This window comes from Oncorhynchus mykiss, chromosome 26 (genome assembly GCF_013265735.2).
Source record: "Oncorhynchus mykiss isolate Arlee chromosome 26, USDA_OmykA_1.1, whole genome shotgun sequence".
In the NCBI taxonomy this organism is placed as follows: Eukaryota; Metazoa; Chordata; class Actinopteri; order Salmoniformes; family Salmonidae; genus Oncorhynchus; species Oncorhynchus mykiss.
The window spans coordinates 37,347,056-37,419,144 of NC_048590.1; positions in this window are offsets into that span (position 1 = coordinate 37,347,056).

The following is a 72,089-nucleotide window of genomic DNA, read 5'->3' on the forward strand; positions in this document are numbered from 1 at the left end:
AGACAGTCCTAGCTAATTTCTTGCTTGAGAAATTGTTCTTGCTAAGAAGCTATTAATATTTCTGTTTCTTTTTGACCATTTGGATTGAAAGTAAGGTACAGTTAGGTACTTAACTGTTACCCAGAAATAATTTGATATTGAGATAAAAAAACGGCTGTATAAAGTTCACAGTTAGCCATTGTTATGTAAATGCAGATGAAAAAGTACTGAGGGCCTGGGCTTGGCACCAAGTTAGAGCATGTCTCTGCCGGAGCCATGGCCCAGTGAGGCACGGTCATGGTGAAACACTGGGGTAAATCCTCTGTACAAATACATCATTCCTTTAGAATCACTAGCTGCCCACAGACCAGAGGTACAAAGTAGAATCAATGAGTTAGCCAGCTAACTTTGAAAAGCAAATGGAAATAACTATAGATTTTCTGGTATATTAAAATATCTAAACTTGGTTATGTGTTTTTGTTTGTTAAATCAATCGGACCATGCCCATTTGAAGTTATATCAGAATATTTAGGCTAGTTAGCTGGCTAACTCCTTGATCCAGATTTGTAGTATAACCCACAAGAAGTACCATGTAAACAAAATAGACTAACCTGGTCAGGGCCCTCCATGGGGGCTACAGACCACAGGCCGCGCTGGATACACACACAGCTACTGTACATGTTCCTGTTCCTAGACAGACAAGCAGCATTGTGTCTGCACGCTCATCGCTCTAATTACCCAACCATTATGCCAAATCAATTCCAAATGAAAGGGCATGGTTTTATTCATTTCACTGTGCTCATCTCATAAACGCTTTCATAAGCACTTGAAAGGAAGAGTAATGTAAAGTATACAGTCTTCTCCTGAGACCCCCCCCCCCCCCCCCCCCCTCTCTCTGCAAGTTGAGTACAATTGAAGATTTTGTAGTATAGTTCACCTGTTTTGTTTTGCCTCTTGTTTTTTTTACCTATAATAAATGAAATGAATACACACATTTATTTGAAATGCTGACATGAATACAGCATGACTCCTAGGCAGAAAAAAGAGGAATCCAGTAATCATCACTAACACCACACAAATCCAGGACATATGAAAATAAATGTTTAACTGCTGAAGTGTATTGGTCTCAGTACTGAGTGTGTGTTAGGAGCAGTTTGAATTAATGGTCTGTACTTGACCTTGTTCCTCCATAATGTAGTCTGATGGTGCTTCCTTTGAAGAAGGTTTATAAGAAAATAACTCCTTGCAGCCTATTTATTTTACGATGTCTTACCTAACGAATCAATGCTAATCCATGTACTGGATATACTATGCTGTTGGCACACTTTATTAGGCTTATTTCCATGACCATAATTATTATTCATGTTAGGCAATTAATGTTTGGGATACCTCTGCTCTGACGGCTTCATTAGCGTGGTCTTAAGGCAGTTATGGACAGATGCTAAAGCTAGTTGAAGAGAGTTTAGCAGCCGAGCGATATTTATTATTGATAAAGGTGGTTGTTTCCCACAGCGTGGCAGAGGCTCTCTCTCCCTGGTAACCCTGAAAGAACCCAGCACGGAGATTTACAACTTCCCAATGGGTTTTAAAGTGTTAATCTTCAAAGACACTGGGTTTGTGTCCTGCATAATGGGCCTTAAAGGGGATTGGGATGAACACTGCTTGGTTGGGGGTTTATCTAATAAACTCATGTCATGTGACCCCAACAAGAAGCCCTTCCATTGGCTCCCTGGCTAAAATAATATGTCACTCCGTTCTTGGCAAATGGGCCTAATACTTTGTGCAAAGTCAAACAAGCTGAGTATCGCATAGAACAAGATACTCTGGCCCTGTTCTTAGAAAGGGCCAGGGATTGGCTTCGCTCCCATTGTCTTATGAGGGCTGGATTTCAGAGTGCTGTCCTCAATAGACTGACTGTGTTTTTGACTTGAGGCTGTAGTATTTTAACTGAATATTCATGTGAGGCAGAGAGCTATCATATGCAATTACGCATCCGTATAAACAAAGCGTATTGTCTTTCTAAAGCCCCTTGAAATCGCTGCTCAGTTCTAGTGCTATTTCAAATGTCTCAGACCAAAACAAAGAAAAGTTAAACAAATGCAAGATAAACAGTCCAAACCTACTGTATCACTTAGGACACATTATTTGTGGCCATTTCTTATTCGTCGTACAAAAAGGTTCTGTTCTTGAAACATTTAAGACGAGGCAAAACCAAATCTACATTCTGAAACCTCAAAAGACTGCAGGTTCCAGTAATAGGAGGATAATGTTATGGTGAGGTTTTTACACTACTTAGATTCAAATAAACACAATCACACAGACAAACCACACATTGGATGATTTTTCTTAGTCATAGGACAAAGGAAACATATTTGTATCTTATTATAAGGTTTCACTTAAACTACAGTACAGTTTCTGACCTATCTCTATCCTGATGTGTTCATTGTCAATGGATGCTAATATCTTTTTTGTGACTGTATTTTTCTCTGATTGCAAAATACTGCGTTCCCAAAGGTAAATGTAATATAATGCACAGTGTGAATAGGGATGAAGCACTGCCCACCTATCAGATGAGCAGGGAGGGCCTCCAGCCTCCATACTTCAGCATCCAGCCCCAGCCTCCAGCCACCTGCATCTAGCCCCAGCCTCCAGCCTTCATCCATCAGCCTCCATACTCCAGCATCCAGCCCCAGCCTTCAGCCACCAGACTCCAGCCACCAGCCTCCAACCCCTGCCTCCAGCCTCCAGCCACCAGCAATCAGTCTTCAGCCTCCAGCCTCCAGCCACCAGCCTACCGCCACCAGCTTCCAGCCTTCAACCGCCAGCCTCCAGCCCCAGCCACCAGACCCAACCCCAGCCACCAACCTCCAGCCTCCAGCCCCAGCCTCCAGCCTCCCGACTCTACTCTACCCTGTTTCATTTGAGCTCTTGATCTGAGGAAGATGAGAGGGAGGAACGGATATAGATGAGGGATTTGGCAATGTGTAATTGTAAATGATTACCGTCTTTATGCTGTCAGACTGTCTCTCTCTCTCTCTTGCTCACATCAGCAGATGCTGGATGTAATTCTTTCATGGTTTCTAGGGCCAAAAAGAGTCTAATTCTACCAAATGGTGCAGGAGAACGAGGGAGAGTGAAAAAAAAGCCACCCACTATAGATCTTTCCATCCAGAAGAAATGAAATATTAAACGTGTTCATTATACCCTCCATTTGCAGTTATTTCTCAACACACAGCCATTTCCCCATTTCCCTGCTCTCTTATTGGCACGGTGCTCAGGGCCTTCAGAGGAGTAGAAATCTCTCTTTTATTATTTAAATCCATGCATGGGGGCTGAGTCAGGCGAATCATCATCTCAGGCCTGGCTAGCCATATGCCTCCCTAATTCTGATTGGCAGCTTGATACACACTCAACGGATGGAGAGGGAGATAATGCGAGTGACAAAGAAAAATATCTCCTCCCTGTTATGTTTTTATTGCGAATGGGAAATGGGAAGTCCACACACAATAAAAGTAGCCTCTGTAATTGGATGTGGCAATGGGCTGTGTCCCCGACTCTGTAGGGTTGTCAGAGCTCCCATGTAAATTTCTTTGACATGTTTTTGTCTGGCTAAAACTTTAATGTCGTGGGTGTGACCAATCAGATGCAAATGTTGTTTTCATCCCATCGCCGAATAGATGACCTCTGTCATTTCCCCTGGGAAATCAAGCTTTAAAGAGTATTTGATAGCTGTACTAACCCCCGACTCTCACTCTTACTCACACACACACATGCACACGGGCACACAGATACACCCATACTTAATGGGCGGCAGTCTAGTGGCTAGAGCATTGGTCCAGTAACCGAAAGGTAGCTAGTTTGAATCCCCGAGCAGACAAGGTAAAACGTCTGTCGATGTGCCCTTGAGCAAGGCACATAACCCTAATTACTCCAGGGTTGCTGTGTATATGTACAGTGTATATATTTACAATTCACATATGCATATAATACACAATTGCACATGTGTGAAATAGGAAAAATATAAGCACCCACCAAATTATTATTATTATACACACACACGCACGTTGACACTTACACGCACACAAGCACGCATGCACGCACGCACGCACGTGGGCACTCACTCACTCACACACAGACGCACACGCACACACACACACACACACACGCACACGCACGCACGCACGTGGGCACTCACTCACTCACACACAGACGCACTCGCACACACACACACACACACACACACGCACACACACGCACGCACACACACACACACACACACACACAACCAGGCACACATAAACTCCATGCGCTGACATGGAAGTATCAGCATTATTTGCCCATCTTGTTTCCTACATGTGATCAACATGAGAGTGATGGTATGAGAAAACTGATTGTTTGTGTGTGAGTGTGTGTGTGTGTGTTAGTGGGGGATGTACTCGTGTTTGTACTGAATACTCTACACACATACAGAGACAACACATTGTTTTCTGTGTTCGTATTTCATGTGAACGTGCGTGTGTGTGTCTGTGTGTGTGTGTGTGCGTGCGTCCATCCGTATGTGTGTGTACGCGTCCATCCTTGTGTGTGTGTGTGTAATGTTGCATGCATGTGAAGGGCAGCTTTTATATTGGCTCTGAATAATGGTCTCTTTTGTACATTGTGAGGCAGGCAGCATCTGATGCCAATAAAAGAGTGGCCCTTGGGTCAGCAACGGGAGGATGAAGGTAGGAGATATAATCATACACGGAGGACACAACATCTTTTTTGTTCTTTCTCTGCATATTGGAGCAGTGGGGTGAGCCTTCATAAGTTTCATACTTTCATAGTGTGACCTCGTGTCACTAATAGAGTGGCTGGCCAATAAGGATGTATTGTATCTTTAGGGGGTATGCCACTTGACTGCAGAGGGTGAAGAATCACTGTGTTGAAGACAGGGGATACAGACGGATACAGACAGGAAGTGTGTGTGTGTGTGTGTGTGTGTGTGCCCCCATCTTGTGTTTTTCTTTTTTGATACATCACATAATGACTTTTTGGAATGTCTCTGCTATGGAAAACAGATCCTTATACCCAGCTGAGGTTGACTGTCAGAAACCACAAGCTAAACTAAAGCTCCTCTATTGCAGTGAACCATATGCTAAAGTCATGTATCACTAACAGTCGTGCCTAGCTCAAAAGAGCCAGTACCGGCAATTTACTAAATCCCTAAGATAAACAGTGCAGGAAAACAATTTGAGGCCATTTTGGGTAATTTGTTTAATAAAACCCACTGGTGTCCAGCCACTGGATGTGAACTGGGATCAGTCTCCAACTCTTTGTATTCTACTTGTGTCATTTCTGGTGATGCAGAGGAAACCTTATTGTCCTCCATTAAGTAGATACACATGCAGATGCAGATGCATATCTGTCTGAGTGACATTTTGATTTCAGACAGCTAATCCTTCACAGATTTCCTGGGATCACGTGACTGTGTTATCGACGGTCTGAGCCTTTGCCATGCAGCCCCTGTGTGTGTGTGTCTGTGTGTGTGTCTGTCTGTGTGTGTGTGTGTCTGTGTATGTGTGTGTGCGCATGCATGTGTGTGTGTGTGTGTGTCAGTCCTAGTCCCTCTCCCCAGGAGGTTTCCTACTACCAACACCTGTTTAACTAACTCCTGCAGTTAGAGCCAAGCCTTTTATCCCCTGTCTCCCCAACAGTCATTACACACAGCTTACTGGGTTATTAAAGCACAACCTTATCACATTTATACAACAGCCTGATGTCCTTGTGTCGGTTACAACTCTACAGATACTTATTGATGGTAGTTTTCCACACATATTTTGATAGTCACGGTTGGTAAGGCAACCTTTATTTGTAGACAGTAATTCCACAAGACAGATGATTTGATTTACCTTGATAAACCATTGTATGTAGTTTGTGTATGTACGTGTGTGTGTGTGCCCGCATGCGTGTGTGTGCATGTGTGTGTGATTTACCTTGATAACCCCTACAGATTGTTGTCATGCCAGCAACATAATGTCCACATGAACTGTTGCAATAGTTCACCTCGTTTCATTTGTATCGTTTGCTCTTGTGGTCTTTTTCCAAAGCCAAGTTGTTGTGGCAGAGTCCTGGCTGCGTGTCTGGGTCTGCTGTGAGGCTGGGAGGGAGGGAGGCGTCCTGGGTCTGTTGTGAGGCTGGGAGGGAGGGAGGCTGCCTGGGTCTGTTGTGAGGCTGGGAGGGAGGCTTCCTGGGTCTGTTGTGAGGCTGGGAGGGAGGGAGGGAGGCTGACTGGGTCAGTTGTGAGGCTGGGAGAGAGCAAGGCTGCCTGGGTCTGTTGTGAGGCAGGGAGGGAGGGAATCTGTCTGGGTCTGTTGTGAGGCTGCCTGTGTGTTTGATCTTTGTGGAGAGATGTGAGTTGCTCTGGGCCCTCTAGCTCATTAGTATGTACTACTATGAATGTGAAAGTATTTGTTAAACCACATGACCAGAATACCTCTCTGCTGCAACAGATGTGGTGTAATTAGAGCGGGCTTAACTTGTCTTAGAGCGGTGTGAAAAGTCATCACGAGATGATAAGTTTACAACACACACACACACACACACACACACACACACACACACACACACACACACACACACACACACACACACACACACACACACACACACACACACACACACACACACACACACACACACACGCACACACACGCACGCAAGTACACACCCACCCTCTTCCTCTACCCCCCTCTAAGTAGAGCTCACCTAATCAGACAGACAAATACCACAGAGACACAGACAAACACACACCCACAGTGGAATGCACACAGACTGGAGTAGACACTTCAGCTGTCACTTATAAACTGAAACAGTTAAACACTCACACACGAGTACACCCCCCACTTACACACACAAGTACACCCCCTGCTAACACACACACACACACTCACACACAAGTACACCCCCCACTAACACAGACACTCACACAAAAGTACAACCCCACTAAAACACACACTCACTGACAAGTACATCCCTTCTAGCACACATACTCAGACACAAGTACACCCCCACTAAAACACACACTCACACACGAGTACACCCCCACTAAAACACACACTCACACACAACTACACCCCCACTAAAACACACACTCACACACAACTACACCCCCACTAAAACACACACTCACAAATGAGTACACCCTTCACTAACACACTCAAGTACACCCCCTACTAACACAAACACACACACTCACACACAAGTACACCCCCCCACTAACACACACACTCACACACAAGTACACCACCACAAAAACACACACTCATATACAAGTAAATTCCCACTAAAACACACACTCACAGACAAGTACACCCCCCACGAGTAAACCCGCGCTAAAACACACACTCACACACGAGTACACCCCGACTAAAACACATACTCACACACGAGAACACCCCCCAATAATACACACACTCACACACAAGTACACCCCCCATAACACACACAAGAGTACACCCCTCACTAACACACACTCGCAAATGAGTACACCCCTCACTAACACACACACACACGAGTACACCCCCACAATAACACATACTCACACACTCAGACACCCCCGCTAATACACACACTCACACACGAGTACACCCCCACTAATACACACACTCACACACGAGTACAACCCCCCACTTACACAAACACACTCACACACGAGTACACCCCCCACTAACACACACACTCACACACAAGTACACCCCCATTAAAACATACACTCACACAATACTACACCCCCACAAAAACAAACACTAAAACACGAGTACATTCCCCACTAACACACACACACACACTCACACACAAGTACACCCCCACTAACACACACTCACACACGAGTACACAGCCACTAAAACACACTCAAAAACAAGTGCACCCCCGCTAAAACACACATTCACACACAAGTACACCCCCGCAAAAACACACACTCACAATGAGTACAACCTTCACTAACACACTCACACACGTGTACACCCCCACTAAAACACACACACACACACACGAGTACACCCCCGCTAATACACACACTAACACACGAGTACACCTGCGCTAAAACACACACTCACACACAAGTACACCCGCGCTAAAACACACACTCACACACAAGTACACCCCTGCAAATACACACACGAGTAAACCTGTGCTAAAACACACACTCACACAGAAGTACATTCCCCATAACACACACAATCACACACAAGTACACCCCTCACTAACACACTCACACACGAGTACACCCCCCTTAAACAGACACTCACACACAAGTACACCCGCGCTAAAACATACACTCACACACAAGTACACCCCGTTAAAACACACACTCACACACGAGTACACCCCTCACTAACACACTCACACATGAGTACCCCCCTACTAAAACACACACACACACGAGTACACCCCGGCTAATACACACACTCACACACGAGTACACCCGCGCTAAAACATACACTCACACACAAGTACACCCCCGCTAAAACACACACTCACACACGAGTACACCCCACACTAACACACTCACACATGAGTACCCCCCTACTAAAACACACACACACACACGAGTACACCCCGGCTAATACACACACTCACACACGAGTACACCCGCGCTAATACATACACTCACACACAAGTACACCCCCGCTAAAACACAAACTCACACACGAGTACATCCCCGCTATAATACACAATCAAACACAAGTACACCTCCACTAAAACACACATTCACACACGAGTACACCCCTCACTAACACACACACACACGACTACACCCCCCATTAACACAAACACTCACACACAAGTACACCCCCGCTAAAACACACACTCACACACGAGTACACCCCTCACTAACACACTCACACATGAGTACCCCCCTACTAAAACACACACACACACGAGTACACCCCGGCTAATACACACACTCACACACGAGTACACCCCCCACTACACACACACTCACACACAAGTACACCACCCCATTAACACACAGTCACAGATGAGTGTACCCCCAATAATACACACACAAGTACACCCGCACTAAAACACACATTCACACACAAGTACACCCCCGCTAAAACACAAACTCACACACGAGTACATCCCCGCTATAATACATAATCAAACACAAGTACACCTCCACTAAAACACACATTCACACACGAGTACACCCCTCACTAACACACACACACACGACTACACCCCCCATTAACACAAACACTCACACACAAGTACACCCCCGCTAAAACACACACTCACACACGAGTACACCCCTCACTAACACACTCACACATGAGTACCCCCCTACTAAAACACACACACACACGAGTACACCCCGGCTAATACACACACTCACACACGAGTACACCCCCCACTACACACACACTCACACACAAGTACACCACCCCATTAACACACAGTCACAGATGAGTGTACCCCCAATAATACACACACAAGTACACCCGCACTAAAACACACATTCACACACGAGTACACCCCTCACTAACACACTCACACACGAGTACACCCCCCACTAAAACACACACTCACACACGAGTACACCCCCACTAAAACACACACCCACACACAAGTTCACCCCTGCAAAAAAAACACCCACTCACACACGAGTACACCCCCGCTAAAACACACACTCACACACGAGTACACCCCTGCTAAAACAAACACTCACACACGAGTACACCCCCGCTATAACACACACTCACACACGAGTACACCCCCGCTAAAACACAAACTCACACACGAGTACATCCCCGCTATAATACACAATCAAACACAAGTACACCTCCACTAAAACACACATTCACACACGAGTACACCCCTCACTAACACACACACACACGACTACACCCCCCATTAACACAAACACTCACACACAAGTACACTCCCCATTAACACACAGTCACAGATGAGTACACCCCCCACTAACACACACACTCACACACAAGTCCACCCCCACTAAAACACACACTCACACACGAGAACACCCCCCACTACACACACACTCACACACAAGTACACCACTCCATTAACACACAGTCACAGATGAGTGCAACCCCAATAATACACACACTCACACACAAGTACACCTCCGCTAAAGCACACTCTCACAAATGAGTACACCCCCCACTAAAACACACACCCACACACAAGTTCACCCCTGCTAAAACACACACAGTTTAAACACTTCATGACTTCCTTCCTCCTTTACCTACAGTATGCTCTATACATAATGGAGGTTCCTAGAATGACCAGGGTTGTGTGTTGGCCTTGCATTCAGCTAAAGGCAGTTGAGGGGAAAAGGGGAAGAGACCTTGGAAATAAACAGGGTCTGAGTGATCAGAGCTATTCTCCATTCCACAGTTAATCAGGATGATAATGGTCTATCTGTCAGCATGGGTCTTCCATAAAGCCATTACCACCTTTTGTTGTTCCCCCCTGTTCTCCCAACATGCTACCAAGTTCAAAAAGGCAAGAGGCAATCTGTTCGTCCCCTCGTTTAGACCCTCAATCCCCCCCCCCTCCCCCCCCCCCCCCCCCCACACACACACACACACACAAGCAACCTGCCCCTATCTGCACCAGCAGTCTTTATTACCTGGGAGGCTGTGAGACAGTCAAATTAGCGTTGATAAAGAAGGCGTCAGCTCCACACGTCGCCGCGAGGCAGCTAGAGACAACCCATTGATGTGGACACCCCACCTCTCTCTCCACTTCATCTATCTGTCCCCACCTCCATCGCACGCACGCACGCACACGCACACGCACACACACACACACACACACACACACACACACAATGTCATCCCTCCATACTCTCTCTCTTTCTTACTCTCTCTCTCTCTCTTTCTCTCTCTATTCTCTCACTCTATCTATTCCCTCTCCATCCCTCTTTTTATTCTGTCTTTCACCCTCTCTATTCTCTGTCTGACTCCCTCTCCCTGTCTCTGTTGCCTTTGGCGAATTGGCAAATTGTGTTTTACTAACGTGGGTACATGTGTTAAGTGGGGATCAATTGTTTGTTTAACAGGGTGCCTCTATTAGACTGGGAGGATGTAATTAGAGAAGAGGCCCTTTTCTTTAATACAGCAGCCTGTATCAGCCAGGGGAGGGGGAAGGGTTTCAGCGTCGCACACACAATCAATGCCAAATCTGAAGGAAGGATAGGTGGCTGATTGGTTTCTGGAAATGAAAAATTATAAACCTTACATGGGGAAAACCTCGGCTTCATTCAATGAAGTTTTCCTCGGTGTCTTACTGTGCCTCCTTGGTTCTTAGCCTAAAGCCACATTTCACTATTTATAATGAACCCAGGCAAGCCAGGGATGAAAGCTACATAATATCTGATTATTCCCATTGCCGTTTTACTGGTTTGCTTTGTTCACATCAAAGGAGCTCTTTGAAACGTCTCATACCTACTGTGGGTTGGCAGCAGCGAACCTCGCTTGCCAGATAGGCGGATCGGCGAGCCGTGCCAAGAAATGGCAGACAACAAGGAAACAAAGCATATTCAGGCTCAAACACACTCTCCGCCCCCAAACACACTCTTCTCGCAAACACCCCCCCTCACACACACTCCCCCGTACACACTCTCACCCCACCACACATACTCCCCCACACACACACCCTCCCCCTCGCACACACGCTCCCCCCTCACACACACTCCCCCCACACACACTCTCTCCCCCACACACACTCTCCCCCCACACACACTCTTCCCCCCTCAAACACACTCCCCCCCACACACACACTACTCCCCACACACACTCTCCCCACACACACTCTCCCCCCACACACACTCTCCTCCCCCCACACACTCCCCACACACACTCTCCCCACACACACTCCCTCCCACACACACACTCACCCCCCCCCACACACACTCTTCTTAAAGAAACATTTGCTCACCATTTTGAAAATGGGGCGAATCAAACAGTCCAGGTTTTAAAGGAACTACCCTGAGATCAAGGGAAAGGAAGGCAGCAGGCCTCTTTTGGGCAAATGTTGAAAGAAAGTAAACCGGTGGATGTGTATCATGTGGGACCCTAGCAAGCAGGAAGTGTGTGTGTGTGTGTGTGTGTGTGTGTGTGTGTGTGTATGCGTGCATGCGTGTGTATGTGTGTGCGAGCGTGTGCGTGCGTGCGTGCGTGCGTGCGTGTGTGTGTGTGTGTGTGTCTGCGTGAGCGTGTAGAAGTTTATCTGTGTGTGTGCATGCATGTGTGCATGTGTTTTTGTGTGCATGTGTGCGTGCGTGCGTGTGTGTGTGTGTGCGTGAGCGCGTACGTCTGTGTCTGTGTGTGTGTGGAAGTGTGGAAGTTTGAGTGGAAGTGTACACAATTGTATATGATTGGGTGTGTTTGATTTGATGTTTGTATTGGTTTATGTACGATGCATATATGGTAGGTAGAGTATACTACTTAGGAAGGGGTAGAAGAGGAGAGTGTGTGTGGGCTGTAGAGACTGTAATGTAACGGACAGAGTTCTCACTGACATCTGGACAAGCCAGGAGAAGCACCTCTGTTGTTCCGTTGTTCCACACTGCTGTTCGGATGTTGTGTGTGATGTCGTGGCTTAAAACAGTAAAACATGTAACCCAATGTAGGTGGTTTTGGGGAGAATGTATAAGAAGTGTACCTGTATGGTTAAAATAATGGTGTGAATGTGTGCATTTACTATGTGTGTGTCTAATAGCCTGGGGATGGGCTAAAGCACAGAGGAGGCCCTTTGGGTCTGTTCCTCCCTGTAGTATGAATGTTAGTGGTGACGTATGTATATATTGGACTCCTGATCCTCTGTTAGACACTACATATTTAGTGTTTCTATTCTTCCCCTGAATCTCCCCCAATCCAATACAGCCCACCCCAGCACAGGAATTGACTGTCTGGATGCTTCTGTACTGGTCACCTTGTTTTCACGCTTTGTGCAATGTGGACAATACATGAACTAAATGGACACTAAGATGTGCTTGGCCCTTTTCTGCTAAGGCTGAGCTTCTGTGAGGCATGGAGACTGCTGGCTTAAATGGTTGAAGTAGCTAGACTGTGTTTGTGTGTGCTGTGTGTGTTGTTGTGTGTGTGTTGCATGTGTGTTTTCGTATGTGTGCGTGCATGCGTGTGTGTGTGATTCTGAGTGACAGACAGGGCCGGAGATGTGCCAGCCCACTCTGTGACACAGAGCGTTCTGGCAGCGGAAGCCATTGTTATCATCCCTGATTTCACACACAAGCTAAATGAGTGTGGCTCAAGCCAACCTGCCCCCAGTAACAGTTACAGTCTACTAAAAGCTGTTCTGTGTAATGTAGCTATGTAACACAGGGGGGGGGGGGGGGGGGGGAGGGGAGTAGCATGCCTTCATGAATAGACACACAGAGGAAGCAAGTATGCACATACACACATACAAAACTCAATTAAAACACCTGGATTTAAAATGTATTTAGAGTTGAATTATGATAATATGTCAATAAGGACACGGGAATAGTTTTCACAAGCTAAGGTATGAAAAAAGCTTTTCAATAGGAAGTATTTTGGGGGCATTATTGGGGGTAGTTGGACTTTCATCACATTACCAATCTAAACAAGAAGAGGTAGAGTGACAGTGGAGTGGGGCTGTCCCCTCTCCTCTACTAAAGCATCCTTTGAAGTTGCTTTTCAGGTCATTAAGCCCCATTTCCCATTCACAGAGATCTTGTGTGGTGGGCGTTTGAGCCCAACAATGGACCATAATGACTTAATGCTTCTGTTTTCATTCTCCTCCTCTTCATCTCCCCCTCCTCCCTCCATTCCTCTCTCGCCCCCTCACCCCTTTACACCCCTTTTTATTGGCTGCTCAGCACCCCTCGTTTGGATGCAAACTTTTTTATAGTGCATTGTAACGAGCTGCAGCTGTGGGGTAAAGCGGGGTGTAATGTTAACCCAGACTGAGGAGGGTCACCCGACGGGCCATAAAGGGTCAGAGGTCAACACATTGTGGTACTACCATGGATAGTGTATATAAGAGGGCTGTAAAGGTTATTTATCTCATTCACAGCTCCTCAGCTCGGCCTCCAACCCACAGACTCCTCCTCAGCCTGACCTCTCTTGTGCTAGCTTTTGAGAGGCCCGATCCCTCCCTCCTAAGCTGTTTGAATAGGTTCATCTCTCTGTTTTGTCATTAAGTGGTCCTTAATTGTTGGAGCATGCATAATTGGTGGCTGTTAGGGGCTGATATACTGTTGCACAGTGGAGAGAGAGGTTAGTTAGTGAATGGAGACAAATACCTGTTCTGCTGCCCTGGTCGTGGAGTCTCACAGCATGGTGGAGCATGTCCAAGCAAGACTGATTAGACTGCTGCTAATATCATTAGAATTGTCTGTTAGTGGACGCACAGATGTAGACACAAGTATACACACACACACACACACACACACACACACACACACACACACACACACACACACACACACACGCACACACAGACACGCACACGCGCACACACACACACACACACACACACACACACACACACACACACACACACACACACACACACACACACACACACACACACACACGCAGACACGCACACACACACACACACACACACACACACACACACACACACACACACACACACACACACACACACACACACACACACAAAGGACAGCATAATCTATCATAAGAAAGTGTGTGATATATTTCCCCATGACTTCAAATAGCTGCCTGGCGACGGGGGTCCTGTCCATAGAGACGTCTGGGTGGACAAAGCTACACCATAGCCTCCTCTCTTTACTACAGCAGAGTGGCAAGCCAGCCGTGGCAGTAACCTGAGTCTGGAAAAACAAAGAAAAAAGACAATCACAAAAATCTAACGGACCCCTGTCACTCTCTCCCCCCTACCACTGACTTAATCTTAATTGAATCAGCTTCATAGAAAGATGTTGACACTGAGAGATTGCAGGAATCTGGGAGGGCCTTGGCAGAGCAGGGGAGCGCTGGGAAAAACTCCCCCTAGTTCATTAAGGTGTCCCCCTGCCTCCCTTTCCCCCATTCCTCACTGTCTCAGGGGAGATAATGTCCCACAGACAATTTGATCTCTCACTGTGGCCCGCAACTTTACTACCCTTCCCTTGACCATGAAGCCTAAAATCCTTCTCCTCTGATCTCAGGTGGACACAGCATCTCTTAAAATGTATGTGGACTCCTTTTGTGAAGTTGTTTTCATGTCATTATTTTAGAGTTACAGGGACAGTTGGGAGTCACAATAGCCATAGTTAAAGTATTTCATATGGAGGAAGGACTAGCCTTATCATGCAGGACATGTTTATTTGCTTGGAGGAGTCATATCTCTGGAGATTACCCATCATGGGATTACTCCATCTCCATCATGACTTCATTGGGACTCCATAGGCCATGGTCGTGATCCTCAGAATGTCATTTTTAGTAGAAGCGCTACAGGTCCTTTTTCGGGAGCCATACATTCTAATGCTTCCACCAATATTAGCCTCTATCCTGATATTTCCCATGAACCATAATGCTGCTGCCAGTGCTAATAGCTAGCACTGCCCAACCACCACTATTAGTACTGTAGCAAAGATTAAACATGTAATTAGGCCAACATTACACCCCAAAAACAACAACAACAACAACAACAACATTAGCTATGCTCCCAGAGCAGTAATGGATGATTTGAGATGAGAAGTGACAGCCAGGCCCTGGTGTGGCTAGATCTACATATGAATGGCATTTAGGCTGCTCCTTTGCACCATGCAGGTGGTGTGTGATAAGGGCCCTAATCTAGATAAGAGCCCTGGCGCAGGCCCCAGGATAGGCCTGGCCTCCTTTATTAGCCCTGAAGAAGCAAGGGGAGTGGGTAGAATGCTAATGCCCAGTGTCCTCCCTACTCTCCCAGCCACGGACTCCCACAATCCCAGCCTACTCCCAGTCTCTCTCCTCCCAGCCCCACTCCCAGCCTCTTCCTGCACTGTTAGCAACACTAAACTAGGTCCAGGTTAGCACGTCACGGGCGGATCACATCAAAAGTAGCACCTGTATCAAGCTGCCCCCCTCCATCTGCGTCAGGAAGAAAGGCAGTCTGGCTGATGTTAGGCCAGCGCGGTGCGTTGCCATCATTTGATCAGGCTCTGCCTCTTGCTACTCTCACTACTATGTAAAGCCTGAGTTCTGTGTTGTTCTGGACAAGAGCTAGAGACGCCAGATTCTGCCTCGGGGCTAACTCTCCTCATCCATTATGCATGGGCATTATTCAGACAATTATTGATAATGCTTTTCACATTGGTGATTATTCATACATTCATTATTGCAGTCGCTAATGTGCGAGTATTAAAGATATTGTTATTAATGTCGAACCATTGGAAGAGCGCCGGCGGTCCCAGAGGCCTGACACACTTTGGTTATTTCAAAGCAAGGAGAGGGAGAGACAGAGACAGCGAGAGAGAGAGAGAGAGAGAGGGATAGAGAGAGAGACAGAGAGAGATAGCGAGAGAGAGAGGTGGGGGCTAATAGAGAAGGTAGATAATCCGGATAGGTGATGTTCACAGGAAGTTGGTTATTGAGTTGGTATTCCCAAAGCTGTAGAGAGAGGGAGTACCTACTGTAGTGTGGATGAAGGGTTTAGATCAGCAGAGATGAGTGAGGATACACTGGTAACATACTGTAGGAGAGGCTCTGCATACCCAGAACCAGTGTCTTGTTTGCTAGCTTCCTGTCTCTAGACTCCCCCTTTCCCCCCTGCCTCCCCGGTGTCTCTCCGGTCTCTCCCCTCTCTACCCCCTCCTTCACGCTCTCTTTGCCCTGTCTCTCCCCTCTCTCTCCCTTTCTCTCCCCCATATCTACCCCCTCTCTCCCCCTGTCTCCCCCCTCAGCATGCTTGTGCTTCCTCTGTGGATCTATACCCCAGTCCTGATAGATCACATCCAAGAACACCCAGGGCAGGTCAATGCATCAAGGCTAACCTAAATAATTCATTTTGCATGTGTACATAGTCTTAATTACTGTTAATTATTGATGGCGCTATGCTACTGGAGCTGATTGCATTTATTCCAAGAATCAAGGAGTTGACTTTGGCTCGCACTCTAATACTGCTTAGTAAGACAGCAGGGATTGGACAGCTTTTTGTTATTGCTGTTCTTCCTTTGTTTTTTTGTTTTTTACTCCAGGGCAGAATGTAGTCTAGTCTTAGGGAGTGTTATCTGTTTGTGTTTCACTGAATTGTCATGGTATCTGTTGGGCAGGCAGGCAGGCAGCTAGCCCGTATTCAGAGATGAGACTCCCATGGCTCCATGCACTCATTTTTTTTAACATACCACTCTGTTAAGGGGATGGCTATGGGGATCAGTAGTGATGTAGCTGGCTGGTTACTGACTCAGTCAGTGCAGTGGAGTGTGGGTGTGTGTGTTTGTGTGCCCCTCACTCCGCATCCCTCTCACTGTCTGTGTTAAAAAAAGAGAAACGGACAGATTCCAAGTGTCAGATGCCTATGTGTTCCCCGGTTTTATCCTCACTCAATAAATAGTCAATCTATTTCCAATGCTGGGCCCATATTGTCTTGCAGGAGGCCCTGTGGAAGCTGACCTTTCAGTCAGGCTATTTAGTGAAACCACATTATCATTCCAAACTCTCCTGCTCAGGGTGTAACTCCAGCCCCACTCTGGGTCGACTGGACTGAGATAAGGGCATTCTGGGATGTTTCCAGTCTAGCAGAGACACACACGCACACATGCACATACGTATCCACACACATACACAGTGGCAGACGCGCACACACACACACACACACACACACACACACACACACACACACACACACACACACACACACACACACACACACACACACACACACACACATGCTTGCATGCACGTACACACACAGTCTAGCCACCAGGCAGCGAGGCTAGTCCAGGGACCGGCCCTAGTAATAGCTCCACAGTGATCCAGTTACAATCCTTTGTGTTGTATTACAAAAAGAGCACAATTCACCCCCCTAATCGGCTGTAATGCTATTGCCATCGATAAAGTGTGTGAAACATCATTCTTGAGAGATCTTTCTCGGGTCATTTAGCCTGTAATTTACTTTTAAAGCAGTCTGTGGTAATGAGTGATACTGCTGACCAGGTGGGCAGGAGAGGAGATACATGCAGATATTTATTTTGTAGGAATTGGAATGGATGGCGCTATAGACAAAACCACTCTGTAATGAGGAGTGGAGACAGACATCTTCCAGCTTCACTAAAAGTAGGAGCTCTCTGTTCGCTCTGTTATCCACAAATGATTCAGATTTTTTTAACGAAACAGATAAGGTAGAAAGCTTCTGTCTCACTGCCGCTGCTGAAGAGGAGCAACCACCATATTGATTTAACTTAGATGAGGTCTCTGAAACCTCATTTACTCTTGTTGTCATCACAGCCCAACATCAGTGTCTGACAACGTGTATTTCCACTTAATCTAACTATCCTGTAGGGCGGCCATATTGGAAATCAGGGTTGGTGCAGATGGTAATGGAGCAGACACACACACACACACACACACACACACACACACACACACACACACACACACACACACACACACACACCACAGGAACGATGTTGACAGAACACTTGCATGATGAGACATAGAAGACAGATAGTGTTGCTGCTGACTGTCCATTCATTGTAGCGTCTAAATAAAGCCTGAACATTTAAGGAGTGTTGTTATTATGTTTCAGGAATCTGGTCTCTCCTGGGTGGATCTGGTGGCATCTTGGCATGTGGGTGAGGGTGTATCACGGTGTAACATGGCACTACTGTTCCCATAGCTGCTGTAAGTGTCTGATGAAATACATATGGATGTTGTCCGAGCAAACTCGGTACACCCTTTTATGTCATTATCCTGTGAAGTAAACATTAAGTAGAGCAAATGTTACAAACATGCAGCTGGGATAGACAGCTTAGGTCAGCAAATGAACGTAGTATTTTATAGAGCACAATGTTACAATTGAACAATACAGCACGTTATGTGAGTAAATGATCCTGGCAAGGTAACAAATAGCACCACCCTGCTTTCAGCTGTATACAGAGTGACAACTTAACAAAGACAGGTAAAACAAACCACCACTGAGTAGCGTAGGTTAGCTGCATGCCCTCCTTCAACAGAAATCCATACAATTTCTCCTTTCAAAGCCAGAGGGCAGGGATTTCTACGTATGCATAAATGGCAATTGGGATTTTTTATTTCATTATTAAACAGGAGAAAATATGCACAAAGATGTGTCTGTGTGTAATTAAACTAATTAAAGAACAGCATTAATAAAATATCAGTCAAGCCAGCTGTTTACAGTGTAACGCTAGGGGCCTGGGGAAGAGAGTGTGTGTGTGTGTTTTAATATGATGTGTTTTTAAAGAGCTCCCGTGGTGTGTGTCCTCTCCAGGGAGAGAGTGAGGAGAGGGGCCACCTCTGTGTTGTCCCCAAGGATAACAAAACACAGATATCAACAACACCCCCAAATACCATCAGCACTCTGGTAGGGAGAAAAACACTGAATAATATTATAGTACTTTTAGCCACAATCACTATTACGTCTCGTGAAATACTGAGTAGACCTACATTTACTGCTGTGACTTCTATTATAAGAACACTACAGATAACTAGTCAATCAAGTATATGCTATGGGGCTACTGAGTTGTAAAACAACTGAGTAGACCTACTTTTTCACTGCTATTGCTATGACTGCTACTATAACTATACAAAAGGTATTTTTAGTCAGCCAAGTAGTCATTGATCTAATGGGGCTACCTTGGACAGAGCCAGAACCCAGCCAACCCTTTCAAATGAATAGATCTTCTCTGTCAGGTGAAGCCCTGTCAGTGTTATTGTATACACATGCTGTGTCCTGTCACGTATAATGGCCCTTTCTGCCCAGATAAATGAGGAATGGCTCTATGGTGATTGTCAACGTGCTGATAAAGGAGAGGCAGTGAAAGAGAGACTGATTAATAATGCATTGGTGTCTGTCTGTCTGGCCACGGGGACAGGACAAGGCCGGGCAGGTTGAAGAATGGAGGTCAGATGTCCTCTTCAAGTGGTCAGTGATGATCCTTTTGTGCCACCCACCCAGTGACCAGTGTCCAGTTCCATCTCTTGACCTGTCCTGCCTGTCTTCAAGGAGGTGTGTATGTGTCTGTGCGCGCGCGCGCGTGTGTGTGTGTGTGTGTGAGTGTGTGTGTGTGCGCGCGTGTGTCTTTGAGAGTGTGTGTGTCTGTGTGTATGGGTGGGTATTTGAGTGGAAGGGTAAACAATTGTACTTATATGTTGGAGTGTGAACGATTACGTGTTTGTATAAGTTTATGTGCTATGTATATATAGTACATATAAGTGGGACTATCTATGAGCATGTGTATCTATAGTACCCTTCAGATTTCTTTAGGGTACAGACATCCCTTTCCCTCTGCCCAGCCCTGTGTGTGAAGAGGCGTGGGTGATGGATGGCCTTAGAGATGACCGCTCTTAAGGGCGGTCAGCAGCGAAGGGCCTGGCTCTGACCCCAGCCACTTATCCACATTAATCACAGACCTCTCCTCATCTCCTGGAAGGAGCTTTTATCGGCCCTGCTGAAAGCTACTGTCCAGTCCTCCTCCTCATCTCTCATCCCTCTCCCCCTCTTACTCCTTCCTCCTCCCTCCTCTTCCCCCCTCTGTGCCTCTTACTGCCTCCTCCTCCTCCCTTTCTCCCTCCTCCCTCTCTCCCTCCTCTCGTTTAGCCTTCCTTAAGATGCCCTGTGTCCTAAATGGCACCCTATTCCCTTATTTTGACCACTGACCACAGGACTCTGGTAAAAAGTTGTGCACTACATATGGAATAGGATGCCATTTGTGATGCACATTCTGTCCTCCTCTCCACTCAACATTAGGCCACAACTATCAGGCCATCACAACACATTCATCAGGCCTTGACTGTTATCACCCAGAAAGGCTTGAAAATGGAAATGGAATCCTGCCACTGATAAGGCCAGGCTTGGATTATCTCCTCCTCTCCTTCATCAGATAGTCACAGAGGAATGGTAACAGGCCGGAACATTCCCCCATTGTTTTGTAAGGGTGCTGATAGGGTTGGGCTGGGGGGGGGGGTGTAACACACACACATACTGAATCACACACACAAACATGTGGACACTCACATCCAGGTTAGGGGTGTGCTGGCTGTAGGTGGGTAGGTAGAAGGTGAGGGAGATGGTTGTAGGAGGGTCATAGGGAGTGCAGTGGATCACCTGGGCTGCTCCTCACTCCTCACCTGTTGTCACACTGAGGTGCACATACACTGTGGTTATTACTCAGTGCCCCATCATGCCCCTGCAGCTGCAGATTTGACCTGGTCATTCCCCTTGTCCCAAAGACATTGATATGCATACTTCTACCACTAACATAGACACATATACTAACTCAAATACATGTAAACACACACATTAATTCATGAGCACACACATCTATTTATGCACGCACGAGCGCGCACACATACACACACATTAGGGGCTAGAGCTGGGCGATATGGAAAATAAATCCATATCACAGTAAATGGACAGAATTATCAACATAACGATACATTTAACGATACATTTTTTACATTAATGTTCACCACAGTTCGTTTTTACATTACCCTTAATACTACTACTACTACTTGAACATTGTAGCTATCAAGTGTCCCATTAACAATCACCAATATTAGCTAACCTCTTAAATTTCAAACCTCATATTTCTCTGGTAGGGCCCTATAGGTAATTTATTGTAATTGACAATATCAGACAAATATCCATGATAAGTTGTTGGTTTGGTCGGTATCGATAGGGCTCGGGTTTATAGTTCCAGCTCTAACACACACACACACACACACACACACACACACACACACACACACACACACACACACGCACACACACACACACACACGCACACACACACACACACACACACACACACACACACACACACACACACACACACACACACACACACACACACACACACACACACACACACACACACACACACACACACACACACACACACACACACGTCTCTCATCTGTGTGTACAGTGTGCTGTACTAACTAAACTAAAATAGGGCAGGTTTAATTAGGGCCTTGCTACCTGAGCAGTTCTTCAAAGCCATCCCGCCCCTGTGCTAATCTTAGGCAACGCTTCGTTATGAATTCTTCAAAGTCCCACCAAGCTGTCAGGAGGGCTTGTTGAGAGCTCCGTCATTAGTAGGGTACGGCAGGTACAAAGACTGGCCTGTTGTTCTGGTGGAGGTTGGAGGGTAACATCTTGCAGAGATAGGGTGCATCCCAAATAGCACCATATGACCTATTTATCGCACTACTTTTGACCACTGCCCATAGAACTCTGGTCAAAAGTTGCACTATAAAGAGAAAGGTGTGCCATTTGGGACCCAGTCCTCGGCACGAAGCGGTAGAGGAGTTCCCTGTAGGTACTCTGAACTGAAGTGCTCAGGTGTGTTGACTTGGACTTGGACACAGTTACTCACAAAAGATAGTATTGACATGACTAGGAGGGTAAAATCCCTCTCGTGTTTGACTGAGCTGAGAGGCACTAAAGAGAGCGTATCTTATCAGACACATTATTAGCTGTGATCGGCAAGACTATCAAAAAACGTTAGCTGACAAAAGAGGGCCTGTCCAAAACACTGTAATAAAGTGAGCCGCTATTGGCTGGTAAGTGATTTAAATGAGTGTCTAAATGGCTTTGACTGAGGCTTTGATAAGACTGAGGCAGGCTGGGCTGCAGGGCTGCCATGATTCTACAGCTGATTATTAACACACTGATACTATACAGCACTACTAGGCCTCCAAGCAAACAGCTGATTATTGACACACTGATACGACACTACTAGGCCTGCAAGCAAACTGATGTCATAATGGGCTAATACAACTCAATACAACTCAACATAACAACACACACCTTAAAATACCTGTCACTCTTATCCACCTCATTTTCGAACGCTTATAAAATGCTGAGGCCAAACGCGGGAAATATGAATACAACTCTGCGCTCAAGCATTATCATAATTCATATGCGCGCCATTAGAAATCCCTGTAGTAGCATGTTTCTGTTATCTGATACATTAGCCTTGTTTGCCTAAACTGCAGAGAGAAGCCCCATAACGAATCCAAATGGTTGCCAAATTAAGCAGGCTAGATGCACTTATTTTGAAATGAATATGCCTTCTAAATGCCAGGCTTTTGAGTGTTTATTTAAATGAAATAGAAAATGCATGTTGGGGAAAGTTTAGGAGAGAAAGCGCATTGGTGTGATCACTTTTGTCCTGTTATGACAACATTGTTGCACTGCATTTGCAAATAGTTACACAGGACAGACATGGAGATGCAATGACATACTGTAAAAGATGTAAAGGCTAAACAGTGTTTGTTGTTGAATCGCTACATTTAAATACCAGTTACTGTATTCTTCTTCATTAGGCCTACATGTACATTAAAGTATTATTTGCAGTTGTCACTATGACAATGAACACACCCTGAAAGCACTGAATGGTCTGAACACGTATCTGTGTGTTAGAGACCTCATGAACGGACTGAACCAGTGTGTTAGAGACCTCATGAATGGTCTGAACCAGTATCTGTGTGTTAGAGACCTCATGAATGGTCTGAACCAGTATCTGTGTGTTAGAGACCTCATGAATGGTCTGAACCAGTATCTGTGTGTTGGAGACTTCATGAATGGACTGAACCAGTATCTGTGTGTTAGAGACCTCATGAATGGACTGAATCAGTGTGTTAAAGACCTCATGAATGGTCTGAACAAGTATCTGTGTGTTAGAGACCTCATGAATGGTCTGAACCAGTATCTGTGTGTTAGAGACCTCATCAATGGTCTGAACCAGTATCTGTGTGTTAGAGACCTCATGAATGGTCTTAACCAGTATCTGTGTGTTAGAGACCTCATGAATGGACTGAATCAGTGTGTTAAAGACCTCATGAATGGTCTGAACCAGTATCTGTGTGTTAGAGACCTCATGAATGGTCTGAACCAGTATCTGTGTGTTAGAGACCTCATGAATGGACTGAACAAGTATCTGTGTGTTAGAGACCTCATGAATGGTCTTAACCAGTATCTGTGTGTTAGAGACCTCATGAATGGTCTGAACCAGTATCTGTGTGTTAGAGACCTCATGAATGGTCTGAACCAGTATCTGTGTGTTAGAGACCTCATGAATGGACTGAATCAGTGTGTTAAAGACCTCATGAATGGTCTGAACCAGTATCTGTGTGTTAGAGACCTCATGAATGGTCTGAACCAGTATCTGTGTGTTAGAGACCTCATGAATGGTCTGAACCAGTATCTGTGTGTTAGAGACCTCATGAATGGTCTTAACCAGTATCTGTGTGTTAGAGACCTCATGAATGGTCTGAACCAGTATCTGTGTGTTAGAGACCTCATGAATGGTCTTAACCAGTATCTGTGTGTTAGAGACCTCATGAATGGTCTGAACCAGTATCTGTGTGTTAAAGACCTCATGAATGGTCTGAACCAGTATCTGTGTGTTAGAGACCTCATGAATGGTCTGAACCAGTATCTGTGTGTTAGAGACCTCATGAATGGTCTGAACCAGTATCTGTGTGTTAGAGACCTCATGAATCGTCTGAACCAGTATCTGTGTGTTAGAGACCTCATGAATGGTCTGAACCAGTATCTGTGTGTTAGAGACCTCATGAATGGTCTGAACCAGTATCTGTGTGTTAGAGACCTCATGGATGGTCTGAACCAGTATCTGTGTGTTGGAGACCTCATGAATGGTATTGTGTTACCACCTTATTAATAGACAGTGTGTAGTAGGCTAGGTTGGGTTGATTGGTTGATTGACAGGTGTAGGACGATAAACAATAAACTTTCCTCTAGCGTGGATGCTCACCGACGTTTTATAGTTATGGAGCCTATTTAATCATTATAGTTATAGTTATTGACTTGGTGGATGGCCTGGGCCTTCATCAACTCAACACAACTAATGTTATTATCACAACAGAACTAACCTACTAGTAGGTCTAGCTAACATTATTATCACAACAGAATTAACCTACTATAGGTCTAGCTAACATTATTATTACAACAGAACTAGACTACTATAGGTCTAGCTAACATTATTATCACAACAGAACTAGCCTACTAGTAGGTCTAACTAACATTATTATTACAACAGAACTAGCCTACTATAGGTCTAGCTAACATTATTATCACGACAGAACTAGCCTACTAGTAGGTCTAGCCAACATTATTATCACAACAGAACTAGCCTACTACTAGGTCTAGATAACATTATTATCACGACAGAACTAGCCTACTATAGGTCTAGCTAACATTATTTTCACAACAGAATTAACCTATTATAGGTCTAGCTAACATTATTATCACAACATAACTAGCCTACTATAGGTCTAACTAACATTATTATCACAACAGAACTAGCCTACTAGTAGGTCTAACTAACATTATTATCACACAGAACTAGCCTACTAGTAGGACTAGCTAACATTATTATCACAACAGAACTAGCCTACTAGTTGGTCTAACTAACATTATTATCACAACAGAACTAGCCTACTAGTAGGTCTAACTAACATTATTATCACAACAGAACTAGCCTACTATAGGTCTAACTAACATTATTATCACAACAGAACTAGCCTACTATAGGTCTAACTAACATTATTATCACAACAGAACTAGCCTACTAGTAGGTCTAACTAACATTATTATCACAACAGAACTAGCCTACTAGTAGATCTCGCTAACGTTAGCAAACTTGATACACCTACACTTGTTTTCTTGACTTTTACACGCTATAAAATACTGTTCTAATAATTGACTGTCTAGTTTACCACCAGCGCACTGCTGCAGTAGGGAAGTAAAGTGGAAGTCGAATCCAACACTTCCGTTGTTTGGCTGTGTCATTTGAAAATGAGGTTGACAGTATCGGTCACACTGTAGGGTCACATTGAGGTCCATATTTATCTTGAAGAACATGTCAAATAAAGGAAAACGTTCTGGTTTGCTCTAGTCCTATCAGAGGGGAGAGCTGTAAATCAGTGGGTGATGGTCATGGAGTGACGTGTCATAGAGACTGTGGCCTAATAATAGAACATGTTTTCCTCTAAGACATGTCTGTCTCATACTCACTGCTGTTGAAGGCCAGAGTGTGTGTGTGTGCGTGTGTGCATGTATGTATGTATGTGTTTGTGCGTGTGTTTGTACACGGGGAGCTAAACTGATTTTAATTGCTGCTCCGAATAGCTTCGGAGTGACAGCGAAGAATGTGACGATGGCTCTTTAGCTCAATCAAACAGGCGTGTCTGGGAGCTCTGTCTCTCTCTCACACACACACACACACACACACACACACACACACACACACACACACACACACACACACACACACACACAGACACACACACACACACACACACACACACACACACACACACACACACACACACACACACACACACACACAAACACACACACACACACACACACACACACACACGGAGATGATTGCAGTGGAAGTGAGCTCTCTGCAGCCTCAGAGATGGCTTTTAAAAAAATAGCATTACCTTGTTTCTCCAACCCCCCCATCTCAATCAAACATCCCAAACCCAACTCCTTGAATGACAAGAGCTGCTGTCTGGCGCATGATCTATCTATGATCACTTAGCCCAACATGTTCTGTTGCTGTGTAAAGATGTGAGAAAGTTTCCTTCTCAGAAATATGAAATATCAGAAATCTGAGGTAGCTTCTGAAACTCTTTGTTAAGCAGCTCGCTGTGACACACTGAAAGGTCTTTGATTGGCAAGCCATGCAGCCAGGCAGGCAGTGTGAGTGTCAGTGTCAGTATCACAGTCTTTCACACATTTAGTGGCCCATATGTTACTACAGTGAGACAGCCAGGGCACGGCCTGTGACTGTGTGCTTATAGACCCGATTCTGACCGGCTGCATCACGCGCAAATCTCCATTTAATCACCAAGCTCAAGTTACCCCACACGTAATAAACGGCAGATTAGTTTATTCTTCACTGTGCTTGACACATATCTCCCTCCATAACGTCTTGCTGCGGGCGGGGGTTAGGCCTCATGGTTGGCATAGCGTGCCACGTTAAATGGCTGGGCCAAACATGTCATCTGGCACTCGTCTAGTGCCCGCGGCTCCACCGCACCGGACGGAATGGATGGCAAACCGGCAGCCATTGTTCTAGAACACGCAGACCCAACACCCACACATGCTGTATGCACAAGCAAATGCACATGTAAATGCACACCCACCCACAGACACGCACGCACACACACACACACACACACACACACACACACACACACACACACACACACACACACACACACACACACACACACACACACACACACACCATAACCTTTTGTCAGGAATTTGTAAATATTCATATTGTTCTGGTAATATGATCAACAGAGAAATGAGAGGGACAGAGAGAGACAGAAAGATGGGTTACAATAGTAAGAGAGAGAGAGAGAACGAGAAAGAGCGAGAGCGAGAGAGAGAGAACGAGAAAGAGCGAGAGCGAGAGAGAGAGCGAGAACGAGAGAGAGAGAGAGAGAGAGAACGAGAGAGAAAGATTGAGAGACTAGACGACAAAAATAACAATCCACCATTGTGTAATTAGTGAGCTGGCTGCACCAACAATGGGTCGGAGATGTAATATTGAAAGGTTACTTGGGTTACTCTGCCGAGTCTGTCTGTCACCTCCTTGCCTCCGGGGGCCCTAATCAGTTCACCCTATAATTATGGCCCCACAAAAGGCCCTGTTAAAGTTCCTGTAAAATGAACCTGATGATATTGAGAAGAAGAAGAGAGAACAGAGGCCCTTCTTTTAATTAGGGCCATCCTTCTTAACCTTGTCTACTGGAGGTGGAGTGAAGGTAAGTTGGGTCAAGCTCTCTAACCTCTCCGCTGGTATTGTCTTCCCTCCGTCGCTGACTGGAGGACAATAGTGACGCTAGCTAGCCGCCAGAGACCTTTTGTTGCCCATGAGCTGGCTCCTCGTAGGATTTACCACTGAATATTTTTTTTTTTTACAGTGACACAATACTTGAAATTGACAATGGGAACCCAACACTGCACGCATCACTGTTGTATACGAAACATGTGCCATGAGCGGCTATAAAAAATCAAGTGTAACCTCAGATCACTACACAGCTGTTGGTTTTTGTTATTGGGTATTCCTGAAAGTGGTATCCGGGATTACATGTTTTACAGCTAATCCTTTGCTCCGGTGTTTGATACGCTGTCTACGTGTGTGTGTGCCTGTGTCTGTGTGTGTGTGAGAGCGTGCTTGTGGTTCTGCTCTGCTTTTGTTTGTGAGTGTGCGCTCATGTGTGTGTGTGTCACACAGCATATGTTATACCAGCCATGCTTGTTTAGTGGTGCCCCAGTCACACAGCATGTGTTATACCAGCCATGCTTGTTTAGTGGTGACCCAGTCACACAGCATGTGTTATACCAGCCATGCTTGTTTAGTGGTGAGCCAGTCACACAGCATGTGTTATACCAGCCATGCTTGTTTAGTGGTGAGCCAGTCACACAGCATGCGTTATACCAGCCATGCTTGTTTAGTGGTGAGCCAGTCACATAGCATGTGTTATACCAGCCATGCTTGTTTAGTGGTGAGCCAGTCACACAGCATGTGTTATACCAGCCATGCTTGTTTAGTGGTGAGCCAGTCACACAGCATGTGTTATACCAGCCATGCTTGTTTAGTGGTGACCCAGTCACACAGCATGTGTTATACCAGCCATGCTTGTTTAGTGGTGCCCCAGTCACGCAGCATGTGTTATACCAGCCATGCTTGTTTAGTGGTGCCCCAGTCACACAGCATGTGTTATACCAGCCATGCTTGTTTAGTGGTGAGCCAGTCACACAGCATGTGTTATACCAGCCATGCTTGTTTAGTGGTGAGCCAGTCACACAGCATGTGTTATACCAGCCATGCTTGTTTAGTGGTGACCCAGTCACACAGCATGTGTTATACCAGCCATGCTTGTTTAGTGGTGCCCCAGTCACACAGCATGTGTTATACCAGCCATGCTTGTTTAGTGGTGAGCCAGTCACACAGCATGTGTTATACCAGCCATGCTTGTTTAGTGGTGAGCCAGTCACACAGCATGTGTTATACCAGCCATGCTTGTTTAGTGGTGCCCCAGTCACACAGCATGTGTTATACCAGCCATGCTTGTTTAGTGGTGAGCCAGTCACACAGCATGTGTTATACCAGCCATGCTTGTTTAGTGGTGCCCCAGTCACACAGCATGTGTTATACCAGCCATGCTTGTTTAGTGGTGCCCCAGTCACGCAGACAGGCGCTGTGTTTAGAATGACTGTCTCCCCTCCAAAGGCTTCTAGGTGAGGAGCAGAGCCGGATCTGATGATCAAAAGTACTGTTTGTTTTTGCTTCCCGACCTCGAGAGAGGAAAACGCCACGTCCCCACTGAGCGCAGCGCAGACGGATTACCCCTCGCACTGATCAGCTCTCTTGAGAGGCCGCACAGTGTGTGTCTGTGTGCGCTGCTGTTTCATCACTGTGCTAGTTGCCTCCTCCACCTTCCTCCTCCTCTCCATCCTCATCTCTCCCCATCTCCCTCTCTACTCCTCCCCCTCCTCTACCCCTTACTCTCTCCCCATCCCTCTTCCCCATCCTCCCCCCTCATCTCCTCCCCCGTCTCTCCACTCTCATCTTCCACCTACCTCTTCCCCTTCTCCTCTCTCGCTCTCCTCCACATCTTTCTCCCCTCATCCACCCCCCCATTCTCCTCTCTCCTCCACCCTTCTCTCTCCCCTCTTCCCACCCATCTCTCCCCACTCCTCTCCATCTCCCTGTCCCCCTCTTTTCTCCCCCTCAGTCTCTGCTACCTGGAGCTGACAGTGACGTGTGCTGTCACCTCTACTGCCGGATCTAGGAATGAAAGGCGGAACGGCAGGGCACACACACACACACACACACAAACACACACACACCTTACAAACACAGAAAGAGGGATTCTAGGCCTTTGGATGGTGTGTCTTCTTCGCTACCAACTCTACCTCTTCGTCACAGTCTCAGCCTGCCGTAGCGTAGCGTAGCCGACCCATAGTGCCTGGCGTGGTCTTTCATCTGTACTGAGGTGGCGGTGGCAGTCGTATATTATTCATGGTTCATGCGATCCAAGGCAAGCGTCATGTGGCAGAAGTAATAAGACTCTGAACTGGGAAGGAGGTGATGAACATGCAGGAGAGAGAGATAGACACAGGCCTCCTTTCCTTCTTCTACACTGGAAGATACACCCTGTGTACCTTAGGCATGCTGTACAACTTTGATTTATTCTGCATCGGTTGACACAACAGGTCGTTTTTAGGGTGTTCTGTTGGTTTTTCAGTTACATGTTTGAGCAGAACAGGACATATTTCCTGGAGGTATGGGGCATAACAATGCTTGTGTTTTCAGTACTACTAACTTAACAAATAAAAATAACATTTGTAACTGACTGAGGAACATATTTAAAGTCCCCTCTGTAAAGTAGAGGTGCTGTATGTGTCCACTCCTAACCCGGGCCACACGTAGCTGTTTCACCAAACAGAAGAAGGAGGGGAAAATTTGACCTCCCAGAATGCCCCTCTCTAGAGGGGGGGGGGGGGGGGGGGGCTCATAGGTGAAGGGAAGGGTAGAGAGCAGAACAGCTGACTGGGCTCAGCCTATAAGACTGTGAGTCCTGGTGTGCAGTGTCTGGGGGTGATATGAGATTAACCACCTGGCCTTGGAGCTTGACCCACTGGAGCAAGAGAAGAGAGATGGAGAAGGAGGAGGGAAGGAGGAGAGAGAGAGAAAGAGTGAGAGAGAGGAGGAAGAGAGAGAAAGAGGGAGAGAGAGAGGAGGGAGAGAAAGAGGGAGAGAGAGGAGGGGTGTGGTATGGTAGGTAAATGGACATTGGGGTGATGTAGGAAGAAAGACAGAGATGGGGTGAAGAAAGAGAGAGATCGGGAATAAAGAGAGAGAGGGAGAGGGGGAGAGAGAAAAAGAGAAATGGTGAGTGGACACAGTCTGGACAGCCATTAGCTCATCAATGGAGGGGCATCACTGCCACTTAACACAGTTTATTGATCTGGTCAGCCTGCAGGGCCTCTGGTGAGTGTCTATTTCCTATTGAATATACCAAGTCTATTCTTATTGACCGATATCCCCACTACTGCCCACCGCTCTTCCATCCCCACCAGGGAATGTTTTAAACACTCATTTGAAATGATAATCTCTGTGAGTAAATGTCATAATCGCCCCTAAGGCCTGGTGCAGATTGGCCAGAGAGCGGTGGTCTCAGAGGCCAGGGGGACTGGTCAATACTGACCTCTCTGTGGTCAGCCAAGACACCCAGTCATTGAGAAACAAAATGGCTTCTGTTGGTCAGCTGTTTTCTGGGTTCATGAAGCCGATGGGGGTCATGATCCATTGAATGAAAAAAGTGGGACGTAAAATAAATGTTATAAAGATGTGAATGACTGGAGAAATATCTGTGTAATTGTTTAATAGAACCTGTTGTAGTATGTGTTTGTGTGCACAAGTACGTGTGTGCAGGTACCATGTGACTGAATGAAGAGTGACGCAGGAGTGACGCAATCCCTGACTGCTCATCAATGCTTCATAGGTTAGATAATTAGATCTGAAGTGACAGGTCTACACTCAGCTGAGCTGGGGAGGGGAGGGAACGGGGAGGGGCATATTGCTATTGATCCTCTGCTCCAGGGGCTTCTACTGTTACCATGGTTATCTGTGAGGGGGCAGGGCAGGAAGGGAGCACTGCAATATGAGGTGATTTAGTTGCTATAAATTTGTATCACAATTACATTTCAGTAGATATTCTAGTTTAATCTTTGTTTTTGTTAATTTTGTGGGGCTCCTCACCTGATTTTATTGTACATAAGTCTCTATATGCCTGTTTTTTGCCCATAATTTAATTTGTCATAATTACACCACAGACGAATAGGACACTCATCTGATATACATGTTAGCTAAGGCTCTGTGGTCCTATAACCATTACTCTTCCATAGCTCAATGAGTCAGGGGTTTATTGTGGGCAGATAGATAGATAGAGCAGAGGGGTCTGACAAAAGCCTCCCAAAGCTCCCAGTCAGTCAGCCAGGCTGGGCCGGGCCCAGGCAGGCCTGCCAAACTCCTCAGCTGTTACTCTAAAGCAGGCTGAAATAAGAGCAGGCCTCAAAAGCCCTTTGATCTTTTACTGCAGGGGTCAGGGCTGAAATGACCCGTAAATGAAGGAGGAATGAGCTTTCATTTTGTCAACCTGCTCTGTTATTATAAAGCAGGGCCTTCGGGTGACATGAGCTTGTCTTAAGTGCCTACGCCGGTGGAACAGCCAAACATGTTTTGGTGTCACCCAAAGCCCTGTTCACCTACACAAGAAAACATTTACTGGGCTCCCATTGAACAGCTGTGGGAATTTACTGAGGAGTGTGTGTGCTCGTGCTGCATGTCTGTGTGTGTCATGGCAGTGTGCATGTGGGACTTTTTGCCTGTGAGTGTTTGTAGGTAGATTTCTAAGGGAGTTGCTCTCTAGTCTACACATGCCAGCGTCTGAGGTGCGTTGTCGTCGAGAGATGAAGAGGAGCAGACATCACATAGGAAACAAAGCAACAGCAGTAAATACTGGGCTAAAAGGGAGCAGTCTCTCTACTGTAGCTGCTGTTTACAACATTCACATATCCAGACTAGTAGAGCCAACCTGTGTTGGCGGAGCACATAAAGGTAACAAAACATGATCATTATGGGATGCATTTGTACAAAATCGTGGTACAGAACACCTTCTTCCGAGTGCTGACATCGCCCACGCATCGCTCCGACTACAGAGAGAAAACCCCGCAGCTGACAAAGGGAAAGCTGGGGAAGAAAGACTGCCATTTCCATCACTCAAGTCTCAGCTTGTGTTTAGAGTAGTTCAATATTGTGCCCCATTTTGATTTGAACCTGACATTTTTTCTGAAGCTCCCCTATTCCGAATCACAGGGAGAGAAATGAGAGCACTGAACTCACTAGATGTGGAAGAACGGGAAAAAACCACGGAAGAAAACAACAGGGAAACACAGAGAGAAAACAAATAAATACATAAATAAATCAACAATAGTAGTGTTGAGCCGGGGAAGGAGCCAAACAGGGAAACGTTACAACAGACATTGCAGTGGGGAAAAATTTAAATTGCGGTTATATCAATAATTGAGGTATCTGAGACACAGTGTTTTTGTTCACCATGAGGTTTGATGTAACGGTAGGAAGGTTGAGATTAGGAAGTGTTTGTTTTATTGATGCCCTGGTGCAGATCACATCTGGTGTGAACACTCCACATTACCCCCATACATGCACACACAGATGCACACACACACACCAAAATCAACATCAATCAATTAACAGTAGCCCCGTCTTAACAAGTCCAGTTGTTAAGACTAGTTAGACCCAGTTTACAGACCCTTGTGAAATTCCAACATTACAGTATGTAGGATATTAATTTGATCAGTCTCTGTTGCTGAGAATTTTCCTGTACGGCAGGAATTGCAAACTTGTAGTTTATTCAAGGTTTAAAAATGCTTCTAAAGTTAGCAATTTCCACTTTAAAATGTCAGACTTGATTTGCCCTAACGAACAATGTGTCTGTGGGAGTAGTTATATATATCTTGAACTTCCGGCGCCGACAGAGATGGCCGCCTCGCTTCGCGTTCCTAGGAAACTATGCAGTTTTTTGTTTTTTTACGTGTTATTTCTTACATTAGTACCCCAGGTCATCTTAGGTTTCATTACATACAGTCGAGAAGAACTACTGAATATAAGATCAGCATCAACTCACCATCAGTACGACCAAGAATATGTTTTTCGCGACGCGGATCCTGTGTTCTGCCTTACAAACAGGACAACGGAGTGGATCCTATGCAGCGACCCAAAAAAACGACTCCGAAAGAGAGGGAAACGAGGCGGTCTTCTGGTCAGACTCCGGAGACGGGCACAGCGCGCACCACTCCCTAGCATTCTTCTTGCCAATGTCCAGTCTCTTGACAACAAGGTTGATGAAATCCGAGCAAGGGTAGCATTCCAGAGGGACATCAGAGACTGTAACGTTCTTTGCTTCACGGAAACGTGGCTTACTGGAGAGACGCTATCCGAAGCGGTGCAGCCAACAGGTTTCTCCATGCATCGCGCAGACAGGAAAAAACATCTTTCTGGTAAAAAGAGGGGCGGGGGCGTATGCCTTATGACTAACGTGACATGGTGCGATGAAAGAAACATACAGGAACTCAAATCCTTCTGTTCACCTGATTTAGAATTCCTCACAATCAAATGTAGACCGCATTATCTACCAAGAGAATTCTCTTCGATTATAATCACAGCCGTATATATCCCCCCCCAAGCAGACACATCGATGGCTCTGAACGAACTTTATTTAACTCTCTGCAAACTGGAAACAATTTATCCGGAGGCTGCATTCATTGTAGCTGGGGATTTTAACAAGGCTGATCTGAAAACAAGACTCCCCAAATTTTATCAGCATATCGATTGCGCAACCAGGGGAGGAAAGACCTTGGACCATTGTTACTCTAACTTCCGCGACGCATATAAGGCCCTGCCCCGCCCCCCTTTCGGAAAAGCTGACCACGACTCCATTTTGTTGATCCCTGCCTACAGACAGAAACTAAAACAAGAGGCTCCCACGCTGAGGTCTGTCCAACGCTGGTCCGACCAAGCTGACTCCACACTCCAAGACTGCTTCCATCACGTGGACTGGGAGATGTTTCGTATTGCGTCAGATAACAACATTGACGAATACGCTGATTCGGTGTGCGAGTTCATTAGAACGTGCGTTGAAGATGTCGTTCCCATAGCAACGATTAAAACATTCCCTAACCAGAAACCGTGGATTGATGGCAGCATTCGTGTGAAACTGAAAGCGCGAACCACTGCTTTTAATCAGGGCAAGGTGTCTGGTAACATGACCGAATACAAACAGTGCAGCTATTCCCTCCGCAAGGCTATCAAACAAGCTAAGCGCCAGTACAGAGACAAAGTAGAATCTCAATTCAACGGCTCAGACACAAGAGGCATGTGGCAGGGTCTACAGTCAATCACGGACTACAGGAAGAAACCCAGCCCAGTCACGGACCAGGATGTCTTGCTCCCAGGCAGACTAAATAACTTTTTTGCCCGCTTTGAGGACAATACAGTGCCACTGACACGGCCTGCAACGAAAACATGCGGTCTCTCCTTCACTGCAGCCGAGGTGAGTAAGACATTTAAACGTGTTAACCCTCGCAAGGCTGCAGGCCCAGATGGCATCCCCAGCCGCGCCCTCAGAGCATGCGCAGACCAGCTGGCCGGTGTGTTTACGGACATATTCAATCAATCCCTATACCAGTCTGCTGTTCCCGCATGCTTCAAGAGGGCCACCATTGTTCCTGTTCCCAAGAAAGCTAAGGTAACTGAGCTAAATGACTACCGCCCCGTAGCACTCACATCCGTCATCATGAAGTGCTTTGAGAGACTAGTCAAGGACCATATCACCTCCACCCTACCCGACACCCTAGACCCACTCCAATTTGCTTACCGCCCAAATAGGTCCACAGACGATGCAATCTCAACCACACTGCACACTGCCCTAACCCATCTGGACAAGAGGAATACCTATGTGAGAATGCTGTTCATCGACTACAGCTCGGCATTCAACACCATAGTACCCTCCAAGCTCGTCATCAAGCTCGAGACCCTGGGTCTCGACCCCGCCCTGTGCAACTGGGTACTGGACTTCCTGACGGGCCGCCCCCAGGTGGTGAGGGTAGGCAACAACATCTCCTCCCCGCTGATCCTCAACACTGGGGCCCCACAAGGTTGCGTTCTGAGCCCTCTCCTGTACTCCCTGTTCACCCACGACTGCGTGGCCACGCACGCCTCCAACTCAATCATCAAGTTTGCGGACGACACAACAGTGGTAGGCTTGATTACCAACAACGATGAGACGGCCTACAGGGAGGAGGTGAGGGCCCTCGGAGTGTGGTGTCAGGAAATCAACCTCACACTCAACGTCAACAAAACTAAGGAGATGATTGTGGACTTCAGGAAACAGCAGAGGGAACACCCCCCTATCCACATCGATGGAACAGTAGTGGAGAGGGTAGCAAGTTTTAAGTTCCTCGGCATACACATCACAGATAAACTGAATTGGTCCACTCACACAGACAGCATCGTGAAGAAGGCGCAGCAGCGCCTCTTCAACCTCAGGAGGCTGAAGAAATTCGGCTTGTCACCAAAAGCACTCACAAACTTCTACAGATGCACAATCGAGAGCATCCTGGCGGGCTGTATCACCGCCTGGTATGGCAACTGCACCGCCCTCAACCGTAAGGCTCTCCAGAGGGTAGTGAGGTCTGCACAACGCATCACCGGGGGCAAACTACCTGCCCTCCAGGACACCTACACCACCCGATGTCACAGGAAGGCCATAAAGATCATCAAGGACATCAACCACCCGAGCCACTGCCTGTTCACCCCGCTATCATCCAGAAGGCGAGGTCAGTACAGGTGCATCAAAGCTGGGACCGAGAGACTGAAAAACAGCTTCTATCTCAAGGCCATCAGACTGTTAAACAGCCACCACTAACACTGAGTGGCTGCTGCCAACACACTGACACTGACTCAACTCCAGCCACTTTAATAATGGGAATTGATGGGAAATGATGTAAATATATCACTAGCCACTTTAAACAATGCTACCTTATATAAATGTTACTTACCCTACATTATTCATCTCATATGCATACGTATATACTGTACTCTATATCATCGACGGTATCCTTATGTAATACATGTATCACTAGCCACTTTATACTATACTATGCCACTTTGTTTACATACTCATCTCATTTGTACATACTGTACCCGATACCATCTACTGTATCTTGCCTATGCTGCTCTGTACCATCACTCATTCATATATCCTTATGTACATATTCTTTATCCCCTTACACTGTGTACAAGACAGTAGTTTTGGAATTGTTAGTTAGATTACTTGTTATTACTGCATTGTCGGAACTAGAAGCACAAGCATTTCGCTACACTCGCATTAACATCTGCTAACCATGTGTATGTGACAAATAAAATTTGATTTGATTTGATTTGATTTTCCCCTCCGTACGGGGAGCAAGGTGACCGAGTTGATAAATATTGTGTTGAAGCCAGATAAAGTCACTCATATTTCTTACTAAGTCTAGTGTCCGCGTCCCCTCACTTCATAAAATAAGTAGTCGGGTTTATTATGTCACGGTTTGGAATGAAAAAGTAGACTTGAGAACAAGTTTTACCGGCATTTGATGTCAGCTAACTAGCTAGAAAGCAAGCTTACTAGGTAGCTACATTAAGAACAATGCTAGCTAAGTTGCAGAAGCTAGCTAGCTAAAGACCACATGTTGGAACCACAGCAAGATAATAATGAGAATGCAGAACCAGCACACGCTAACGTGAATGAGATGGCACGACAAGCAATATTCCAAATATCTCCCCCTTCCGAATTCAACTTCACTCACCCAGGAGAATGGCCACAGTGGTTCACCCTCTTCCAACATTTCAGACAGGCATCTGGCTTGGACAAGCAGCCGCAAGACAGGCAAGTAAACACGTCGCTATACTCAATGGCCACAGAGGCCGAGTCTATAGTATGCTCCAGAAATCTGACAACTGACGAGCTAATGATTTATGACACTGTCTCACTTCATAACTCCCCAATTACCATGCTAGCAACTCAGAGACTCGTAAACCCTGTTATGGATGATGCGAATTTTCGCAGCTTTTTGTTAAAAATCGCACAACATTTCAAAGTCCTGCTACTCATGCCAGGAATATAGTATATGCATATGATAAGTATGTGTGGATAGAAAACACTCTGAAGTTTCTAAAACTGGTTAAATCAGGTCTGTGGCTATAACAGAACGTGTTTCGGAGTAAAAATCCCTGGTAAAACTAAAATATTTGTCCGCCATTCAATGAATTGTGTAAGACGAGAGAAAATATATGCGAACCCCCTGTAAATGCCTACAGCTTCCACACGGTGTCGCCATTGCTATCAATATCAGAATCATTTATCCTTGGTTACAACACGAATAGACCCCTCCTTTCTTGTGGCGCATCACAGTATGTTGTGAAACTGAAAAAATGGACGATGATTTCCAGACTTGCTGCTATCGAATACAGATCGCCCCGTGATCAATTTGATACATCATTAACGTTTATTAATACCTAAAGTTGGTTTAGAAAAGTCGTTTGAAGTGATTTGTAAAAGTTTATAGGCGACTTTTGTAATTTTAAAAAGTGACGTTGCGTCTTGTAAATGGACTTTTCTCAGCATCAGACTGGTCTTCAGCAAATGACATTTTGGGTATACAATGACGGATTTAATCGGGAAAAATACCCAATTGTGATGTTTATGGGACATATAGGAGTGCCAACAAAGAAGCTCGTCCAAGGTAATGAATGTATTATATTTTATTTCTGCGTTTTGGGTAGTGCCGGCTACTGCAAAATCTGTTGTTTACGTGTCGTGCTGGTATTTTGGGGGGTGCATGCTATCAGATAATAGCTTCTCATGCTTTCGCCGAAAAGCATTTTACAAATCTGACTTGGTGGCTAGATTCACAACGAGTGTAGCTTTAATTCAGTACCTTGCATGTGTATTTTTATGAAAGTTTGAGCTTTATCGAGTACTTTACTCAAGTACTATAGGTGGCGCTCTGAAATTTCTGCTGAGCTATCCCTGTGCAGGGACCACCTCCATAAGAAGATGTATTACTCGTAAGAAGTAGTCAGGTTTATTATGTCACGGTTTCGAATGAAAAAGTAGTCTTGAGAACAAGTTTTACAGTTTTGTAGTTAATGATCTCAGCTAACTAGCTAGCTACCCTAGCCACAGAGGCCAAGGCTATAGTATGCTCCAGAAATCTGACAACTGACAAGCTAATGATTTATGACACTGTCAGAGCAGCGCTAAACAGCCACTCTGTGCCGAAACAGAATGTGATTTTTGAAATAGTTAGATTTAATAAACGCATTCAGGAAAGTGAGGAATCAGTGGACAATTTCATCATTGCTTTGCATGAGCTCAGTGAACATTGTGATTATGGACAATGGCGAAGATGCATAAAGATTGAGGAATTCAGATATGATGTTGTTGATTTCAGCACTACCCACAGAGTTCTTAAACTACGGCGTGCGACATGGTTCAATGTGACAGTAAATCAGCACAATCTACTTTTCCTGTATCCTGTGCTAATGCCAATACAAAAAATTAGTAATTTAGAGAAATGTACAATACGGTGTACTTAGCAAACAAGGCATTTGTGGTAAGTACATGGGGGCTTATCTTTATGGACCGGGGGGCTAGGGTCAGTTTGTTATATCTGGAGTACTTCTCCTGTCCTATCCGGTGTCCTGTGTGAATTTAAGTATGCTCTCTCTAATTCTCTCTTTCTCTCTTTCTTTCTTTCTCACTCTCGGAGGACCTGAGCCCTAGGACCATGCCTCAGGACTACCTGACATGATGACTCCTTGCTGTCCCCAGTCCACCTGGCTGTGCTGCTGCTCCAGTTTCAACTGTTCTGCCTGTGATTATTATTATTTGACCATGCTGGTTATTTATGAACATTTGAACATCTTGGCCATGTTCTGTTATAATCTCCACCCGGCACAGCCAGAAGAGGACTGGCCACCCCACATAGCCTGGTTCCTTTCTAGGTTTCTTCCTAGGTTTTGGCCTTTCTAGGGAGTTTTTCCTAGCCACCGTGCTTCTACACCTGCATTGCTTGCTGTTTGGGGTTTTAGGCTGGGCTTCTGTACAGCACTTTGTGATATAGACTGATGTACGAAGGACTATATAAATACATTTGATTTGATTTGATTTGATTTGATCTTCACTATTACGTGATGATCTAATAGGGCCATATTAGTGGTAGGTCTTCATGACAGAGCCCTATCAGAACCAATGCAGGTGGATCCAGCCCTTACCTTACAGAAAGCTTAAACCATGGCCCGTCAAAAATAAATAAGAAAGAAACAACAATCCTTACTCAGTGAACGGCGAACAAAGACAAATGGTAGAGGCTATAGTAAACACAAAGTAGCCTTTCTAGCATTCTTGGCGACCAAGATACACTGACACTGCTAGTGAACCAAACAGGGCTACACAGAGAAGTGACTCACAGTGGAAAAACACAAATCAACAGACAAAACCATGTTCATGGTGTGGAAAGGGCTCCCATAACAGACGATTTTGCCCAGACAGAGATGTTATCTGCAGAAATTGTCAAAAGAAGGGACCACTATACAACAGTCTGCAGATTACAACCCTCAGTGTCAGAACTTGAGGAAGAACTAGAGGAAGAGGAGTGTGAAATTGCATTTCTTTCTATCGGGACAGATACAGACCAGCCATGGGTAACTACACTCAGTCTGTGTAATCAACAGGTCAAATAAAAGTTGACACAGGCGCAGATGTCACAGTATTCTGGAGATCATATACCAACAGCTGACCAAAAACCCACTGCAGCACACACCTCAAGTTCTTCAGGGCCCCAGTCAAATACCCATTAATGTGAGAGGTAAATTCCGGGCCACACTCATTTATGGGCAACTCAACAAGAAATCTATGTCATTTGTGACCATTGCACTGTTCTACTGGGCCACCCCGCTGTCACTGCACTCGGACTGGTCACAGGGACTGAACAGATACAACCGCTGTCACTGCACACTGACTGGTCAGAGGGACTGAACAGATACAATTGCTGTCACTGCACTCGGACTGGTCACAGGGACTGAACAGATACAACCGCTGTCACTGCACACTGACTGGTCACAGGGACTGAAAAGATACAACCGCTGTCACTGCACTCGGACTGGTCACAGGGACTGAACAGAAACAACCGCTGTCACTGCACTCGGACTGGTCACAGGGACTGAATAGATACACCTGCTGTAACTGCACTCGGACTGGTCACATGGACTGAACAGATACAACCGCTGTCACTGCACTCGGACTGGTCACAGGGACTGAATAGATACACCTGCTGTAACTGCACTCGGACTGGTCACATGGACTGAACAGATACAACCGCTGTCACTGCACTCGGACTGGTCACAGGGACTGAACAGATACAACCGCTGTCACTGCACTCGGACTGGTCACAGGGACTGAACAGATACAACCGCTGTCACTGCACTCGGACTGGTCACAGGGACTGAACAGATACAACCGCTGTCACTGCACTCGGACTGGTCACAGGGACTGAATAGATACACCTGCTGTAACTGCACTCGGACTGGTCACATGGACTGAACAGATACAACCGCTGTCACTGCACTCGGACTGGTCACATGGACTGAACAGATACAACCGCTGTCACTGCACTCGGACTGGTCACAGGGACTGAACAGATACAACCGCTGTCACTGCACTCGGACTGGTCACAGGGACTGAACAGATACAACTGCTTTCACTGCACTCGGACTGGTCACATGGACTGAACAGATACAACTGCTGTAACTGCACTCGGACTGGTCACAGGGACTGAACAGATACAACTGCTGTAACTGCACTCGGACTGGTCACAGGGACTGAACAGATACAACCGCTGTCACTGCACTCGGACTGGTCACATGGACTGAACAGATACAACCGCTGTCACTGCACTCGGACTGGTCACAGGGACTGAACAGATACAACCGCTGTCACTGCACTCGGACTGGTCACAGGGACTGAACAGATACAACTGCTGTAACTGCACTCGGACTGGTCACAGGGACTGAACAGATACAACCGCTGTCACTGCACTCGGACTGGTCACAGGGACTGAACAGATACAACCGCTGTCACTGCACTCGGACTGGTCACAGGGACTGAACAGATACAACTGCTTTCACTGCACTCGGACTGGTCACAGGGACTGAACAGAAACAACCGCTGTCACTGCACTCGGACTGGTCACAGGGACTGAACAGATACAACTGCTGTAACTGCACTCGGACTGGTCACAGGGACTGAACAGATACAAGGTGAAGGTGAATACCATATCAAACTCAAACCTGAAGCTCAGCCATTTGCGATGTCCACACTTAGACATGTTGTTCTCCCTCTCCTGGCTAAGGTAAGATAAGGAACTTGGCCGCATGGTGGTAGACATTATCACAAGAGTGGGAGAAGCAACGGAATGGTGTGCTGGGATGGTGGTAGTCTTCAAGCCTGATGGTAATGTGCGGATCTGTATGGACTTAGCCAACCCCTAAACAAAACGTCTGTTGGGAGCTACACATGCTACCTTGCATTGAACACACTCTAGGGCAGCTGAAAGACGCCAAGCTCGATGAACAGTCAGAGTCCTTTCAAATCCCTTTTTCAAAAGACTGAAAAATGCACCACATTCATCACCTCCTGCGACGGATTCTGCTTTCAGAGGCTCCTGTTTGTAATCTCGTTGGCACCAAAACATTTCTAGTGGAGAATGTCAAAACTGCTGATGGCCTTGAAGGAGTCGTCTGCCAAATGGATGATATCCTGGTGTAAGGGGCAACCTCAGGATGAACACAACAACCGGCTGTTTGCTGAACGCAAAATGTGAGTTTTCTGGGCCAGATCATCAATGGAAGTGGCGTTCGAGCTGACCCAGCCAAAGTGTGTTGGTACTGGAATTTAAGTACCAACAAACGTAAGCAAGGTATGGGGAAATACAACCCTCACCTTGCAGAGATTTCCAGACCCCTCAGAGAGCTACTGAACAAAAAACAGCACTTGGACTTGGGATCCCCAGCAAGCGCAGGGATTTAATGACTCCTCCTGAATTAGCCCTTTACGACCCTACAGCAGATGCAAGGTGTCAGCTGATGTGTCCTCCTATAGCCTAGGAGCTGTTCTGCTACAGAGGAAAAGCGACACAGACTGGCGTCCCATCGCGTACGCTCGGGCCTTGTCTAGAGAGGAACATTGCACAGATCAAAAAATAAGCTCTTACTACTACATGGGGTTGTGTGCGCTTCAGAGACTTGCTTATAGGCCTTGCATTTCAAGTCGACACTGACTATAAGCCCCCTTAGCACTGATTAGCTTAAAGCGGCTAGGCAAACTACCACCAAGGATCCAATGTATCAGAATGAGACTCATGCCATTCAAGTTCTCTATTGCATATGTCTGGTAAGTGCTTGGCCACGGCCAACACACTGTTCAGAGCACCAGTGCTCTAGAATCCTTCAACAGAGAACCAGACAACCAATCTGAGGAACAGCTAATTGAAGGGTATGTGCACAGTATCCTCTCTGCTCTTCCCATTATGGAAAAACGCTACTGCCTAGTGAGACAGTGCTGTGAACAAGGTTGGGCAGAAGAAGTCCGACACAACCACGCTCTGAAACCCTATTGTGCCACCTCAGGTGACCTCAATGTGGCACAAGGACTCTTACTAAAAGGTCATCCCCTCCAAAAGGCAAGAGGATATTCTTATATTGTTGCATGAGGACCACCAAGGTATTCCGAAATCCAGAGAGAGAGCCAAGTCCTCCGTCGGGTGGCCAGGTGCCAGCAAGCAGCTACAAATGAAAGTTGAACAATGTGACAAATACAGAAGACAGACACCAGAGTCCCTCCTCCCAAGTCCAACAGCAGATGGCTCTTGGCAAAAGCAAGGGGCTGACCTTTTTCACCTCAACAACTCCACCTACCTCACTGTCTTTGACTATTTCTCTGGATTCATGGAGATGGCAAAAATGACCTCAACGAAATCTAGCATAATGGTGGCGAGTATGAGGTCATGGTTCACTCGTAGTAGGATCCCTCTTCTCCTTATCTCAGAAAATGCCCCCCAGTTTGCCTCTGAGAATTTCAAAATATTCACAGACACCTGAGGATTCACACACACAACCTCAAGCCCGCTGTTTCCCCAAAGCAACGTTGCAGCCAAACGATAAGTACAGACTGCCAAACAGCTCCTTTGCAAATCATCAGACCTACCTGATGCTCTTAGCGTACAGATCAACCCCCCTCTCTAATGGACTGAGCACAGCAGAGTTGTTGCACGGCAGGAAGCAGCTTCTGACTATTCCTACTCTGCCCTCACTGGTGACTCCAGTGTGGCCAGACCTCTCTGAGTGTACACACAAAGACAGACAATATGAGCTCAGCCAAAATAAACACTTTTACAGCCAACATTGAGCAAAGGCATATCGATACAGTATGGATACAGGACTCCCGGGACATAGGTATAGAGCAATGACACTCAGACACAGCACGCTCCATCCTAGTAAACACTCATGGCCAGACAGTCAGGAGAAACCGCCGACACCTCACCCTGGACCAACAGAAACTGCGTCACCACAGCTGCACTACGACTCCACTGGCAACCACAGCACCTCTGACTCCGGCTCTGAGGAACCCTCCCCCAGCTCAGACATTACAGACAGAGACATCCATTACCTCTCCACCACCTCTCGACTGTACCCTGTGAGGACTAGGCTCCCACCCACTTACAGTACCTTAAAGACTTTACAGCCCTATAGGTCACACCAAACACCTTGAATGGGGACAGAATAAAGGCCCAGGTGTATGGAGAGAGTTACAGGTAGTCTACCCTGTGCTCTCATTAAAAAATATTTTGACTGGATATGAACATGTTGTTTACATGTTAGTTTAGGTATTTATTGAAATGCTAGTTTAGAGAACTGTTACAGTAACTATTGTATGTTAGACAAGGCAGTACTGTGCTTTCTGTTGTTCCTTAAGAAAGGGAGATGTGGGAGTAGTTACATGTCCCCCTCTGTAAGGGGATGCAAGGTGAGGTGTTTTGAAGACAGATAAAGTCACTCATGTTTCCTACCAACTTTGGTGTCCACGTCCCTTCACTCCATAACAAAAAATGTCCATTAATTATAATCCACATAAAAATGCAAATTTCCTGTTGCTGCAGGATTATCTTCCTTCTGTAGCAAACTGGCTCAAATTAAGATCCTACCTCTATAGCTCCTCTGAGCAAACAAAGAAGGTTTATAAGTAAACTCCCTGACCCATCAAAGGAGTGTGTCTTTAGCACTAAATACGGACTGTGTTGACTCTCTGTCTCTCTGCTAGTTTGCACAGGCCATATTACTGTTAGTCTGTCAAATCTGTCTCTGTCTGGGACACTTTCCCCTTCAAGACATTCCAGGCTACTGACTGTGAGACTATAGGCTACTGTGAGATAAATTAGCATATCCCTAGAGCCATGGCCCTATAGCTTTGATCATGTGACGCCTGCCCTGCCTGACCAGACCTGGTTGTAGTTAGTTAGAGACATGGGATGCGTACTTGTGGTTCTGTATGTTAAAGCTCTAGCAGACCTGCCAGTGTAACCCCCATGGCTGTAAGCCTTCTTGTCACGCTGCTATAATGCAGTGTCACTCCTACTGCTAATGGTTAGCATCACGCTCACTCCCCTCCCTCCGTCCTCCTCTCTAACTCAGCCAGGCATAAGTGACCCGTGCCAGTGCACTGGATCTGGCGTGAACTTAATCACTTGAGCAAATTGAAACCACTTGCTCAGCAGTATTTTTACAGCGGTATATAGTGTGTGACCCAGGCCTATTGTGAAGTGACCTCTGCTTTTTGAAAGAAGGCTGGGAGCTGGGGGACTGTACCGACGAGAGACCGAATGCCTTTGAAAAGACATGAGATGGTTAACTTTCCCTTTTTCTCCCTTAGCTTGATCCCCTCAGTATGTTGGTTGGATGTTGGACATTCCTCCCCTAAACCCCACTACCTGTTAGATTTACTACGCCTGGGTAATCCCCTCACAGTTGACATTTAGAGGACATGTTAAGAGTCATGCCTTTAGTGTGAATGTGTTTTTATCTTGAGTGCTTTATCGCCAGTAGGATCCACCACTTTGAAGACCTTCCTGTCCCTCTAGGAAAGTTCCTGACCCTGATTACAAGGTGTGAGTCCCAAATGGCACGCTATTCCATATTAAGTGCACTACTTTTGACCAGAACCTATGGGCTCAAAAATAGTGCACAATATTGGAAATAGGTTGCCATTTGGGACTAATACCACTCTTACCAGCTCTCATCTATGGGTCCCATCAGCAGGGGGAGCAGGGAGTAAGGGAAGCAGGAAGGGTCAAACAGCCCGCAGCCAGAGGGTTTAACCCAGGCGGACCAACACTGATCAGACACAGAGCTGGAATGCTTCTCTGCTTCTCTTGTCTTTGGAAAAATAGAGTATGTCCTTCTGTTGAGAAAAATAAAATGTTCACTTATTACAAAAACTTGGACTCGAGTGATTTGCGGATACATAGATCATAGACACGGATAGAGAGAAACAAATTAACCAGGAAAGTCACAGGCTAGTTGTTAGCAAACATGTAGCTTTCCTTACCCCTCTGCTTTATCCCAGGGACTAGGAGAGCAAGGGTCCAGAACATGAAAGACTTAGCAATGACTTCAGACGGGGTCTGTTTAACTTTAAACGTCAAGTAATTATGTTGTAACGCAGAGGACATACAGTGGGGCAAAAAAGTATTTAGTCAGCCACCAATTGTGCATTTCAAGGTCCTGGAGTGGCCTAGCCAGTCTCCAGATCTCAACCCCATAGAAAATCTTTGGAGGGAGTTGAAAGTCCGTGTTGCCCAGCAACAGCCCCAAAACATCACTGCTCTAGAGGAGATCTGCATGGAGGAATGGGCCAAAATACCAGCAACAGTGTGTGAAAACCATGTGAAGACTTACAGAAAACGTTTGACCTCTGTCATTGCCAACAAAGGGTATATAACAAAGTATTGAGATAAACTTTTGTTATTGACCAAATACTTATTTTCCACCATAATTTGCAAATAAATTCATAAAAAATCCTACAATGTGATTTTCTGGATTTTTTTTCTCATTTTGTCTGTCATAGTTGAAGTGTCCCTATGATGAAAATTACAGGCCTCTCTCATATTTTTAAGTGGGAGAACTTGCACAATTGGTGGCTGACTAAATACTTTTTTGCCCCACTGTACATGTTCACACAACACTCTTTCACAGGCCTTCTCCACTCTACAAGTTGCCGTAATCCTGGGACATCCAGGGGTTCCCTATGAAATTCCCAGTCCTCTTTTCCCGCCCCCTTTCCTAATCACAAACAGACGAGCACATTAGAGCCCCTGTGCCCTCCTTAATACCTCTTTAAATAATCCGTATTTCGTTTGGATTTACACAGAGCTGTTAAGGTAGTAAAACTCTTCAAAGTGCTGTGTAACATTTCATAATGGATGGTGAGGACGGTGTCGGTGCATATCTGTTCTTCATTACCTTTAATCACTCTGTGTTTTACCTGTTCACTTTATTGTAACAGAGGTCATAAAAACACCCTTGTGAAAAAATGGTCCCGACTCTCAGATTATCTCGTTAACACAACCAAACAAAGTGCTGCGGCCCACTTTTAACATTTACCTTTCTGACAGGAGTGCATTCAGGGCTAAATCATGTTTTCTCGTTCTCTCTCCCTCCTCTCTGTGCTGAGTGGGACAACAGAGAGGCAAGGTGGAGAGGGAGGGGCTTTCTAGACTGGTCGCAGCCAAATGAATGAATGTGACATTAGAGGAAACTCATGTAAACGCTACTGAAGCCCTGTGATGTCATGAAGCACCCATGAGAAAGTAATGATAAAGTTATACAAGTTTAACAAAAACACATCAACGAACTTATTACATGTCATAGACGGAGTCTTTTGTATTAGCGGTTCCAATCCTACTACTACTGAAGCTTGTTATTAATTAGAGCCTATCCAGCCCCTCTCCTCCTCACCCAAAGCCCCAGAGGTAGAACTAGGGGCTGGGTGGTGCTGGTGCTAGTGGGTCCCGCACCAACCCATGACACTGACCATAGCCCTCCTGTCACAGTGACAGGGGGGTGGGGACCTCGGCTGAGGTATTTGACCTATTTGACCCTTAACCTCTAGGATGATTGAAGTGGCTGGCTTTCCCTGGTTGGCTGCTCATGGAGGGATGACGGTGACGAGTCCTTTAGGACCTCTCTGGTTGCAGGGTGGAGAGGGGAGAAACACACAAACACACACGCACACCTTCAGAGTCATAGGGGCCAGAGGGGTTGTAATCTGTCTGATGGGCTTGGCTCGGGCCTGAAGGAAGACATGCTGGTCAGTCATGAGAGAGAGAAGGGCAGTAGTAGCAGGCTGTAGGCAGTGACCTTGGGTTGTCCAGAAAGTGTCAACGCAGAGTGGAGTTTCCTCTAGGGCATCTCTTACTCATGTGTCCTGCATTAGCCTATTCACTTAACAAGAGAGTAAGTAGCCAGGGAGACTTGTGTTACTGGGGGTCATGACGTGGCCCTCTTTGGGTATAGCGAGTACCATGCCCCTCTCTCATCACCTCTCTCTCCCTCTCCTACACCCAGGTTCTGTTATCTCAGATCATACATTCCCAGAGGAGACTCTCTCCCCCATGGCCATGCAGTATATATAGAGAGAGTTTCACAGTAGAACAAAGGAACTTCTTCTACATCACAGAACTTGAGAACTGAACAATATCCATGTTTTGGAGAATGTGTAAACGGTCGGTGGAGAAGCCAGCTACGACCGGTCCATTTTGTTTCAAGTTGTGACCTCATGAAAGACAATACAGCCACATTACCATAACTCTGTTTATACAGGAGCCTCCGTTATGAGGTTTGCATCTAATTATTGTTTAGAATGAATGAGTAAAGATGAAACTATTTGTGAAATTATGTAATGTGATTTTAAACCGTTAATGTGAGAGAATTGTATTCCCTTTAAAGTTTAACTACGCCATTGGCCCGCCACCATGAGCACAGACATGATCTGGCATCATGGAACAGCCCTTTTCTACTGTTATGAATAAAAAAACCCACCTGAAGAAATCCTCTTTAGACCATGCGTACCTCAACCATCGAGGGTGCGAAGGTTTGAGTAGAGACCCCAAAAACCTCAGTATAATCTAAGGTTGTAATAGTTGTTGAATTCCTAACCAAACCACGTAGAGCATTGGCTACACGGGTGGAAATGGTTCAACTCTGAGACTATCGATCCCAACAGAATAAGAACAACTCATCGATACTAATTACTAGTCTTTACGAGATAATTGATTTGATGAAATAACAGTCTTCAATCTAATGATGCCAAAGACACGACAGGGTGTTATTGGGCACATTACTTTATTAATAGATTATCTTAAAACTAGTCAATATTTTCTGGTATGTTGTATGTAAAGTCATTTTTCTGTTATGACAGATTCAAATTAAACAACAGTACTGTATCAATGTCAGTTGAAGTCCTTGGATACTTGTGATAAAGACATCGAGTCTGTATCCCCTATTGACACAGATACATCTAAATCTTATGTTTCACCTCCACTAATCTAATAATCTCTCTTAGTTTTCACCTTGTTCATGCCTCAAGGTCAAACAACTTTTCTGTCTTCAGTGTTCTCAAATAATCTGCTCTGCTCCCGGGGTCATCCCCGCTAATCCCCAGTCGCTCCAGTCCTGGTGGGTTCTCCCATAGGGCCGGTGAAACTAGACCCCAAAACCCTGAGCCGGGCAAAAGATGTCCGCAGAGATAAAGAGTCCTGAGCCCACTCTCAGTCAGTGGTCTCAGGCATGGTTTCAGCGATACATCATCACAAAGCCATTAGTACTGGTCCCCAGCCCCACCCAGCCCAATGCCGAGCTGCATCCAAGTCCCAAGCCCCAAGACCCTGACCCAACATCTAGGGTTGGGCGATATATCAAATTAATTCAATGAATTCTAATTGATGTTTCTGGGCAATATTCCAAATACCTGTACGAGTGTTTATGTTTGCTTGTTCTCATGTTGTCTTGTGGCTCGTCTCCTTCACTCATTCTATGCTGTGTGCACCTTCTCATTTACACCAGAGATCTGTATATAACGACGAGATGCACGTCTTCTCTCTAACAATAGGAGTTATTGCTCCAAAGGCAGGAAGGCAGGCGACAAGCTTAGGTCCAAAATAAGCCCATAAAAAACGAATTGGGCTTATATTGGACAGATTTTAGCGAGAGTGAAACCTCTCGCTTTGCCTCTTCCTCTATGGTTTACACACACACGCACACACGCGCGCGTTCACACACACACACACACACACACACACACACACACACACACACACACACACAAAGCCCCTCCCCCTGCCACTCACAAGAACAAAGATGAGAGACCACTTCTTCCTCTCTGACATGCAGTTTCAACACTCTATTTGCACTTGAGTCTTGGTCCAACAGAATGGGTCATATGGTCACCGCTACACATTGAGACATTATTTTACAGTAATTTCTCAACATGTGTCAACTCCTCAAATTGCACTCAGAACAGACACTTCTAAAACGAGAGTATCAATGAACATTGATTCTGGAAAATGAATGTTCAGTTTGTCACTGTACCAAGTAGGCCTACGGCTAGCAGCATTTTAACCAAAGACTGTTATACTAGCTGTCTAGTCTGTGTTTTATAAATGTGCCATAAGCATAAAACACAATTATATGAGGAATTGGCAACTGGGAGTCCACTTGATTTCAACATCTGAACAAAGTAGACAGCCTGACATCCTGCTTAAACAGTTGGAGACAGAAGGGTGTGGTCATAACAATTCACATGTTCTACCTGGTTAGGTAGCAAGTTGGCTGAACTTGAAATAGAAAGATTAGCTGGTTACTCACTAGCATGTGGGCTTGTGCTTGAGAGATTGCTGTGTTCATTTTCTATAATGTCTGCTACAAGAAGATAGTTATTATCAGTGAATGAGCATTAGTCATGGTTCTGGTTACATTTGTAACAAAAAAAATGCATGCTCACCATACATGGCCGTGGAAGCCCATACTTACATATGAGCCAATGGTTATCAGTAATACTGTTGTTTCTGGGCTAAATGTATCACTGCATGAAACTGGTACAGCAAGTAGAGACACCCACCGATCAGAGCATATGACTCAACTCATATTGACTACAGCTAATGATTGACACTGACAAGAGAGTGTGTGTGAGAGAGAGAGAGAGAGAAAGAGAGAGAGAGGGGGGTGAGATGAAGAGAGGGGTAGAGAAACAGGGGGAGAGCAAGGGGGAGGAAGGGAGGGGGAGAGAGGGAGAGAGAGAGAGAGAGAGAGAGAGAGAAAGAGAGAGAGAGGAGGGTGAGATGAAAAGAGTGGTAGAGAAACAGGGGGAGAGCAAGGGGGATGAAGGGAGGGAGAGAGAGAGAGAGAGAGAGAGAGAGAGAGAGAGAAAGAGAAAGAGAGCGAGAGAGGGAGAGAGGGAGAGAGAGACAGAGAGAGAGAGGGGGAGAGAGAGATAGAGAGAGAGAGAGAGAGAGAGAGAGAGAGAGAGAGAGAGAGAAAGAGAGAGAGAGAGAGAGAGAGAGAGAGAGGGAGTTAAATGAAAGGGGGGGTGGGGGTTAAAAGGCAGAAGGGGGTTCATGTTTAAAACCAAGGAAAATCTCAATTACACATTAGTGCTGGAGGGTAGATCCCCAACCAGAGACAGACAGGGGGGATGTTTGAGAAACAAACCACTCTCACAAGTTTTTGTCTGTCAATCATTGACGTTTGTTTTGGGGGAAAGTGTTCAAAAGATGCACTCTTTGGACGGCATGTCCTGTTACTCAGCTTATCACACTAAGCTTCCATCACTGGTGTAAAGTTATACATGGTGTTCTGCCTGGAGCCTGTGGGCTGGCCAGCAGTGTGACGCCAGGACTGGAAGAGCTGTAGCCTGTAGCGGTGGCCAGCCAGCATCCCACAGTGTGGTTGAGTTGACAATAAACAGTGAATAGTAGCAGGCTGTTCTATTGTCTAACCATGAGTGTTGTTTGTGCAGTTCTAGATGTGTTAATGACGCCACCGCAGGCAGCCAGTGAGCCAGTGGCTTTGTTATGTGCCAACTATAAACTGGAGGATTTGTCTCCTTGTCTTTTAACATCCACTTACCATACGTCCAGTGTGCTGCTCTCTCCATCTGACAGAAGCATTGTGTTGTGTCTTAAACGCCACTGTCGCCCGGGCATGTTTCTGGACAGGTTTTATGTCTAGTAAACTGCGTCGAGGCTGGCGAACCCTGCAATTAAGACGGCCTTCAGCTGCAATCTTGTCAACCATGATTGGGATACAATTAGAGTAAAGCCATAGCATTTTCAAATAGTTTTCTGACACTTCACATTAGTGTTGTGTTTATTGCTATAGTTTCTGTCATAAAAAGTTATTTCTGGGAGAAAACTTTGTGTGTGTGAATGCTTTATTTGGAGCCAGATTTTCAAAAGTTGTCAAATTCAATACATTCTGGTATTTGTGTATTTAAACAATCAAATAATCTGTCAATCAATGGATTTAGTCTGTTTTTTATCCTTACAGAACACAGTTATTTTTATGAATTCAGTATCTAGTGCTGACTTACATACTGGTATACTGTACGTGTGGAGTAAGAGCCTGGCTGTGTATATATCAATAGGTTTGCAATATGGACCAGCCCCATCTGGGTTGGACTTGAAAAGGCTCTCCTATTATTTACAGGAGGGCTCCAGTGTTTTACATCTGTGTGTTCTGTTATTCTCAGCTACAAGGGCATGTAAATGGAGGCTGTATTCTCAGGACAGAGCAGCAGGGCAAGAGGCCCGAGAACTAGCAAACCTGAACCAGCCCTCAATTAGTCCCGGGGCACATTTGTTCTGTATTATGATGTCTGATGTACTGTAAGCATGCTGTAAATTACGCTGCTATCTATTTATACCTACAACTTTAATTATCCTGCTTCCTGGCTTTGATCTGCGATCAATCACTTCATACCTGATGTCAGGAAACCAAGAGATGGGAAAGGGCTGCAGACTTAGTGGGTCTGGGGCTGCTCCCCCTCTCCTCCCTCTCTCTTCCTTTCTCTCTCCCCTATTGTTATTTTCAGCAGTCCAATAAGGGTTCTGCCTGTACAGTACCGTGCAGGGCCTCTCTCTCTCTCCTTCTCTCTCTCTCTCTCTCTCTCTCGCTCTGTCTTTATCTCTATCTCTCTCTCTCTCTCTCTCTCTCTCTCTCTTGTTCTGTCTTTATCTCTCTCTCTCTCTCTCTCTCTCTCTCTCTCTCTCTCTCTCTCTCTTGTTCTGTCTTTATCTCTATCTCTGTCTCTCTGTCTCTCTCTCTCTCTCTCTCTCTCTCTCTCCTTATCTCTCTCTCTCTCTCTCTCTCTCTCTCTCTCTCTCTTGCTCTGTCTTTATCTCTATCTCTGTCTCTCACTCCAACACCACGTGGCAGGACACATCTGACTCTCTTAATACCAAAAGGACCAGACTGTACTGAGGACTACAGGGATCTAACTTGACCTGTTTTTTGTCTGTTGTCTGTTGGGTATACTTAATGATGTGGTGAGAAAATATAAAATAGTTAGAAAAGTTGTAACTTATTTATCATCTACACAATTCCCAATATCAGTAGTACGTTCAGGAAGGCATAGGTTGAAAACACAACACTTCAGTCATAAAAAAAATACATTACACAAGCACCCTGTAGTAAAAACAAGTTATAAATCTAAAAAACAACCAAATCGAACACAGGGAGGCAGATGAGCCTTATCAGAAACCCAACATTCTGAGAGGAATTCTGAGAGTACAAATGAGTTCCTGGTGGCTCCGTGTTCCAGCAGCACATCTGAGGACATGCAGACATCTCTGAGAGAAAAATTCAAGCCTGTTTCCTCCCCAGCATGTTTTCATTTAGCAAACGGGGAGTGGAGCCAATGAGAAAATCAATAGCACAGATAAGCTCCTGCCACCAACGTGACACAGTTTACCCACATGGACATAGTAGGGTGTTGTGTTGGAAAGGGTCCATTTACATCCAACTGTGCATGTATAAAGTCCTCTAAAGACAATCTCAGTCAGTGTCATAAATTCTTGCCGTTGTAGTTATTTAAAACTAAATGTGTGTAAGCATTCGCACATTTCAGAGTGAGTTAGACATGTTTCTTATCGGATGCTAAATGTGTGTAAGCCTTCGCTCATTTCAGAGTGAGTTAGACATGTTTCTTATCGGATGCTAAATGTGTGTAAGCATTCGCACATTTCAGAGTGAGTTAGACATGTTTCTTATCGGATGCTAAATGTGTGTAAGCCTTCGCTCATTTCAGAGTGAGTTAGACATGTTTCTTATCGGATGCTAAATGTGTGTAAGCCTTCGCACATTTCAGAGTGATTTAGACATGTTTCTTATCGGATGCTAAATGTGTGTAAGCCTTCGCTCATTTCAGAGTGAGTTAGACATGTTTCTTATCGGATGCTAAATGTGTGTAAGCCTTCGCACATTTCAGAGTGAGTTAAACATGTTTCTTATTGGATGATAAATGTGTGTAAGCCTTCGCTCATTTCAGAGTGAGTTAGACATGTTTCTTATCGGATGCTAAATGTGTGTAAGCCTTCGCACATTTCAGAGTGAGTTAGACATGTTTCTTATCGGATGCTAAATGTGTGTAAGCCTTCGCTCATTTCAGAGTGAGTTAGACATGTTTCTTATCGGATGCTAAATGTGTGTAAGCCTTCGCACATTTCAGAGTGAGTTAGACATGTTTCTTATCGGATGCTAAATGTGTGTAAGCCTTCGCTCATTTCAGAGTGAGTTAGACATGTTTCTTATCGGATGCTAAATGTGTGTAAGCCTTCGCTCATTTCAGAGTGAGTTAGACATGTTTCTTATCGGATGCTAAATGTGTGTAAGCCTTCGCACATTTCAGAGTGAGTTAGACATGTTTCTTATCGGATGCTAAATGTGTGTAAGCCTTCGCTCATTTCAGAGTGAGTTAGACATGTTTCTTATCGGATGCTAAATGTGTGTAAGTCTTCGCTCATTTCAGAGTGAGTTAGACATGTTTCTTATCGGATGCTAAATGTGTGTAAGTCTTCGCTCATTTCAGAGTGAGTTAGACATGTTTATTATCGGATGCTAAATGAGTGTAAGCCTTCGCTCATTTCAGAGTGAGTTAGACATGTTTCTTATCGGATGCTAAATGAGTGTAAGCCTTCGCTCATTTCAGAGTGAGTTAGACATGTTTCTTATCGGATGCTAAATGAGTGTAAGCCTTCGCTCATTTCAGAGTGAGTTAGACATGTTTCTTATCGGATGCTAAATGAGTGTAAGCCTTCGCTCATTTCAGAGTGAGTTAGACATGTTTCTTATCGGATGCTAAATGTGTGTAAGTCTTCGCTCATTTCAGAGTGAGTTAGACATGTTTCTTATCGGATGCTAAATGTGTGTAAGTCTTCGCTCATTTCAGAGTGAGTTAGACATGTTTCTTATCGGATGCTAAATGAGTGACAAATAAAAGCGGAACATATCCGGTTTAATTGAAGGAATGTTTCATACATATCAAGATATAGTATTTCTATGCATTACTCAACTTAATAATTCAGAGGGTGAATGTGTGAGCGTGTGAGAGAGCGAGAGAGAGAGAGAGAGAGAGAGAGAGAGAGAGAGAGAGAGTAAAAGAGAGGGAGAGAGAGAGAGAGAGAGAGAGAGATAGAGAGAGAGAGTAAAAGAGAGGGAGTAGGGGGGAGAAGAACTCCTTCAGGTATCTGGGGAAAAAAATCTAAGAATGGTTGGAAACAAAAGATGAAGAATGTATAGCGGTAGACTGTATAGTCTGGTCCAGAAGACATGCTTAGGGGTCTCCGTGCAATATGTTCTCTATTACATATACCAGGTGATTTCTGCTTGTCTCCTCTCAGAACATGATCTCCTCCAGGTCGGGCCGGGACCAAGCCGCCGAGCACTGCTCGGCGCAGAGCCTCGTTAAATCGCCACGGACGGAACGAGGGAGCTTGGATTAAGTAATACAAGAAGTGACCTGCTGGCTAGGTGAAAAACCTACTATCGGATTCCTAAAAGCAACTTTCTTTTCATGTACAGACTGCATTCAACGAAGCATTTAATTCAACAAATCCATGGTTGTGATCCACCAGAAATGGAGCTTGGGTTAGTTCAATTTGTACCAAACGATCTCCAAATGATCAAAGCCCGGAGAGCTCTCCCCAACATGCTGCTTAAATTAGACTAACACCAAAGTCTTTGAAATGTCTTAACAGAAGAGAAATTCTTTGGCACATATGGTTCCAATAGAATCTAGATGCCGCTCCACAGCTTTAATGGGCTGAGAGGGAACTTTGGCGCTAACTCTCTGACTCCCAAAAGTTCTCTTGCTGTCACCCGCAAAGCAGCATGGATGTCATTTTTCTCTTTTCTCTTATTTTCATCCCTCTCTTTCCCTTCCCATTACCAGGCACTGAAGGGGAGCGACTGTGTGGCGGAAGGAGAGAAGGGAGGAGGAGGAAGGGGAGGTTTTCTGTGCCTGCTGCAGACTGCCATCCCTGGCTGGGAGACTGTCACTCCTCTCCACTTCTCTCCCTGTGTGTCAACTACGTTGAGGCAGACAGGCCTGTGGTCTGCCACCAATAACTAACCAGAGTTAGTGAGTTACCCAGAAGGCACCACTCTAACGCTCCAGCTATGCCATTAGGCTGTTCAGCCCATTTGAGATTTCACTAACAGTATGTGTTATGTAAGCGATATAGACAGACCAGGATGAAGAGTGTGTGTGTGTGTGTGTGTTTGTGTGTGTGTGTGTGTGTGTGTGTGTGTGTGTGTGTGTGTGTGTGTGTGTGTGTGTGTGTGTGTGTGCCTGCATGTGTGAAACAAGCCTGGCTACATCTGTAGGCCATGTGGAACCCAGAAAACACACAAACACACCGACAGGAGAAAACAAGGGTGCGGTTCTCGTGTGTGTGTGTTGGAAGTCAAGCATCTTCTCTGCACACTGTAAAAAAAGCCTCTCTAATATTGGACCTATAACATTGCACAGATGGGGCGCTCAGTTTAGAACTAGTCTTTTTTCACTGTACTTGGAAATGTGACAAAGTAGGAAAAGGAAAGAAAGGCAGAAAATAGTATACAGTACTCTTGCACAATATCCCATAATATCATGCAGTACATTGGCCTTGTATGAATTGTCTGGCTGAGTGGGTGTTACAGACGTTACAAATTTGATTGTAATATCACACGAGCACACGCACAGTCCCAGATTTTTCAGATTTCACAGCTCAGTTGACTTAGCACTCTCGGGAGAGTTAAGAATGTGACATTTTCACTCTGCGTCTGCACTTTTCTCACAACAGGCATAAAATGTGAAAAGTTGAAATAGCGGGGGGTTTCACTCCGGGGCACATTCAGCTCCTCAGCTCTATTTCTGTTATACTGCAATTAGTCTGTTCCCAGAAGACAGCACTGGTGAGAGGCAATATACATACCTGTGTGCATGTCACTGTGTGTACTATGCACTTCTACAGCAGTGTGTGTACAGTTTGTGCATTCAGTTACTCACCTATATGTACAGTATACTTGATGGCAGTGGAGGCTGGTGGGAGGATCTATAGGAGGACAGGCTCATTGTAATGGCTGGAATGGAATTAATGGAACGGTATCAAACACATCAAACGTATGGAAACCACATGTTCCATTAATGAACCTCCATTCCATTAATTCCATTCCAGCCATTACAATGGGCCTGTCTTCCTATAGCTCCTCCCATCAGCCTACTCTGCTTGATGTTTAAGCTTATTGATTGTATTGAGTCAATGAGTTGGTCAGAGTTCCATGTTAAGGACCTCAAGTAAGATTCAAATTGCCTTGGACAAACAAACTCTTCCAGAGTTAGAAAATGTGTTTCTGATTCCTACAGTATTCCTATTATTCTCATTATCAAGAATTGCCACATACACCAATGTGTGTGTGTCTGAGGCACCCCTAGTCAACACAGCACTGCCCAACCTGGCAACCTTGTATCAAAGTTAACTAGAGAGAGTTTTAAAAAATGACTGGAGAAGCTTCCAATATGAATCATCATCGTCAACTTCAATCACAGACCAACCACAGCTAACTTAGTGTATTTATTTACAGCAGTAATTATTGCAGTGGCTTGTCAGTCCCACAACACAGTTGATCGATGCAACTTTGATTATTGTCATGTATCTTAAATCAAAGTGAAACATTTACTAGCTGTGTGCTGAGCTAGTCCAGAGGAGAGGCTGGGTCAGGCAGACCAGTGAGAGTGAACCCAGTCAGCCTCAAGTTGACTTTCTTGTCTTCAGAACCCCCCTCTCTACAGCCTGGGAGGTTCATCTGACGCATTAAGGTTACGATGTATGTCTAGTGAATAATGACCATATGATGTGTCCTGAAACAGCGTGACAGTTTGCAGCCATTAACCCGTGAGCAGGCCAGGGCTCGTCGTTACAGGCAGTCAGCCCAGTCCAGTCAGGGCCAGGGGACAGGAGCGAGGCTCCTAATATATCTATATGATTTACCATACCACGCTCAGACAGCTCACAGCAGGAGCAGACTGGTAGGAACACATCAAGTTAAATAAAAACTGTCACTGTAGTTGGATGAAGGGAAAAGAGCACTTTGATTCCATCAAAAGTCACACAATCCCAATTCGTGAGACTGCTGAGGGAGAAGTGTTTCATATGACAAAAATGATTGAACCGTGAACTGCGAGTTCAAATCCGAAGCACATGTTCATGTGCTTTATGACAAAGTCGTTTTTTTGATGACTCAGCTGTATTTGTGAGTGGATTGTTAAAAAGACAATCCAAATTAGACCCCATAACAAAAATGCCCTATCCTGCTTTGTTCAATAAGTGACTTGTTGAGAAATGCACCCCCTCTTGAGAAGAGAGAAAAGCTGAGTTAACAGGGTGACTCACCAGCTGACCTCTGATCCTGACCCTAAGCCTGTTTGTTGACACTTTCCCAATGGAGTCACTTGAACCAAAAACGGGGGAGGAGGAAAAGAAAAAAGCAGGAGAGGAGGAAAAAAATAATTATTTTTTGATGGATGAGGTCTTCTCCTGTTACATTTGGAGAGAACACAGCTGTGGGGAGCTGTTAAGTACACGCAAACAAGCCGTCTGCTTCAGACAAGCCTGCCTGCCGGGCACCGGGCCTCCACCCCACCCTCCGCCCGCCACAGCCGCCCGGCCCCACTTGTATGACTCTGTCTCTGACACATGATCACAGCCAGCCAGTACATGTGGGAGCAGAGCTGAGTAGAGCAGAGCAACGCTAGCGTCGCAAAAACAGAGAGAAATAGTTTCAGCTAAAACAAAAACAATCCCCTCTTTAATACCACTGGGACCCCCTGCTACTAATTCATCTTGTTTCTCTTTGTTTTGTGCTGGTTATGTGGGCTGTTGAGAAGGGGGGGGGGGGGGGGGGTAAAGAGAGAGACAGAAAGAAAGAGAGGGGGAAAGAGAGCTAGAGGGGGAAGAGAGAGAGCGAGAGAGAAAAGAGGGAGAGAGACAGAAAGAGCAGGGGTTTTAGTAGCTGTACTGGGTACGAGGAAATAGGTTAGGAATGGGAGGGAAATGTAAAGGACATCTGCTACTGTGACAATGGTGTCACTGCTACTCTAATGTGTTTGGAATAGACTCAACAGGACCAGGGTTTTTGAGGGGACATACGCTGAGAAAATTGACATTTTAGGACATTTTGGGAGTATAATATCAAGTTATAGTGATAATGATATTAGATGGCTTGGCTGTCATTATAGGTGCATTTTTTCATATGTTAACAGGAAACAATGGCTGTCAAGGCAGAACAGACTGATTCAAATGAGATGGATTATTAAAGTATATTAAGTTATCGTGTCATCCTTTCAGCACATTGACGTTACACAGACATATTGACTGAAAAAGTCAGTTGTACTCCATGTTTAGATGTGGGGTTGTAATTCCTGTGTAACATCCCAACAGCTCTGCTACCAGTTAGGAGCTATGCTATGGGACCCATGTGTCACGTATTGAGTATCCAGACTGGCGTGGTGCGACAACATAAGTCAATATGTTTGTTTATTGAAAAAAGGAGAAGTGATGTGCTCTTTAATACCTGTGGCCAACCACAATCAAGTTAATAAAGTTTTAGCTTTAATACTCTTCCAATTGACAAGTAATGGAAAGCATGGAGAGTGGGCTGGGGCATTGTCGTATTAGGGACATGTGGCTCTCTACTCTACTGGGCCATGGCTTAGTTTGCGGTCCAGAGAATAATCGTGGATGGCGTGATGACAGATGGATGTTGTGGTGAAATCCGTCTCCCCAGTACAAACTGTGTCCTTTGTCATATTTGTAGTAATAATTTGAAAGTCTATGTGAGTGTAACCTAACGCTATGAGAGCTTGGCAGAAGGCGGGATGGTAGTGAGTGGTAATGGTAGTTTCTCTCTGTGTTGTGGACAGTGTACTTGCTGATGTAGCATTAATCAGAACAGAGTCCCACAGCTGGTTGAGTTTTGGGGTACAGGCTCCTCTGACGCCTCTGTCTGGACCAAGAACTTCACATGACTCCTTTCTCCTACCCCCTTTAAACCTGCAATCCGACCCCCTCTAATCCTACCCCTACCCCCTTGTGGGCAGGAACCAAGGGGCTGGGCAGGAACCAAGGGGCTGGGCAGGAACCAAGGGATGTGGGCAGGAACCAAGGGGCTGGGCAGGAACCAAGGGGCTGGGCAGGAACCAAGGGGCTGTGCAGGAACCAAGGGGCTGGGCAGGAACCAAGGGATGTGGGCAGGAACCAAGGGATGTGGGCAGGAACCAAGGGGTGTGGGCAGGAACCAAGGGATGTGGGCAAGAACCAAGGGGTGTGGGCAGGAACCAAGGGATGTGGGCAGGAACCAAGGGGCTGGGCAGGAACCAAGGGATGTGGGCAGGAACCAAGGGGTGTGGGCAGGAACCAAGGGGTGTGGGCAGGAACCAAGGGATGGAACCAATGGACCAATGGAACCAATGGACCCTGTGCTTTAGTCTCTGCAGCATGTTCATTGTATGTGACCACTGTTTTGGAAAATGCATTTTTTTGTGTGTGTTTTGCCCTCAGTCCTTGCCATTCTGCTTGCCAAAACTGTTGAACCTTTATGCCTAGGGGTGGAGCTCCCTGTGTTTCTGAAATGTAAGCTAGTATAAGACATTGCTTTCTGTCGTCACGGTCCCCCTTGTTGGCACGGGGTGCTACAAGTGCAGAGCAGAGAGGGCCGACCCAGCGCTGACTCAGGGTCAATATGAGATGATGTGAAAATGAGTTCAACACAATCGTTCATTACTGAATGACGTAGGAGCTATAATTGAAGATGTAACAATCTTGAGATGGTCATCGCTGTGACACCTGGTTCTCTGTGTTTGGGATATCCGGTCAACAGAAGATTATGGTTCTTCATTGTGGCTTACCACTGTTCTACTGTATAGAGGGGGTAGAGTTAGTGTGGGAGAGTGACACACACACACACACACACACACACACACACACACACACACACACACACACACACACACACACACACACACACACACACACACACACACACACACACACACAGCGAAGAGAGGACAGGCAGCCCAGGGCTCAGGATGCTCCCATTGTTAAGTGGCTCCATCTGTCACGGGTGCAGGTTAAAGAGCAACACTACTTCCTGTATTCCTGCACTTCACACTCAGCTGAACTGTTCTGCAGGACCAACCAAACAAAGGCAACCTTTACACAACCAAGCACTGGGGCTTACTAAAGAAAAAAATGTCATAAATGAATAAGTCACGGCCGGGCCAGGACAGACTGACCAACGGTAGGGAGGAAAGGAAATATATTTATATCAATGGTCTGCTGTGGTGTTATTACAATGAGTTGGGCTACGTGCTGTTTTGGCTGAGAACAGAGAGAACCGAGGGCTGAAGGTGACAGAGGAAATCCAGGTGAGGACGCTCCGACGCTCGCTATGACGTCACTGTGGTGGCTGCCCGCTGACATGGCATGAAGCGCAGCCTGCATGGCTCCAGACTGTACAATATAATATACAATCATTGGAAATCCAGGGTCAGGCTGGGCAGTCTTTGTACTGTGTGTGAAATGACTGGTTCAAACACTAGGCCATCCGTGGGAGAGTATGCTGCAGGGGCCAGTGTATCACAGACATGGAGCACAGCCTGCATGGCACCAGGATGTAACAATCGACTAGATACTTGTTGTAGTGACTGACCGGGTCAATGTATTATAGTTTCCAGTTTCAAACACTGGGTCAACTGTGAGAAAGTGCTGTTTGACAATGTAGCCTAGCCGTTGTTGTAGTTTCTTTCCACTCTCCTCCCTTCACTCCTTCACTAAGAGATTCAGTACCTGGAGATGGAAGAAGTTCTACCACCTTGCCATATGCTGTCGGTGTTGCGTTCCTTGATCGAACGCTGGAGTGTGATGCACGTTGTATTGTTTTGCCTTTGTTCTAAATGTTCAGTGCATGTGTAGCTGTTCTGTGTTCCATGTGCAGCCCAACACTGCCAGCCATTGTGCATCTGTTCCCGGTGATGACGGAGGGAAGATGGAACACTCAGGGAAAGTTTTGTTCCACTCCATGTCTCATTAGTCATCTGTCTTTAACGGCATGGGAGATTTGCATACCTAATTACCCTCAACCAGGAGGGAGTGCCTCCCTGTCTCTCTCTGTCTCTGTGTCTCTGTCTCTCTCTCACTCTCCATCTCACTGTTTGTCTAACCATGTGCAGTGATATGCTGTGCTCACTCAACACTGCTGTTTTGTGTTATAATAGCATAAACACTTAGAGTTTCATTTAATTTGTCAAACTTTTTTGTCACTCTGTTTGTCTTTGTGGGTTGGGGAGAAAACGCAACAACAGTGCCCCGACTGAACTGATGGCTTGTTCTTCGGATATTCATTTGGTTTAATTCGATTTGGAAAACATCTCTAGCAAGTTTCCTGGCACAACCTTTGAAGTGACAAAATTAAATAATAAACCCTATTAAATATAAATCATAGGAGCCATGTCAGCTTTCGTGTGATTCCTATTAGATTTTTGGAGAGCGCATTTGATTGCTCTCTTTTTCTTTTTTCCCTAACCGACTACTTCAGCTTTAATCAAATTCATTTTTTGTTGTTGTTGCCCACCAATCATCAACCCCCCTTGTCTATTTCCTCAAGCACGTAATAGATGCAGTAAATAATTTAAATGAAATTAATTTTACAGCACCTTGTTTCCACTAAGCATGCCAACATCTGTTGTCAAGTCACAAGTTTACATTGTTGGTCATTACTTTCCACAATGAGCAAAATGTTTTATTAAAGTCCCACGGGACCCCCCTTGGATCAGACGAGAAACAACGCTACTGTTCTGAACCCTCCTTGAACTCCCTTAATCAAAGATTGGCTGCCATTCTGTTATTGTGGACCTGACTAACTACTGTCTTTCTTCCCAGAACGGAATGGGACGGGACGCTAATTCGATTGAGGTATTGGACAGCTCAGGTCCTTCAGGAAATTGCTGACCATAATGAAATAGAGCTTTGCTGACGGTTTGAAGTGACGTAGTGCTTTTGTTCTGCAACAACAGAGTCAATCTCCTCTGCTGTTGTTTCACAGTCAGCCAGCCGTTCATTACGCCCAGGATATATGAAATAACCTTCTATACTTCTGCTACTATTCATTACCTAATTAAAAATCACAGAGGATCAAGATAAAAGTATAGTCTTAAAGTTTAATGATGATGTTATTGAAGATCTATGGCCTGTGACTGAAAGTGTTTTACCAAACTAATTCTACGTGAATAGCCTACAGCTCTGTAAGGATGTTCAATAGCCTATGTTACACAATAGACAGACAGACTTAAACGTGTTTGTTAAAGCAATGAGAGGATTGATACATATGTAATATAACAGACAGATGCGTGTGCACACCCAGTCTGTACGTATATGAGGATGAAGAGCATCAACTGGCACGTCTCTTCTGTTTGCTGCTCTGAGCCCAAAGCAGGAATTAGGGTGTTTATTTGTGTTGGTCCACATTTCAACAGCTTTACACTGCAGGCCTTCAAAGAGAAATGCATCACATATTCATCAATGTTAATACTCACAGGAGGAGAGAAAAAAATAAACAGAGCGTGATACATAAATCATTAGGATACATTCAAAAACAAAAATATACATTCAAACTCATGTGCTTTGGCATCGCCTGCGGATGTAGTCCCCTGAACCTCCAAATCAAATAGAACAGGGGCAGTTTTATCAGTTACATCAGGAGAGCAGCTTTAAATGCTACTGTCTGTCTGTCTCCTCTGGCAATGGCTGAAACATGAAGCAGAGCGTGAGACCGACAGGCCAGGGAGAGGCAGACATAGCTCAGATGTTTCTGGATGCATGTGTTTCCTCTGTGGCCTTGGCTGTAAAACATGGTGGGACAGAGGACTCAGCCCTGAGGGACCCCCTGAGTGGTAACAGTGGAGGCCCCGTGGTGGCATGGCCCTTCTGCCTCTGTGCTTCACCAGTCTCTGAGCAGGTGACAGGGACCCGTCCGTCCAGAGTCTGGGCCCCAGCCACTAACAGATGTGCTCAGTCAAATGACTAATTGAAAACCTAAAACAGAATCATCAGCTTGGCTATTTGGCCTGCATAACAAGAGGCCCAGGATGATAAAGGGAAGCGGGGAAAAACTCACACCCCTCTCATCAGTGGCGCCATTAACAATCATGAGCAAAGATGAAAACAACGCTTGGTTTATTCGGCAAATGAAAGCACATAACTAGATGCCGTCCCTGGAGTCCATTTCCAATTTTAATAATACATCAAGGAGCCATACCCTCGGCAAACACTCTCTATGTTAAGAGCCAAGCTCAACCACCAAACTACTTACAGCTCCCTCCACCATGCGTGCCGTCGAGAGACAACTCCCAGCTCTACTAGGAATTTAGCAAATGCATAAAGGTACACAACATGATAGCTATTAGCTAAATTAAAAGAGCCATTACCATGAGCAGAGAGAGTGTGGAATCACTTGCCAGTTAAAGAGTACAAACTGAAATATTCCATTCCACAAAACGAACGCTGTCTGTTTATGTTTTTAGTGTTATTATTCCACCCTGTCTCTTTTCTTCTTTATGGTGAAAAGCTGTAGCCTGAGCTCGCCTCAAATTATGTGCATGAATAATAAAATGGCATCTAATTAAAAACTGTTGTTAAATATGCAAAAATCTAATGATAATGAGATTGCGCAATACCTTGGAGTAAAGCACATTATAAATTACTTAGAAGTGCAAGTCGGCTTGACCCAAACATTGCATTTTGAAAGCTGATTGGAATATTATGTCTGGAGCACGTGGATGGGGATATGTGTGGGTACACTGTGTTTGTTTGGGTGTATGATGGGATGTGTGTCTGTGACTGTGTCTGTGTCTGTGTCTGTGTGTGTGTGTGTGTGTGTGTGTGTGTGTGTGTGTGTGTGTGTGTGTGTGTGTGTGTGTGTGTGTGTGTGTACAGTGCCTTGCAAAAGTATTCATTCCCCTTGTTGTTTTTCCTAATTTGGATTTCATGTAATGGACATACACAAAATAGTCCAAATTGATGAAGTGAAATGAAAAAAATAACATGTTTCCAAAAATTCTACAAAAAAAGACGGAATAGTAGTGTGTGCATATGTATTCACTCCCTTTGCTATGAAGCCCCTAAATAAGATCTGGTGCAACCAATTACCTTCAGAAGTCACATAATTAGTTAAGTAAAGTCCACCTGTGTGCAATCTAAGTGTCACATGATCTGTCACATGTTCTGAGTATATATACACCTGTTCTGAAAGGCCCCAGAGTCTGCAACACCACTAAGCAAGCGGCACCATGATGACCAAGGAGCTCTCCAAACAGGTCAGGGACAAAGTTGAGGAGAAGTACAGATCATAATTGAAAGAATATGGCACCACAACAAACCTGCCAAGAGAGGGCCGGCCACCAAACCTCACGGACCAGGCAGGAGGGCATTAACCAGAGAGTTAACAAGGAGACCAAAGATAACCCTGAAAGGAGCTGCAAAGCTCCACAGCGGATTTTGGAGTATCTGTCCATCGGACCACTTTAAGCCACACTCTCCACAGAGCTGGGCTTTACGGAAGAGTGTCCAGAAAAAAGCCATTGCATAAAGAAAAAAATAAGCAAACACATTTGGTGTTCGCCAAAAGGCATGTGGAGAAGGTACTCTGGTCAGATGAGACAAAATTGTAGATTTTTGGCTATCAAGGAAAACGTTAGGTCTGGCGCAAACCCAACACCTCTCATTACCCCGAGTACACCATGAAGCATGGTGGTGGCAGCATCATGATGTGGGGATGTTTTTCATCGGCAGGGGCTGGGAAACTGGTCAGAATTGAAGGAATGATGGCGCTAAATACAGGGAAATTCATGAGGGAAACCTGTTTCAGGCTTCCAAAGATTTGAGACTGGGATGGAGGTTCACCTTCCAGCAGAACAATGACCCTAAACATACTGCTAAAGCAACACTCGAGTGGTTTAAGGGGAAACATTTAAATGTCTTGGAATGGCCTCGTCAAAGCCCAGACCTCAATCAAATTGAGAATCTGTGGTACGACTTAAAGATTGTACACCAGAGGCAACCCATCTAACTTGAAGGAGCTGGAGCAGTTTGCCTTGAAAGATGGGCAAAAACCCCAGTGTCTAGATGTGCCAAGCTTATAAAGACATACCCCAACTGCTGCAAAAGGTGGTTCTACAAAGTATTGACTTTGGAGGGGGGGGGGGATGAATAGTTATGCACGCTCAAGTTTTCAGTTTTCTTTTGTCATATTTTTTGTTTGTTTCACAATAAAAACTATTTTGCATCTTCAAAGTGGTAGGCATGTTGTTTAAATCAAATGATACAACCCCCCCCCAAAAATCTATTTTAATTCCAGGTTGTAGGGCAACAAAATAAGAAGAATGCCAAGGCGGGTGAACACTTTCGCAAGCCACTGTATGTGTGTGTACATGTCTATATGTCTGGGTGTTAGTGTATGCATGTCTGCATGTACCGGCCTTGTTAATGACACAGTAGTAGGTACACTACAGTTCTAAAGTTTGGGGTCACTTAGAAATGTCCTTGTCTTTGAAAGAAATGTTAAAAAATTGAACATTAAAATAACATCAAAATGATCAGAAATACAGTGCAGACATGGTTAATGTTGTAAATTACTATTGTAGCTGGAAACGGCAGATTTTTAATGGAATATCTACATAGGCGTATAGAGGCCCATTATCAGCAACAATCACTCCTGTGTTCCAAAGGCACGTTCTGTTAGCAAATCCAAGTGTATCATTTTAAATGCCTAATTGATCATTAGAAAACCATTTTGCAATTATGTTAGCACAGCTGAAAACTGTGTTCTGATTAAAACTGTGTTCTGATAAAACTGGCATTTTTTAGACTAGTCAGCGTTTGTGGTTCTGATTACAGGCTCAAAATGGCCAGAAACAAATAACTTTATTTTGAAACTCGTCAGTCTATTCTTGTTCTGAGAAATTAAGGCTATTTCATTTGAGAAATTGCCAAGAAACTGAAGATCTCATACACCGCTGTGTACTACTCCCTTCACAGAACAGCACAAACTGGCTCTAACCATAATAGAAAGAGGAGTGGGAGGCTCCAATGCACAAATGAGCAAGAGGACAAGTACATTAGTGTCTAGTTTGAGAAACAGACGCCTCACAAGTCCTCAACTGGCAGCTTCACTAAACACCAGTCTCAACTTCAACAGTGAAGAGGCGACTCCGGGATGCTGGCCTTCTAGGCAGAGTTCCAATGTCCAGTGTCTGTGTTCTTTTGCCCATCTTAATATTTTTTATTGACCAGTCTGAGATATGGCTTTTTCTTTGCTACTCTGCCTAGAAGGCTAGCATCCCAGATTCGCCACTTCACTGTTGACGTTGAGACTGATGTTTTGAACGGTGGTGTTTATGAGGTGAGGTAGGAAAACAGAGGACAGACTTTCTCTTCTCCAACCTCACAGAACAGTTTGAGGACTTATCAATCCTCTACCATGACCTGTATAGAGATCACTGAACAGCATTATAGACCACTGACAGTTTTACATCATATAGTTGCCTCATTCAAGGCTTAACAGAAATGACTGTACAGTCATGTACATATAGTCCAGTACATAGACCGCAGATAGACAATTGTCAATTGACACAGATACACACAATACATCAGGCATGTTACCACTACACAAACCAACTGCGTTAGTGTATTTGCTATTTAATTAGCATGACAAATAAATCAACGTACAGCTCGACAAATCCCAACTCTTCTTTATGCTGGTTTTGTTTTGTATTTTAAATCCAGTCCTTCATGTCATCAATCACAGAGTTGTTCTTCTGTCCTCTGATTCAGTTGTCTTCATCTCTACATTTGACAAAGCCTTTATGTTGGGGGGGATGATGTACAGTAGTCAATAAAAATAGAAGTCCTCAAAGACATATTTATCTGTGTTTTAACGAGGAGATAACAGATGAAGACATGAGGATGTCAGTTAGACGAGATAGATCCCCACAGAAACACACAGGGAGAACAATTGCATTTTGAAGTCTCTTAGTACAGTTTTTCAGTGACAGTCATGTTCAATTTGATTCTTCCTGTGAAGTAAATTAATAACTATCCCCTCACTTTCCGGTGTGAATATCAACTCGCAGATGGAGCATCATCTCTACTAGAAGCCACAAATACGCACACGCACACGCACACACACACACACACACACACACACGCACACACACACACACACACACACACACACACACACACACACACACACACACACACACACACACACACACACACACACACACACACACACACACACACACACACATCCCCTATACCACGTCCTAGGGGTACTCTGATGCATATAATTCCAACATATTTATGAGGAGGGGGGTTGAATGTGGTATTGCATTGGAAGCAATAATATTCCTTCAGCTTTAATTCACTTGACATGTAGAATGGAGTCTGTATTTAATATTCAGGGAAATAAGACTACTTTGATTGAAAGGTTTGCACTGCACATTGTCAAACATGATTGCTCCATTCTAGGGCCCGCCAGCCTCAGGAACAGCCTGCATATTTCACTTCAAGTCTATAGGCGTCTCTGAGATGTTTATTAACATTTTAACAGGACTTCGGGCTTGACGGGTTCATCAGCTATTCAAAGCAACCAAACAAATCAGCTGTCATCTCTCCCAGTGCATGTTCCCCCTCTCTGTGTCTGTGACCTTCCCTGCATCCAGCCCCATGTTCCCCCTCTCTGTGTCTGTGACCTTCCCTGCATCCAGCCCCATCTACACCCTGTAAAAACTTTAGATGACTATCGCCCCACTTTTTAGGACCAGATAAATATCAGCATGCAGTGCTATCCATCAGGCCTTATAAGCATGATGGTTTTTATGTTTAAACTATAAACAAACACTTGATTATGGAGTGAGGGGATAAACCAGGCAGCACAATATGAGGCAGGCAGAGCACATTGAAACAGTCATTTTGATTAACGAAACAGGAGGCACTCACCTCATATTACACACACACACACACACACACACACACACACACACACACACACACACACACACACACAGAAGTGGGAGTCGTCTTGTTAGACTGGAATACGAACTCAGATGTAACTCCAGTGTTCCCAAACCGTAGGACAGCAGTAAAGAACAATCATGTGTTGAAGTGTTTTCCTTTCAACGTCTGCAGACTAGAACCATTTTCTTAATTGTAGTAACCCTAAATGTATATGCTAAATGTTTATGCTAAATGTATATGCTAAATGTTTATGCGATGTGTAGCACCTTCCTTTCATCAGAGAAATCAATTTGACATGCTTTAGTTATTTCATTACCACCCTCTCTCTCTCTATTACTCTAGCTTATCAAAAGAGCTAAACACAATCCAAGTGAAAACTTGACATAACAATGCTATGACGTCAGATGACACATCCAGAGTCAACTGGGAGAGACTAGGGTGCTTTGATGTCAGAATGAAATGCAAGGCGGCATGAAAACAAAAGTGTTTACTGAGGCAGGATAAAGTGGCAATGTGTGTGGGTGTGTACGCTTCTGTGCACGTATACAGTATATGTATGTGTTTGCGTGCATGATTATGTGGATGCTTTTTGTGTGTGTGCCTTTTGTGTGTGCGCGTGCATGCGTATGTGCTTGTGTGTGTGTGTGAAACAAATTTGATCCTGCACTCCACGACTTCTGTTCTTTCCTTAAATAGATGCAGTGAGTGAGAAAGAGCTGCGGCTCTTAGGCAAATAAAAGTGGGTTCATGCAAAGCCAGTATTAATTTAGTTTTCCTGTTGGAATGAAGTGTTTTTGTTTTGGGAGGAAATTGCCCTGAGCTGTAATGAATTTCTCCCTCTGTGCTGGGTGGCACCATGATTTAACAGAACCATAGATCACATGGACTCACCATTTGACTGGGCATATATTCTGATAGAAAGCTGATGCATATTAAATGTGCAACATTTAAAAAAGAGACCCATTTTCTCAGCTTGTAGAAGCAGAGAGGGAGAGAGAAAGAGAGAGAGAGAGCAGAATGTTTTATAAGGCCTACTGGCAAAAAAGAGAAAAAGCAACAACTGTTATGGAAGTGGCCAATATGTATTCATATTTATTTATGTGTCTTTATGTAAATGAGATATTACAGAGTTGTACGTATAGTTCTGCCAAGCTCAAGGCTCTATGTCTATGGCATGTGACAATATCCATTTGTGTATTTGTATTTCAAAGTTATTGTTTGCTACCATCTCCAGCCCTATGGTGATTCTGCCTTTATACTTGTGTTGAGATGTTTCCATGGCCACTCATGTTATTGTCAACAGTGCTTTAGTTGGAACGAAGTTACGATCAAACTACAACAGCACTACAGTACGCTAGTGTTTATCAACTGAAACAACTTTGAATGGAGCTCTGTAGGAAAAAAGATACATCCCCCAAAACATGTCAGAGTGTTTTTGTTGTTTAGATATTAGTTTTAGAAATCAGTGTCTGTTAGGAATGTACTGATCTTACTGACATATTCCTTTTCATGTTGTCGCTGTGGTTAAACACATTCACAAATCAACACAGTTACTGTCGGAATGAGAAAGTGAGTGTCACAAACATAATTTTTCAAAGGAAAATCAGCATTTCTTCTATTTCCTATCCCTGATGATGATGATAATAATAACAGATGCAATATCATTGCAACAGTAAATAAACATCACTTTCATGAACTTGCATGTGTTGAGGTTTAAAACACCAGGCTCAGAGTTGTCAGGTGTTTGTTGTCTCTTGTATGACCAGTAATTTATAATGCATTTGGGTATATCATAGAAGGGGAACTATTGCTTCAACTATACATCGTTTGTGCTTAGAAATCTATAATTTTAAAATGTATCTATAACAGCTCCCTGCCTCTCAGAAATTGAGAACTTAATCTAGTCAGTTGACGACTAGACACCCCACCCCATCCTCACACAAAATGCCTTAAACTGGCAGAAAAGAACCACAACTACACTGCCTTCAAAAAGTATTCACTCCCCTTGACTTTTTCCACATTTTGTTGTGTTACGGCCTGAATTTAAAATTGAATAAGTGTTTCAGTCATTTCAGTTGCTTTAGTAGCTGACGTGTATAGTGTTGAGTCATCCGCATATATAGACACACTGGCCTTACTCAAAGCCAGTGGCATGTTGTTAGTAAAGATTGAAAAAAGAAAGGGGCCTAAACAGCTACCCTGGGGAATTCCTCCTCCTACCTGGATTATGTTTGAGAGGCTTCCATTAAAGAACACCCTCTGTGTTCTGTTAAACAAGTAACTCTTTATCCACATTGAGGCAGGGGGTGTAAAGCCATAACACATACGTTTTTCCAGCGGCAGACTGTGATCGATAATGTCAAAAGCTAACAAGACAGCCCACAAAATAATTGTATCATACATTTCTGTAAGCTAATTATCCGTCATTTATGTAAGTGCCGTGCTTGTTGAGTGTCCTTCCCTATTTGCATGCTGAAAGTCTGTTGTAATTTTTTTTACTGTATCTGGTCAAACACAATTTT